Source organism: Mesocricetus auratus, unplaced genomic scaffold, assembly GCF_017639785.1.
Source record: "Mesocricetus auratus isolate SY011 unplaced genomic scaffold, BCM_Maur_2.0 contig_13330_pilon_obj, whole genome shotgun sequence".
Classification (NCBI taxonomy): Eukaryota; Metazoa; Chordata; class Mammalia; order Rodentia; family Cricetidae; genus Mesocricetus; species Mesocricetus auratus.
In genome coordinates, this window is record NW_024431175.1 from 1 (window position 1) to 59,442 (window position 59,442).

The following is a 59,442-nucleotide window of genomic DNA, read 5'->3' on the forward strand; positions in this document are numbered from 1 at the left end:
TGGTATTGGCACAAAACAGACAGGTGGACAAAAGGAATCAAATCGAAGACCCTAATATTTGACAAAGAAGCTAAATATGTAAAATTGAAAATAGAAAACATTCAACAGATGGTGCTGGTATAACTAGATGTCAACATGTAGAAGACTGCAGATAGCTCCATGTCTATCTCCATGCACAAAACTCAAGTCCAATTGGACCAAAGACCTCAATATAAATCCATTCACACTGTACCTCATAGAAGGGAAAGTGGGAAATACTCTTGAATGCATAGGCACAGGAGACCACTTCCTAAATAGAACACTAGTAGCACAGACGCTGAGAGCAACAATGAATAAATGGGATCTCCTGAAACTGAGAAGCTTCTGTAAAGCCAAGAACACTGTCAATAACACAAAACAGCAGCCCATAGAATGGAAAAAGATCTTTACCAACCTCACATCTGACAGAGGGCTGATCTCCAAAATATAAAAGAACACAAGAAACTAGATATCAAACTACCAAATAATCCAATTAAAAAATGGGGTACAGATCTACACAGAGAATTCTCAACAGAACAATCTCAAATGGCAGAAAGACACGTAAGGAAATGCTCAGCATCCTTAGTCATCAGGGAAATGCCAATCAAAACAACTCTGAGATACCATCTTTCACCAATCAGAATGGGTAAGATCAAAAACACTGATGACAGCTTATGTTGGAGAGGATGTAAAGGGAACACTCCTCCATTGCTAGTGGGAGTGCAAACTTTTACAGCATGGCAATTTCTCAGAACATTAAGAACCAACCTTTCTCAAGACCCTGCAATACCACTGTTGGGCATATACCCAAAGGAGGTACATTCACACCACAAGAATATTTGCTCAACTATGTTCATGGAAACATTATTTATAATAGCCAAAACTTGGAAACAACCTAGATCTCCTTCAACCGAAGAATGGATAAAGAAAATGTGGTACATTTACACAATGGAGTACTACTCAGTGGTAAGAAACAATCATATCCTAAAACTTGCAGGCAAATGGACAGAACTAGAAAAAAACATCCTAAGTGAGGTAACCCAAAACCAGAAAGACAAATACGTATGTACTTACTCATAAATGGATACCAGACATAAAGCAAAAAAGATAATCAGCCTACAATCTATAACCCCATAGAAGCTAGAACCCTCTTCCAGAAACAGATGGAAGCAGATGCAGAAATCCACAACTAAGCAATGGGCCAAGCTCCTGGAGTACAATCAAAGTGAGGGAGCAGAGACAATATGAACAAAGGAGTCAAGACCATGATGGGGAAACCCACAGAATCAGCTGACCTGAGCTAGTGAGAGATCACTGACTCTGGTCTGACAAATGGGGAACCTGCATAAGACTGAACTAGACTCCCTTAATATAGGTGACAATGGCATGACTGGGACAACATATGAGGCCACTGACAGTGGGCCCAGGATCTAACACTAATGCACAAAACTGACTTTGTGGATCCCATTCTATATGGAGAGATACCTTGCTTAGTCTAGACATGGGAAGGTCTTGGTCCTGTCTCAACCAGATGATAGGACAGACTTAGTAGACTTCTTAGGGGAGGCCTTACTCTCTTGGAGGAGCAGATGAAAGGTGGGATGGGGGGAAGCAGGGGGCAGTAGCAGGAGAGGAGGGAGGGGGAACTGGGATTGGAAATTAAAAAATAATTAAAAAAATCTAAAAACATATTTTTCTTAAAAATCATGTGTATTTATTTTTTTCTTCTTCCCTCCCTCCTTCCCTCCATCCCTTCTTCTCTCCTGTCTCTCTCTCTCTCTCTTCTCTCTCTCTCTCTCTCTCTCTCTCTCTCTCTCTCTCTCTCTCTCTCCTCTCTCTCTCTCTCCTCTCTCTCTGTCTCTCTCTCTCTCTCCTCTCTCTCTCTCTGTCTCTCTCTGAGACAGGGTTTTTACATGTAAAGGTTTCTCATTTCTTGTCTGCCTGTCCTGGAACTCACTCTGTAGACCAGGCTGGACTCTGAACTCACAGAGTTCTGACTGTCTCTGCCTCCTGAGTGCTGGTATTAAAGACACAAATCACTATAGTCCAATTTATTCTTATTTTTTAAATTTTATGTCGGTGTGTCTTTATGTCCATGTGACTGCACACGCCTTCAGAGGTCACAGGCAGATCCCCTGGAGCTGGAATTATAGGACATTTGTAAGTTGCCAAATGTAGGTGCTGAGTATCAAATTCAGTTCCTTGGGAAAAGCTTTATGTGTTCTTAAGCACTAAGCCATATATCCAGCCCCAGTATTTGTTTTTCTGAGCCTTGGTTATTCCATGGTCTCTTTAATAATTAATTGTTGGAGCATATTGAAGGGGCTAAACTCTCACACTCTCACAATTGAATTTAGGTTTCAGTTCTCTGAGAAGGGCAAAACAGGTATCTCTTGTAACAAAGGGCTATTTATCCACAATGTCCTTGCATTCAGGGGCGAGGGGGAGAACAAACACAAGGCCTAAGTCAGCCACACAATGTCCCTCCCATCCTCCGTGTTAGGTCGTTTCTCTGTTATACACCTTTTGTTTGTTTTTCGAGACAGGGTTTCTCTGTATTGTTTTGGAGGTTGTCTTGGAACTCGCTCTGTAGATCAGACTGGCCTCGAACTCACAGAGATCCACCTGCTTCTGCCTCCCGAGTGCTGGATTAAAGGCGTGCACCACCAACGCAGAGTTGGGACTGAACCAGAGGTACATTCAATTGTCCTTACTAACCCATCTTCTCCGGTTCCCCTTAGCATTCCTGAAATCACATTGAACTCCAAAACCAGTTTGTATACCCATGTCAATTCCCTGGTAAGATGATTCGTGTTGGTTTGTGTCACCAGATCTCACCTATGGAAGGACGAGAGATGATTGTGTTCACCTTCCAAGGCACCTGGGAGCTGGAGCTGCAGTAATGGCGCCCCTGGGGAATTGTTTCACAGAGCTATTAGCTTACTTTGTCTTGAGGCAAGGATTGGAAACCAGGCGTTTAGTAGGGCAGATATGTCAGCTTTCCCACCGATCTACACTTCTGCTTAACATTGGTGACTTTATTATTTACCCACACAAAATGGTTTATTGTGAAAGACCACCCCCCAGATTCCAATTAAGCACTGACTCTTAAGAAATGTTTGTATTATTTTAAGATGAGGAAGAAAAGGTTTGCCAATGTTGAACTTCTGATCATCTTAATTTTAACAGAAATCTGATGACACTATAGTCACTGACAAGGAGTATATTGTAGTATGAGAGACAACGGCGACTGGGAAGTTAAACGCAGCAAGCTACTGGGGACAGTTAAAAAATTGAATAGAAATTTGAAAACATTGATCAATATCTTATACACCATCTTGCAGAAAGAGATTTCTCTCAGAAGACAGGAACTGTTACCAGCTAGTGTTGCTCAGACCTAATTTACAAGTAAGTGGCCCCACTGAGAAGAGCAGCCTCTGTTTTAGGCTGTTAAGGATCAGTGTAGAGATTCCTAGGACTGGTATATGCTTACAAGCCAGGGAAGAGGTACTCGACCAAACTTCAAACTAGTAAGGTCAAATTTTACTGGGTTTAGTAGGGAGCAAACCTGTTCTTGTTTTTCTTATAACAGTATTACAAAACACATTTTTTTGTTGTTTTTTCAAGACAAGGTTTCTCTGTGTAGCTTTGTAGATCAGGCTGGCCTCGAACTCACAGCCTCCGACTCCTGAGTGCTGGGATTAAAGGCATATGCCATCAGCGCCCGGCTCACATTTAAAAAATATTTACTTCTATTATGTACATTTGTGTGTCTGTGCAAATTTATGTGCACCACATGCCTGTAGGTGCCCAGGGAGACCACAGGGTGCTGGATTCTCTGGAACTAGAATTATAAGCCTTTGTGAACCAACTGATATGGGTGATGCAGTCAAAACAGGGTTCTCTGCAAGATCAGTTGTGGAATATTACTTTAATTAGGCAAAGGTGTGTAATGTTTGTTTATGCTGCATTTGTTTAATGATATAAAGCTGTGTGTTCAATTATGCCAAGCTGTGTGGCTTTTGTTTTTCACCTTGCCAGCATAAGGCACCTGACTGCTCTAATAAACAGCTACATGGCTAAAAATTAGGCAGAGAAAGGATAGGTGGGTTGGCAGGCAGAGAGAATAAGTAGGAGGAGAAATCCAGGTTTGGGAGAATGAGAGCAGGAGAAAGAAGAGAATGAAGAGAAACAGAGAGACAAGCCCAGGGCCAGAAGTCAGCTAGGCAGCAACCAGCCAGAGAAGCAGTGAAAGAAAGATATACAGAAGGAAAGGAAAGTGAAAAGCCCCAAGGCAAAAGCAGATAGAGAGAAACGGGTCAATTTAAATTAAAAGAACAAGCCAGAAACAAACCTAAGGAAGGTCAAACATTCGGAACTAATAATAAGTTTCTTTGTCATGTTTGGGACATGGTTGTTGGTCCAAAAGAAAAAGCCTGGTACAAGCAGGAAGTGTTCATGAACACTGAACTATCTCTTCCGTCCCAATTTGTTATTTTTGATTCAACTTCCAGATCTTGGACACAGGTGTGTACTCCCTGCCTGGGATACAGTTCCTGGACTACCTGCCTGGGATACAGATCCTGGACACAGGTGTGTACTCCCTGCCTGGGATACAGTTCCTGCACTACCTGCCTGGGATACAGTTCCTGGACACAGGTGTGTACTCCCTGCCTGGGATACAGTTCCTGGACTACCTGCCTGGGATACAGTTCCTGGCCACAGGTGTGTACTCCCTGCCTGGGATAAAGTTCCTGGACTACCTGCCTGGGATGCAGATCCTGGACACAGGTGTGCATTACCTGCCTGGAATACAGTTCCTGGACTACCTGCCTGGGATAAAGTTCCTGGACTAATTCCCTGGGATAGAGATCCTGGCTACAGGTGTGTGCTACTTGCCTGGAAAACAGTTCCTGGACTACCTGCCTGGGATAAAGATGCTGGCCACAGGTGTGTACTCCCTGCCTGGGATACAGTTCCTGGACTACCTGCCTGGGATACAGATCCTGAACTAATTCCCTGGGATACAGATCCTGGACACAGGTGTGTACTCCCTGCCTGGGATACAGATCCTGGACCAACTGCCTGAGATACATATCTTGGATATAGGTGTATACTCCCTGCCTGGGATACAGTTCCTGGACTATCGGATACAGATCCTGGGTACAGGTGTGTACTACCTGTGTGAATACAGGTGTGTACTACTTGCCTGGCTATATAAAAGGGATTTCAATTCCTCTGTTATTTTATTATTTTTTTTCGAGACATGGTTTCTCTGTGTAACAGCTCTGGCTGTCCTGTAAATCACTGTTTAGACCAGGCTGATATTGAACTCACAGAGATCCGCTTATGCCTGCCTCCTGACTGCTAGGATAAAAGGCATGTGCCACCATTGCTTTGCTTCCTTTATTAGTTTTAACGGATGAACTCACAGATGATTCATTATATACCCTGAGAACCAAAATGGATCACCTTCTTTTCTTTGATAGTTATTTAATTTTTCCCCAGGGACACTGTATAATTTACTAGTCTGTACCGTTATATACATAAGCTTACAAGTTGTATTCAATATCAGAGAACAGTCTATGAAATCATAAAATTTGGTATTTTATGGTAGAACAACTGTCACTACGTTTTTTTCAAGACAGCGTTTCTCTGTGACTTTGGAGGCTGTCCTGGAACTCACTCTGTAGACCAGGCTTCCCTTGAACTCACAGAGATCTGCCTGCCTGTGTCTCCTGAGTGCTGAGACTAAAGGCGTGTGCCACCATTGCTTGGATTCTTTTATTAGTTTCAAGGAAAGAACTTTGTTAGTGGATTCAAGATGATTCATTATATACCCTGAGAACCAAAGTGGATCACCTTCTTTTCTTTGATAGGCTGAACAAGGCATCCCACCATAGGGTATAGGTTCCAAAGAGCCAGCTCATGCATCAGAGGCAGGTCCTGGTCCCACTGCTAGGGATCCCCAAAACAGACCAAGCTACAGAACTGTCACCCAGATACAGAAAACCTAGGTGAGTCCCATGCTAGCTTCCTAGCTGTCCATTCAGATTCCATGAGCTTACACAAGCTCAGGTCAGCTGTCTCTGTGGGTTGCCTCATCATGATCTTGAACCCCCCTTGCTCATCTAATCCCTCCTCCCTTTCTTCAACCTTTAGTGAAATTAACCAGAATGAATAAAGTCAGTGACAGAGATGTTTAAAGTTCATTTTCCCCCTCACAATGAATTCTAATTGTTCTTAACAGCAGGCAATTCAACCTAAATGAAGCTTCAGTCAGGCAAATTTTCTCTACATAATGGATAAAAAAGAAGTAAACATTCCTAAAAGACAGTTCACAAATCCCTAAGAAGTTTACAGCTAGGTGTCATTTCCTACCCCACATAGTTTCTCACAGATGCAAAAGTATATCGATAGGCCATTTTTTTAGAGACAAGGTCTTATTGTGTAACCCTTGCTGACCTATAATTTGTTATATAGACCAGGCTGGGTTCAAATTCAGAGCAATCCACCTGCTTTTGTCTTCTAGGTGCTGGGATTAACGGTGTGCACTACTATGCCTGAGTTTAACCACTATTATTTTAACACCCTTTACCCCCCCCCCCCAGTTAGGTAAAGGAATTATTATAGCTTAAAGTATTAATACTTTGTGCAGAAAGTCATCAGGATTATTTCTTTATTTCCTTTTGCTTTTGGTACAAAGGTGTTGTTAATTGGTAGTTCTTAAAATTCTCCCCTTGCACTTTGGCGGTTTCTTGTGTGAGGTACCTGTGTTTAGAACTTAAAGCATTTCTCATTGTACCTATGAATAGTTACGCATCCATGATAGGACACTGGTCTGGGCATTGCAGCCACCCTTGATATGATACTTGTCTCAGGATCGTAACAGAGAATAGTATCTGTAGCATCGCCATTTTCCCGTCTTCCACCCAGGATATAGATCTTTCCATTGCATACAGACATACCGCAATTTTCCTGTCGATAGAATGTGTTTTGCACGTGCATCCAGTAGTCTTCAACTGGGTCATAACAATACATGGCTTTGGTCAGTCCACCAGCAACATAGATCAAGTTGTTTAGAGAGACAGCTGTTATACTTCTCTTGATGACTGGTATAGCTGCACAAAGCAGCCAACTATTGATTTCTGGATCATAAACCTGTACCTTATTACAACAGGTATTAGCATCACGTCTTCCGCCGATTACAAATAATTTTCCTACACAGCTGGTAACTGCGGGAGAACTCACTGCTTCCTTAAGTGGTGCAACTTCTGTCCAACGATTTGAAAATGAATCATAGTACTCTACACTTCTAAGTCTGGTTTGTCCATCATAGCCTCCGACAACATACACTTTCCCGAGAAGGACTGCCATTTTGTGGCGCCATCTGCCTTTATTTAGAGGAGCAACTCTGACCCAGATATTTAGCTTCGAGTTATAAATCCAGACGTCACGGCTGTTGATTCTTCCGCCTGAAACAAGAATGTTATTCTTCAGGGCACAGACAGCATACTCTGATTTGGTAAATTCTGGAAGCTTGGCCAACGACTTCCATTCTCCTGTTACTGGATCATAACACTCAGTATATGGAAGGTTAAATTCTCCAGGTCGTTCGCAGCCTCCAACCACAACGATCACCTCTGAATAGCCAGTTGACCTGCGTGGCCTAGTTCTCGGGGATATCAGTTCATTGCCAAGTATATGGTACCGTCTTGCTTCATGCAGCAACTGATGACACTTGGGGGAATTCTGGATCAGGTGGTCCACCTCTACTGTGTGAATAAAGTAATTAGGATTTAAGAGAGGGAGCCTGACGTGGGCAAGGAGTTCATGCAATAGCAGCCTTCGATGTTCAGCAGCTCCACGGACCCAGCGCATGACAGCCTCAAAAACCAACTCTTCTTTAGTGACAACAAGTTCATCGTTGCAGATGTAATCAATAAGTTCATCTTTGCCAAGCTCAAGAAATTCTTCATGCTGGTACACGTCCTCAAAAGCCTGTAATGCAAAGGTGTGGCATTTTGCGAAGAGCATTCTGAGTGAGTGCCTGTCAGCGAGCGCTGGATTCCTAGGCAATTGCAAGGATCAAGTTGCTCCTCTAAGAAATTGGTGCAGACATCACAGAGGATATCCATCTGAAAGAGGCTGGAGGCTTCAAATAGGCTTTGGACATTGTCTGCTGTGATCTGCACATGTCCAGTATATACATACTCCAAAAAACATTCCATAGCTTCAGCTCTAATGCCGTTGATCTCAATCAGTCTCTCTTTGCTCTCCCTGTGGTCATTACAGAACATGGCTCTGAAGTAGCTGCTACAGGCAGAAAGGACGGCTCGATGGCAAGGGAATTCCTGTCCCTCTACACTGATGATGACATCTGTGAATAACTGACTATCTCGGAAGTTATTAAATAACTGGAGTACATTCTCAGCGTGAGATGATCCCGAAGAGAAGTTGAAATATTCATGACCTGTCAGATATCTGGGGTCCATTTGAAAAACTTTAGGCTGAGCCTTCCGGGAATCACTCACCCCAAGCTCCTCTCGGGTCTAGTCTGCCTCCAGTCCAGCGCTAGTACCATTGTTACATCACTTGACTATGTCATTATTGAACAATGACTGCTAGAGAATCTTGACCTGGCTTCTCAGCATTTGCTGGACCAAGGCCCCAGGCAAAAGTACTGTGTTTAAATTTCCACAGCGGCAGGTCCAGCCTGCAGTGCCCAATCCGAACAGCCTTCACCTCGGGTGTCTGGCGCTTGGGGGCGGGACCATTGGGAACTAAATTAAGAAGCAGAGTCGGGTGGGCAGAGAAGGAAGCAGGTAACCGGTTGGTAGTGGTGGTGGGGGCGTCCCCGGGACCAAAAGATCTCTTTGCCAGCCCCAGAGTGAAGCTTCCATGTTAGTGTGTTAATGGCACATGGGAAGAGGACTGTCCGGTCCCTGGTCTTCATCACTATAGCCCAGAAGTCTTCATTGAAAGACTGTTGATAGGCGTCTCTCATCCTTGTGTCCAGTAGGGATTTCCAGCTGTTGTTGACCGCCGATCCTTCTGGCCTTGTGTACGAACAACATTGCCAGGACCATGCACCTACTTCTTCCCAATTCCTTCCCTTTTCCCAGCTGCTCACGTGAGCTGTCTCGTTCTCACACAGCATACAAGGCACACACTTAGCTCTTCACTGTGGGAAATGCGCTGTTCATTTTTCTCACACTCGTTATTCGGGATTTCAGAGTTGTGCCCTTGCTTCCGAATGCCCATCACGTTCTTCTAACTGCTGGCTAGGTTTTGCTGTCTAGGGCTGAGACAAGGACAAGGTGGGAGAAGGGAAAGAAGTGCTGGAGAATTGCCACAGCTTCCCACTCCATCGTCGGCTCTCCCTCCTGTCTGTAAAGCCTGCATACCCCTTTGTGCTCCCACTTTAGAGCCTGCAGCCTAAGCCAAACCTCTGCTAAGGCGACCCTGACTGCCTCACTTGGCCTCTGTACTGCTTGCTTACCGAGAACTACTCTAGGCTTTGGAAGCACACTGAACCCTGGGGAGGAAAGGCCCTGAGCGTCTAGAACAGAGGTAGAGAAAACATGGGATATTTCATTAATCCTTGGGGCTGGAGAGATGGCTCAGTGGTTTGGAGTAGATGTTCCTCTTGCAGAGGACCTGGGTTTGATTGCCAGCACTCACATGGTGGCTCACAAACCCCAAAATGCCAGTTCTAGGGGACCTGACACTCTCTCTGATCTCCCAGAGCAGCAGGCATGCATGTAGTACCAATAGATACGTGTACACACAACACTCACATCTACAAAATAAAATAAACCTAATGTTTAAAACAGTTCCGATGTTATAGCTAAAGGATAATAAGTAAAGGACCATACTAGAGATAAAAGGTACATTTCTCCCACCCCTTTTATTGAAAATAGATTCTTTCCTCATACAATATACCCTAATTACAGTTTCCCCTCCCTCTACGCCTCCCAGCTCCTCTTCAACTCCTCTCCCTCCAAATCCACGAATTGTCTCTCATTAGAAGACTGGACTCTTACCAGTGCTTATAGCTCTAAAGCAGTGGTTCTCAACCTGTGGGTCTTCGTCCCTTTGGAGGAACTGAATGGCTCCATCACAGGGATGACCTAAGACCATCCTGCATATCAGATATTTAAATTATGATTCATAACAGTTTAAAAAGTTATGAAGCAGCAATAAAATTACTTTCATGGTTGGGGTCAGCACAGCATGAGGAACTGTATTAAAGGGTGGAAGCGTTAGGAAGGTTGGGAACCCCTGATAAAGTAAATACCTCTCCCTGCCTCAGAGAGCAACTGTAGGTCCTTCGGGATGGGTGGGGCCTCATAGGTCCCACCCCTAGCAATTGTTAATTGTCTACAAATCCTCAGAGAGGAGAAGGGGCCTCACAGACTCCTAATCACTCCTTGACAAAATGTTGAGGGGCCAGTCCATATGCAGGTAATTATAACTGACTTTACTCCATATGACTACACCTTTTACTCCATCTTACGTTTTTTCTGCTCCCTCACCCATAATTTCTGGACCCATGCTGGGTGTGAAATGATATCCTATTTAGGGGTGAGCATCCAATAATCCTTTATTCACAATACATTTTGCTCAAAGTTAATGATCTTTACAGTAATTGCCCACTGCAAAAAGAAGTTTCTCTGAGCAAACCTGAAAGCATTTCTGATTTATGAGCATAAGCATAAATACATAGAAGGAAATTTGTCTTGATATTATTCTTTTATTTGAGCAAAGGGCTTATCTTTAAAGATACACAAAATTTTCATTTTCAAAAAAGATTTATTTATGAGTTTTATTTATGTGTTTATGTGCAAGCATGTAGAGTTTAAGTGTACCACATGTGTAGGATCCCATGGAGTCTAGAAGAAGGCATTGGGTCCCTTAGAACTGGAGTTATAGGTGGTCCCCAAGCAACCATGTGGATTTGGGGATTTGATGCAAGAGCATCAAGTGTTCTTAACTGCTGAGCCATCTCTCCAGCCACAAATTTATCAGTTTAATGTATACCTTATTTAATATTTTTTCCTAAAATGTAGTATAGAAAAGTGGGCATGGTTATTAGTCCAGATGAGCTTTTATTGAATATTTGCCCTCACTAACAAGAAATGAAGAGTGATTCCCAAACATGTTTTCTCTGCACTCCTAACCTTGGGACATTTTTACCTTCTTATTACAACTGGGTTGGGGCATAGAGATTCTAAAAATGTTTCATTGGACTGGGCATGGTGGCTCATGCCTTTAATCCCAGCACTCAGGAGGCAGAGGAGGTAGATGAAGGTTAGTGGTAGAGTACTTGTCTAGGTTGTGTAAGGCACCAACTTTATTGTGCAGTAGTATTAAACAATAATGGAAGAGATAAACCAGAAGGCCTCATCAAACATGTGGATATGATAAATATTTAGAGACAGAGAAATATGAATTACATACATTTGGTGAGCACACACATATACCTATTAGGAACCATTGCTCTGTATTCTAATAGAATATGCAGTATTACTTGTGCATTAAAATAAATTATGAACAATGTCAGAAGACATCCTTAGGGAGCCAAGTTTGGTGGGGGAAAACTGTAATCATAGCACTTACTAAAGATATCCTGGGCTAAATATAAGAGGCTTGGTTTTAGAAAAAAGTTAAGCAAACTGGAAACAAACATGTCTGCATTAGAAATTTAGCAATGTAAGAATATTGTATATTTGTGCATCAAAAGCTATTCATTTTTCAGAAAGCGAAGAAAAAAATCAACCAAGTTTTATAAAATAAAACTCCATTCAATTTATCAAGTGAAGATGTTCTTCCTTTAAAAATGTATTCTTTTTTTAAAATTGGTTTGAGATAAGGTCTTTCTATCTCAAACTTGGCTTGCAAGGAACTTGCTGTGTAGGCCAGACTAGGCTGGAAATCATAGGCATCTCCTGCCTCTGTCCCCTAAATTAAAAAAATGCATTATTTAAACAGGTATATTCTTTAGATTATTTTTGTGTGGTTATTAATCCAAAATTTACCAAAAGTTGTCTTTCTTCATGATCTTTTCATAAGTATATATAATTACAGTTTTGTCATATTTCATCTGCCATCATCTTCCCTTTTTCTCCTTCTCCCTCTGAGTATTCCCTGTCACTTCCACAATTAATCCACCTTATACTGCCAGCTTTTTAAATGTCTGAAAGGGATCTTCAGAAATTTATGGTGGTTTTTGTTCCTTTATAGTTGTTAGTTCAAGATTCTATTCACCAGGGTTTTGTTTGTCAGTAAGCATTTTCTTACTCAGTAACGCTTTTGTAAAAATTGTATTAAACTATTTTTTGAGACAGATCTCTCTATGTAGTCCTGGCTGTTTCTGAAACTCACTATGTAGACCAGGCTGGGCTTGAACTCACAGATATTCATCTCCTCTGCTTCCTGGGTGCTAATATTAAGGGCATGTGTCATCACACCCAGCTCTATTAAACTTTGTTTTTTGTAAATGCATGCATGTGACTCTGTGGGCACATGTCTACTGGTGCCTAGGAGGCCAAAAAATGAATTATATCTTCTGGAGCTGGAGTCACAGGATGGTGTAAGCCACCCCAAAGTGCTCAGAATTCAATTTTCACTTTGAGGCAGGATATGAGTATGATGTCAAGTTGACACAGAAACCTTGATCTCAAAGGATGCCTCTGCCTCAGAACTAGGTAACACTATGCTACAGTGTCCTACCACATAACTTGCTTTGGTGACATGTTCTGAAGTAAAGTTGGTGTTGTGATTACCAAAGGTGGAAGAGTCTCCCTGAATGTTTTCAATGATTAACGAAGGGATATGGCTTGGGTATGCTGAAGAAGGCTGGATTTCCTAAACTGAGGGAATTGTAGTGCTGTTACTGGGATAATTCAGAAAGTAACAGAGAGAAGAGAGCTGTAATCTCCAGGAATATAGGACCAGCTGTCACTCCGCTGCAGCAATGTGGGGTGTTTTAATATGTATGAATCTGGAGCTCCCTAAATTTAATTGATTGGAAAAATTCAAGGGAATGGGCATTGAGGGGTCTCTGGGGCCATAAAGACTAAAGCTTTATACCAGAAGAGATAGTAGGGTAGCTCTTTACATGGTGGCCATTTGGTAATACATCTGATGAATGGAATTGTGGTGTTTTGAATAAGACCCAACAGCCCTCCGTACTGGAATGCTTAGTCATCAGGGAGTGGCACTATTTGAGATGATTAGAAGGGTTAGGACTGATCGGGGGAAGTGTGTCACTGGGGGTGGGCTTTGAGGTTTCAAATGTCCATGCCAAGCCCAGAGTCTTTCACTTTGCCTGTGGATCAGGATGTAACTCTTAACTACTCATCCATCACCATGTGTGCTGCCATGCTTCCCACCATGATGATAATGAAGTAAATCTCTGAAACTGTAAGCCAGCCCCAAGTTAAATACTTGCTTTCTTTTTTTTTGAAAATATTTGTTTATTTATTTATTATGTACACAGTATTCCACGTATGCTTGCAAACCAGAAGAGAGTATCACATTCTATTATAGATGGTTGTGAGCCACCATGTGGTTGTTGGAAATTGAACTCAGGACCTCTGGAAGAGCAGCCATCTCCCCATCCCCCTAAATGCTTTCTTTTATAAGTTCATTGGTCATAGTGTCTCTTCACAGAAAAAAAAACACCGACTAGGATAGGAGTTGGCACTAGGGACTAAGGTATTGCTGAAATAGGCCTGGCTATGCTTTTATTTGGAGGAATATGGGAGACTTTGGGGCTTTGGATTAGTAAAGCAGTTGGATACTTTAAGTGAGGTTTAATGTGTTATTCGAATAGGAGCATGAAAGACTGTAGAGGTGAGAGCAATGTAAATTATAACAGCCCAGCTCAAGAGGTTTTAGAAGCAAAGAATATTAGTAAATGGCCTAGAAACTGTTTTGGTGATATTTTGGGTAACAATAGCTGTTAACAGGGAGTAGAGCCAGCCCAAGAGATAGAAGTGTGTTGCAGTCAACAAAGCTGAAAGTAGTTAGAAATCTGAAAGGTGCTTTGACATTGGACATGGAAATACAGATTTTGGAGTTTGCCCAGGTGGTTTTCACTCTTGCTTTGGTCCAGTGTTTCTTCACTATGTTCCCTTTCCTATATTTTGGAACAGTAATGTATTTTTGTGCCACTGTAGGTTGGAAGTATGTGACTTAATTTTTGTTTTTATTTTACAGGGATTATAGTTAAGAGTTTCCCATGTGTCTCAGAAGAGACTTTGAATTTTTACACAGAGTTAAGACTGTTAGAGTTTTGGGGGACTTCTGAAGTTGAAGTGAGTGCAATTCTGCATTATGACTATAAGCCTATGGGGGCCAGGAATGGAATGTAGTGGTTTGAATAAGAATGGCTCCCCCATGGCCTAATAGATTTGAATGGTTAGGGAGTGGCTCCATTTGAAAGGATTAGGAGATTAGGAGTAGCCTTGTTAGAGTAGGTATGCTATTGTAAGGTAGGTGTGGCCTTGCTGGTGAAAATTGTCACTGGGATTGGGCATGGGGTTTCAGAAACCTAAGCCAGGCCTAGTGGTTCTCTCTCTTCCTGATGCCTTCAGATCCAGATGTAGGACTTTCAGCTACCATGTCTGCCTGCATGCTGCCATGGTTCCCACCATGAGCATAAGGGACTAAGCCTCTGAACTGTAAGCCACCCCTAAGAGTTGCTTACAATTTGTAAGTCCCCAAGTTTATTAGAGTTGCCATGGTCATGGTGTTTTTTTTAAATCTGTCCTTTGTGTGTTTCACATCATACCTCCTGATCCCACCCATCTCCCTCCCCAACCCAAAATAAAACAAAATAAAATTTAAGAGAAAAAAGAGGAAAAGAAAGAAAAAAAGGAAAGGAAAAACCTCATCATCAAAGTTGCAGTGTGACATAGTCACACAGTAAACCCCCCTTCTCTACATATTTTTGCATGCAGGCATTTATTGGAAAGAATCAATGGTCTGGTTCAAGGCCCCTGGTCTCTGCTGCACCATTGATACTGGGCCCTCCCTAATACTCTTCCTGTACATTCCATCGGTGCCCTGTGTCACGGAGATCCTGCAGCCCTGGGTCCACAGGACTGATATCCCTCACCCCTGTGCTCCAGCAGATCACACATGGGGTGGATGTTGGGGTGGCCACTGTAGGAGGAAGTCTGTATGCTGCCATTAACCATGTGACTTACTAGAGGTGCATACAGATGAGGTAATAAAAGAGAGGTTTACCACACCGCTAACCACACCCACTTTAGGCATGACTAAAGACGTATACGGACGGACGTAAAGACGTATATACATACGTAGGCGGTGAACTACGTCACTAGCCAGGCCCACTTTTGGGCATGGCTAGAGGGCATTACGGGGGAAGGCATAAAAGACTTCACAAAGGAAGTCTTGGTCTCTTTTCTCGGATTTGGGCTTCCAGTTTGGCAGCAGAAAACTACTTGGCTCATCTGGGTTACTTGTTTGGTATCTTGTGAGTAATTTCTACAATAAATACTTAGTTTTACTTTCAGTAAGTGTGCCGTTTATCGTTACAGCATCATTTGGAGCATCAGGCCACCAACACCTAACCCTGGTTCCAGGTCTGGGTTCTTGAAGGGTTGGAGCCTGCTGGTCTTTCCCTGTGTTCGCCACCAGGGTGAGCTCTCCCGCATTTCCCTGGCTAGTTCACCCCTTGCAGCAATGAGCAAAGGGTGGGACCAGTTCTCCTGCTTTCTCATCCTCAGGGTCCGTTCTCCCACACCTACATCCTTCAGGGCCAGTGAGAAAGCTGCCTGACTCCATTTGGAAGGCAGGAGTCATTATGGTGTATTTTTAAAACTAAGTTTCTATTTATTGTGAGAGTTGAGTTGTTCTCTGTTTCCTAGAACCTGACCTTCCCTGACTCATGACTTGATTTGCTTTTGAGACTATCGTGACCCTCCCTGACCCCTCTCTAATCACACGGTGGGTGAGCACATGATTTTTTTAAAGGTTTTGTGTATTTTCCCAATTGTCACCCTTCGGTAAAACTACTCATGATTTTGCGCCTTAAAATGGGCCCCAGAGGTGGATTCAGGACTGCTCTTTAACCTGACTTAGGAGGAAGTTGCTGGCCAGCTCTTGGGTGCACCCCAATAAAAATCAAGCTTGCTTCAAATTTGGCTCAAATTGTGGGAGTGGTCTTAATTTCACCATTGAGATTAACATCAGCTCTACTGTGTGAGGTGTAGGGGCCACTCTCCCAAGGGCTGCAGCTGGTGAGGGGCAGGGGCAACTTTCCCACTTTTATGCCCTCAGGACCAGCTCTCCCACCTGTCTCAGGCATTGATGAGAGGGGTGGGGTGTGAGGGAGGCATCTCTGCCCTACCCATGCAGCCACAAGACAGATTAGTGGGGACAGCTTTCCCATGCTCACAACATCGGGGCAGGCTTACCCACACCTCCACCAACAGGGTCAGCTCTGTGCTGCCCAGGTGAGGTTCAGGGCCCTCTCTCCGGAGTGTTGTAACGAGTGGGGGCGGGGCCAGCTCTCCCACCTGTTTCTGCTGCAGCAGCAGTCTGCCTCTGCCGACAAAGCGTTGACATCATCACCTGTCGCCAGGTGCCCTTCCACCCCTTAAAAGTGCCCATCAGAGCTCAGCTCGCTCTCTTGTCTCCTTTGCCTCTTGTTCCTCTCTTTGTCTCTTCTTTGCTGTCTTCTTCCCCTTGTCTCTCTGACTGCCTGCTTGCCTCTCTCTGTTCCCACTCTTTTGTTCTTCCCTCACACAACAAACCTCTTGCACTAACCCTGTTGAGCATGGCATGTTTGGTTAGTGGTATACCTTGCCAGGGCCCACCTAAAGGTACCCACTTGGCCTTTCCTTTTTTATCCTTTCATTGGTGCTGAGCCTCAATAGGCTCTCCTAGAATTTAGTCTGGCCACACCAGAACCCTACTGGCTTGCTCTGCCTCTAACAGATCTGCTCTCTCATTCACTGATGGCTTTGCCTTCCATTAAATACTGCCAATTGGGCCTCTGCCAGGGCTACCTGCCTCTGACCATTCCCCTGGATGTAAGCAGTCCTCACCTTCTTGGTTTTCTCAAGTCCTGGCACCACGTGACTGTGTCTCTTTCAGGCTCTTGGCCCCTGTTCTTGAATGCCTGCTCTGTTCGGTTCTCCTCCGAGTCCAGGGATGCCTGAGACTCTCAGGTTCTGGACTTCTCTCTGTCTCATCCTTGGGACTGTGTCACACACCTCCTCATTTCCATTGGGAAGCCTTTTGGAGACCCTTCAAGCATTCCTTTCAAATCAAATCTGGACTCAGTAAACCATGAACCAGGAGGTTGAGGAATGGAGAAAGAATTCTTCACTCTTTTTCTTTGCTCCAAGACCTGCTTGTTTCTGTCTGTTGTCCTTCTCTAAACTTTGTTGCAAATGTGGGAGTCAGAGACGGAGAGGCCAGCTTCATCTTGTTCAGCACACACCAGCCCTCCCCTGCAGCATCTCCTGCTCTCACCCTCAGTAAGGTACCTATGGAACATTTGTCTGTGAGTGTATCTAATTCCAAAGTTTAGAGTCTACTTCTTCCCGCATTATTTTCCATGTGGACATAGGTGCTTTTTTGGTTCCTGCAGCCTTCTATACCCACGTGGACATCGCTCCTACTTTCTCACCTCTCCCAGTATCCCGGAAGATGTACAGCTTAAGCTCTAGCCCACTGTATTCTCCACATGCCTCTGGCTCTTTCGGTCTCTCGGACCCATGTGGACACCTCCCTTTTCTTTTGCTCCTTCCTGGCTTTCTCTCACTTTGCAGCCAGCCTGCAGACCCACTGTGCTGTCTCTGATTCCACCTGTAATCCTGCAGCTTGCTTTCACTCTCAACTTCCCCTTGGAATTCATACGAACACACTCGCACAGTGTTGCACTTTGTGGCCCTCTTCCTCCATGAACTCAGATATTACTACAACATCTTGGCCTCCATACAAGTCAGTGCCTAAAACTGACAAACTTGATTTCCAAATTCTCACAAATTGTCAACAACTGCTAGTGCCACAGATAAAGGGGTTCCCCCAACATCTTATACCTAAACTTGCTCTGCTATACTTCCCTGTGACCTCTGACCCCAGTGACCACATAGGAACCTGGGGTAGCTCTCTAGGTAGCCAGTGTCTCTGTCATTTTAGTAGTTTCAGAAGCTGCTTGGTCTGTACTTCCGCTTTTCCAGGTAAAATTTATTCTTCTCAGAACTTTGATAATGTTTGACAACATGGCTGGTGATAGCTTTGTCAGTTTACCAGCAGCAACCAAGACTTCAGCTGCATTAGCAGTTTTCTTTGTGTGTAAAATTCAGGCCACATGCCTCACTCTCCAAGAGCTATTACTAGTTCTAGATGCAGTTTACCTTGTTACCACACTAAGAAAATAGATAAATGCAGAGAACAGATTTCAATGCACCTTTTTACTATCCCTTTCTTTAAAGGAACTCACTTTACAGTGACACCCTCAATAATCAACCACCTATGTTCTCCTGGTGAATTAGATAGAGAGGTGTTTTAAGGTGTAAAGTTTATGTGAAGATATGAAAGCTTAAGATGTGAGGACCTAAGAAAATGTTTCGGGGTCTAAGAAGGTGACTTAAGGTGTGTGAACGCAAGTTCTAAAGGTCTAAGGATGAAAAAGCTTAAGTGATGATAAGAAGAAATTGACTTGAGGTGTTTAAAAGAATGAAGCATGTTTCAGATTTCTTTCTCTCTTATTCTAAAGCTGTTGCACACTTCCCCCATGGGGGTCTGTTGACTGCTTGTTACTAGGGGCTTTTAGCAAAACATTTCTCATCCCCTCCTCTCAGTAAGGCCTGCATGCACGTTCCTGTTTATTGCCTAAAAGCTAATTCCTGGTTTTGCCCCACCCCTTTGCTGGAGGGCCCTGGGAAAGTAGGCTTCTGACCTTGGTGTTTTTCCACCATACCTGACTTTGGTGTATAAGGCTCATCCTTGTAATAATAAACACCATTCTCCTTGTAAGAATGAGCCACTGTCTTTGTCTTTATTTTCATCCTTAGCCCTTAGCCTCGGATCGTTGTGAAGTATGGTAGGGCTGTAGCTGCAAACACACTGGCTGCTCGCTACAGATGGAGGTCCCACCAAGATTGGAAAAGAAGAAAAACTGAATGCTGGCCAGCAAGTAAGGTAGGAGAGTGTATTTGGATAGGGGTACCAAGTAGAGGGTACTGAGTTAGGCCCCAGAAGGTGGGTCAGCCCCCATAGAGGGGTGATTTAAAAAGTTAGGCCCTAGAACGTGGGTCAGCCCCCGTAGAGGGGTGGTTTAGAGTTAGGCTCCAGCCCTGACTTGACCCATTGGTGTCAAAATTGTCAGGGAATTCCTGAGAGCCCACCCCCACAGAAAGCCAGCCAGCATTCTTCTTAAGGTTAGGAGTGAATATATTAGGTATGGGTGCTGCTAGTTCTTACCCTGTTTTGGAGGACCATTTGATACAATTGTTAAAATGCCAGGGCACAATTATCAGACATAAGACAGCTAAGGACTTCTTAAAAACTATACATAAAGTCAGCCCTTGGTTTTTGGTCTCTGATGATCTTAATTCCCTTGATTGGAACCAGGTTAGAGTAGACCTACAAAGAACTTTGCATAACGAAGGCCCAAATGCCATATCAGTTGTTGTCTTTTCTCTGTGGCATCTTGTTAAGGGCACACTTATTAGTGATAATACTGTAACAAGGGAACAGGTCAGGAAGACTAAGGATGCCTTCACAGAGGCTCAAGACCTAGAGTGTGTCAGAACAATTCAAACTTTCAGTGCTTCCCCTTCTGAGTCCTCTCCCTCTTCTTCGGGGGTTGAAACTGAGGAACTTAGATTAATTCAAACTTCTAATGTTTCTTCCTCTGAGTCTTCTCCCTCTATTTCAGGGAATGAGATGGAGGAAGGCGAAAAGCCTCGACTTAACAAAGTAAAAAACAAGTTTAAAAAATGCTCCCTTGAGCCACACCCCCTGCCTGTAATCCTGAACATTCCAGTTCTCTCTGTCTTCCTTCAGCCCCTCCTGAAATGCAGAAGGGTAGAGTGATGTTTCCAGTTGTAGAGACAGTTAATCCTCAAGGCCAGAATCAGAGAGAACACCCCCCTCTTAACTTTAAGGATATAAAACAGTTGAAGGAGGCAGTTATGGCATATGGGCCTCATGCCCCTTTCACTCTGGCCATCTTTGAATCCTTTACAGCCTTAAATTGTACCCCCAGTGATTGGCAACAATTATGTCCTGCTACGCTGCCTGGGGGAGATTATTTGATCTGGAGGGGTGAATACCAAGAACTGTGTAACCAGACAGCACAGAGCAACATGGCTGCCGGTTTTCCTGATAGGAATTTAGAAATGCTTACGGGCACAGGAGCCTATGCAACTTTAGGCCAGCAAACTCTTTATGACCCAGCTGTTTATGCATAGATCTCAGCAGCCGCTGGCCGTGCATGGAAAGCCTTGCCTAATAAGGCTGCAGGAGACCAACTTTCTAAGATCCTACAGGGACCATCTGAATCCTATTCTGAGTTTGTGGACTGGCTCCTACAACTTGCAGATCGTATATTTGGGGATACTGAAAATGCTATGCCTTTAGTGAGATAATTAGCTTTTGAAAACGCTAACAAATACTGCAAGGATGCTTTATGGCCTCACAAAACCAGGAGCCTCAATGATTATATTTACATTTGTAGAGATATAGATGGACATCACATTATGGGACAAGTTATTGCTCCTACTATGCAGGGAAATAAAAATATCAGTGAGGGGGCCAGACCTAAGATGTGCTTCAGATGCAAGCAAACAGGTCACTTTCAGAAAAATTGTCCTGCTAAGGACTCTGTTGCACTCCCTCGTTCAGAGCCAGGTCTTTGTCCCCTCTGTAAAAGAGGATATCATTGGGCCAGAAATTGTCGGTCTAAGACTGCTGCACAGGGCTACTCTCTGCCACCTTCGGGGAAACGGGAATTGGGGTCCGCTCCGGGTTCCGTACTCCCAGGTGTACGGAGCCCTAGATACACCTGTTCCCCACCCTATTCAGGTCCTACCTCAGAGGAACCCCTTTGCATCCAGGACCTTGTCAGAGGTACCCCAGGTAGTGCAGGACTGGACCTCTGTTCCTCCACCAGAACAATTTTGACTCCTCAGATGGGACCTCAAGCTTTGGGCATGGGAGTCAAGGGCCCTTTACCACCAGGCTCTTATTGGGTTGATTTTATGAAGGAGTAGCGCTCTACTTAAGGGAGTTAAAGTCATTCAGGGAGTTATTGATGAAGATACAGAAGGAGAGATCAAAATTATGGTAGAAGCTAGCAAGGGAGTCACTGTAATACCTCAAGGAGCTAGAATTGTTCAATTAATTTTGTCCCCTAAGTTTACAATTAACAATCCCTTCCTCAAGCCTGTAAGAGGAGAAGGGGGGTTTGGATCTACAGGACCTATGGCTTGTTGGGTGTCCACTATGGAGTCCAGACCAATGATGGCCCTTACTATTGAGGGGCGGGCCTTTCATGGACTTTTAGATTCAGGAGAAGACACATCCATCATTTCTCTTAACCATTGGCCACAGGCTTGGCCCCTGCAAGAGTCAGATAGCAGCTTACAGGGCATAGGCATAGCAAAGTCACCTAGTAAAAGTTCCCGTCTATTAACTTGGAAAGACCTCCCCCTGGAGAACTCCCATATTTGTTATTAAGAAAAAAATCAGGTAAGTGGAGGCTGTTACAAGATCTGAGATGGGCTAATAAGACCATGATGCTCATGGGTGCCACCCAGCCAGGATCCCCAAGCTATAGTTGCACTGCTGTTTAAAGCACAAAAAATTGCCTCACAAACGTTTGGTAAAGAGCCAGATCAGGGTGTTACACCTTTGTCCTGTCAAAAAATAGAATGGCTACAAAATTGGAGAGGACCAGATCTGGCTTTGGTTTGGGCCCGGAGGTCTGTTTGTTTTCCCGCAAGATGGTGAGTACCCAATTTGGGTTCCAGAGCGTTGTGTGCACTCTGTTCCTGCTGATACTCATCAGCCGCCTATAGATTCATTAGGCTTTAATGAGGAACCTGCCTGTATTGATGCTGGCAGGTCTTCAGTGTCAGATAATTAGCCTCAACCATAGCCTAGGAAAGGCAGCCCTCAGGATGGATTTGCCTGCTTGGACATTTGCTATATTCAATAACACTCCCTTGGGAGAAATGTTTAATTATCTCCTCCAGAAATGCCGCTTGAGAAGCTGTTGATCAGCCTTGGTGGTCCGTGTCCCAGGTGTCATCCGGTGGACCACTCAGGAGAGAACCAACTCATCCTCACATGACACGGGAGTGACTTTGACATCACAGCGGCTACAGTTTTTGGCTTCCCTATCTCTTAGGCAGTTGCCACAGCAGGCATGCTGGATAAACTCCCAGGGGAGGATGCCTCTACCTTAAATTCCCAAATTTATACTAATTACAAGTGGGCACTTTAAATCTTAATTAACAAATGGACTTAATTGGCTATTCTAACTGAGATCAGGGTGCCTCCCTTTTGGGAGATGCTCTCTTAACGGGACTGCAACAGACAGGTCTATTATTTGAGAAACGGAGTGGGTTGCTAGCCCTCGGGATCATGACCCTGGGCAACACAGTCTTTAGCCCTAGTTTGCCATATGGAAAGTCCACAAGCCCAGTGCCATTTTCTTACAAAGCAGACCATTCTTTCCTTGTCAACAAATAACCCCTTAGTGCAGGCCTGGTTGAGCCAGCAAGACAAATGAGTTATCAATGACAGGTACGTTCCGGGGGACATCTACCAACCTAAGACAGAGGGTATGTGAGGCCTGGACAGACTTCTCATTAACGGGTAAGATAGATGTTAACATCCCGGGCAACCTAAGCCAGATGCTCATTTTTAAATTATATATAAAAGGGGATTTGTTGCACCCTTCCCCCATGGGGGTCTGTTGACTGCTTGTTACTAGGGGCTTTTAGCAAAGCACTTCTCATCCCCTCCTCCCAGTAAGGCCTGCATGCAAGTTCCTGTTTATTGTCTAAAAGCTAATTCCTGTTTTTGGCCCACCCCTTTGCTGGAGGGCCCTGGGAAGGTAGGCTTCTGACCTTGGTGTTTTCCCACCATACCTGACTTTTGTAATAATAAACGCCATTCTCCTTGTAAGAATGACCCTCTGTCTTTGTCTTTATTTTCATCCTTAGCCCTTAGCTTGGGATCGTTGTGAAGTATGGTAGCACAGTAGCTGCGAACACACCGGCAGCTTGCTACATAATGTTACATTAAGACCCCACAAGTTCATAATTAACATTAATCAGTGAAGTTCTGATAAACTACTAATCTAGCTCTGGCAGAGTACCACCACTATATCATAGTCACAAACTCAAGGTTTTAAATTCCCTTTGGTTGTCTTCCAAGTATAGACTTAAAAGCGCTTCTCATTGTACAGAAAGTGTCTGTTTAATCTACATACATCAGTCTTCTGAATAGAGGGAAGAGTGTTCATGCTTTTAACCCAGAATCTATTTTGGGTCTCCTATGATTCAAAGGCATGAGTCCACTGCCTATTCTACCATGTGGATTTTAGTACAGATTACACACAGTGCGAATGCTAACGTGTCTAAATCTTATCCCTTTTTGTAAACTTAAAAAATTCTTGTAAGCTCCAGGGAGTTGACTTGGATCCACCTCAAACAGGTCATCAAATGGACTCCAGATAAGTACTGTCAACCAACAGTCTAAGTTTCCCAACCTACTGCCTGTGGTGGGATCTCCCCTGCATTTCCCTGGTCTTGGGACTCCCCTCCCTCAATTACCAGGACCTAAGAAAAAAATTCCCTCTAAAACTTCTAATGTTATCTTCTGTTCTGCCAGCATCCTGCCAAGTGCAGGTGTCCCCTCAAAAACTGCATCCTGGACAGCTTCAAAGTGGCTAGCCCCAAGTGGTCCAACCTCACAGACTGCTTCAACTAGACCTGCACTTTCCTAGATCCTAGTGCCAGAGACAGTCCTACAGAGTCTAGACAGCTAGTGAAACAGCCAGCTATCTGAGGAATTGTCCAGCACTCTAGCCTTCTTAGTTCCCCCAAAGATGCCAAAGTCCCTAGACAACAGGAAGCAGTCTAGAGAACAAGGTGCCCCCATTCCTGCCTCACCTACTAGTCCCTCGTATTTCCTCACCTTTTTATAATAAACAAAAGGGAGGAATCTTAGTTTTCACTGCTGCAGCAGCCTGCCTTCACCCCCAAAGCTGTTACGTCATTACCTATTGCCAGATGCCTTTTCACCATCAGCTATATGACATGTGCATTCAGTAAAAGTGCCCGCCAGGGCACAGCTTACTCTCTTGTCTCTTTTGCCTCTTACTTCTCTTTGTCTCTTTTCTCTCTTTACCTCTTCTTTCCGCTCTTGCCTCTTGCTCCTCTTTTTCCTCTCTTCTTCCCCTTGTCTCTCTGTCTGACTGCCTGCTTGTCCCTCTCATATCCCCACTCAGACATGGCCTTTCATTCATTTGCTCTCCCCCTCCTCCAATAAACTTGTACTAACTCTGTTGTACATGGCATGTTTGCTTAGTGGCATACCTTGTAGGGCCCATCTAAAGGTACCCACTGGGCCTTTCTTTTTATTTATCATTATACCACCTCTCTCAGGCATTTGTGTGTGTGTGTGTTGTGTATAAGAGCATCTCTCTGCATGATACCCCAGAGAAGTGGAATGAGGCAAGATCTCCCAAGCAGATTGGGAACATTGGTGGAGGGGAGAGGGAGCCAGGAAAAAGAGAGGTGGATAAGAGGAGGGGAGTAGAAGGTATGGGGGAGCAGGAAGGTTGAGTCGAGGTAAGAATAGAGGAGAGCAGGATGAGAGATTGAGTCATAGGCTTGAGGAGAGAGCTGACACTAGTGAGATCTCCACAGATCTACAAGGATAACACCAACTGGCAAACTAAGCAATAGTGGAGAGACTACATTAATAGCCCCTCCTTGATGATAGGGTTTATGACTATCCTATATGCCATCCTACAATCTTCACCCAGGGACTGATGGAAGCAGAGACAGATACACACAGCTAAGCACTGAACTGAACTCCTGGAACCTAGTGACAGAGATGGAGGAGTGATGAGCAAAGGGGTCAAGACCATGATGATGAAACCCACAAAGACAGCTGACTGGACAAGGCGGAGCTCTTGAATCCCAGACTGATGGCTGAGAGGTCAACAGGGGACTGATCCTGACTCCATGAATGTGGTGTCAGCGAGGAGGCCACAGAATCACTGGGACCTTGGGTAGTAGATCAGTGTTTACCATGGTCCATGAATGATCTGTGGGAGCCCATTCCAAATATAGGGATGCTTTCTCTATAGCCTGGACACATAGGGAAGGGCCTAGGTCCTTCCCTGGATGAAATGACAGACTTTGGAGATCCCCCCAAGGAGGACCTCACTCTCCCTACGGAATGACATGGGGATTGGGTGGGGGGTTCGGGGCTGGTGGAGGGACAAGGTAGGAGGGGTGGGAGAGGGAACTGGAATTGACATGTGAAGCATTCATGTTTCTTATTTAAATAAAAACATTACAAAAAAGCATCTCTCTCCAGCCCATGCTGCCTCAAGACAGATGAACAGGTCATGATGTTTCTTTTTTTTCACAGAAATAAAACACTAAGACAACATATATGGGTATTTTCCCTGTATATATGTAGATGTTTGATTGGTGTCCTCAGAGGACAAAGATGGCATCAAATCCCTTAGTGCTGTAGTTATAGGTGGTACTGATGCACAATTGGGGTGCTGAGAATAAAATCAGGGTCTTCTAGAAAAGTAGACAGTGCTTTTAACCACAGAACCATCTATCTCTGTAAAGCAAGTTTAAAAAAATACAAAAGTGAAATAATTTCATTAATAACTTATAGAGATTTGACATCTAAAATATACAAGGAACTTTACATTTTTGAATCTGGAGAGAGGGCTAAGTGGATAAGAAAACTTGCTGATCTTGGAGAGGACCTGGGTTCAGTTTCCAGCACACACATGGTGGTCACAACTGTCTGCAACACCAGGTTCAAGACATCCAAATCCTTTTCTGGTCTCAACAGGCACCAAGCATGCACATGGTGCACATGCATGGCAGGCAAATATTCATGTACCTTAAAATTTTTTAAATCATTTTTAAATAAAAGAACAAAATAAAAGTCTTCTTTTAAATAAGAGAATAACTTTTTAGGGGGTGGTTTTGAGGCAGAGTTTCTCTGTATTGTTTTGGAGGCTGTCCTGGAACTCACTCTGTAGACCAGCCTGGTCTCGAACTCACAGAGATCCACCTGCCTCTGCCTCCCGAGTGCTGGGATTAAAGGCGTGTGCCCCAATTGCCTGCCTCAAGAAAAACTTTTAAATCAAGAAATTGGCTAATCAGTTCTAGAGAACTGTCTCAAAACAAGAATAATGCAGATTAATACTGCTTTGAAATTCCATCTTACTCCAGTGAGACTGTTCTCTATTAAGAAAACGAGTGATAACAAATACTGGTAAGGATCTGGGGAATGAGGAACCCTTAGTCACTATTGGTGGGAATGTAAACTTATATATTCAAAATGGACATTAGTACAGAACTTCTTCAGAAACCTAAAAAATATACCTAAATATACCATATGACCCAATTTTATAGCTCTGAAAGTGATTATATAACTGACTGAAAGTCAGTGTCACACAGATACTTGTACATTTGTGTTGATTGCAGGCCTACTCACAATATCCAGGAAGTGGAATCAGCCTAGATTCTCACCAACAAATGGATGGTACATGACACAAATTTGAAATCGGATCTCACGTATAGAAACAATGGCAGTTTTGTCATAAAAAATGATGAGCTAGAGCTGGGCAGTGGTGGCACAAACCTTTAATCCCAGCACTTGGGAGGCAGAGGCAGAGGCAGGTGGATCTCTGAGTTTGAGGCCAGCTTGGTCTACAGAGTGAGTTCCAGGACAGTCAGTGCTGTTACACAGAGAAAGCCTGTCTTGAAAAACCAAACAAAAAATGATGCAGTTCTGAAATTTGCACAAAATTCAATAGAACTCAAAATATCATATTTAGTAGATAAGCCCAGGATGAGGATGAGAAATATGAGCTCTTACAGAAGAATAACCAATTAGTCATGATACTTTTGCACTGTATGCATGTATATAAGGTGAGTTTGCAAATGTGTGATCAGGACATTTTGGGTGTGACTGCATTTGTATGTAGGTCTATGTAGAGGCCAGATGTTGATGTCCAGTGTATTCCTTGCTTGCTTTCTAATATACTGAAGCCATAATTCAATGATTTGGCTAGTCTAGCTAGCTGTTTTGATATGGAAGTTCTTTGTGTTTGTTCTGAGGATTGGGATTACAGTCAGGCTACCACACTCACCCAACATATATGTGAATTAACTGGAGAGGCGCTGGACTAATGAATAAGCCCAAGGTTGGGGAATCATGAGAATTAAGATCACAGAAAGCCCCTGATTCAAATTTGGTAAAAGGCAACAGTTTTTTTTCGTCAAAAATGTAAGTAATAAAGACATCATAGCAGCAAATTGAATTACAATGCAGAGGGATTCTTTCACGTTTCAAAGGAAGAATAGGATTTAACCATTCACCATTCACACTGTAATGGTAGGCTTGGGTGTCAACTTGACCACTTCCAGAATCAAATAAAACCTAAGCTGCTAGGGACTCCTGGGAGGGATCTGAATAAAGGAATTGGTTGCATTCCTCCTCTGGTGATATGGCAAAAAGCTCCAGGGCTTCAGGGAGTGGAACATGAGGATATCATCCAGGCCACCCTCTACCTTTTCTCCCCCTCCTTCTGCCATTTCCTTCCTCCAGTCTCCCCTCCCAGATTCTCTGGTCTTATCACCTTTCCAAACAGCCTGTTAATGTGTCTTGGGAGCTAAGGCAGCTATGGGAGCCATCCATGGCAGGCAGACAACACAGGAGACTCAGGGCAGCGAGGTTCTCACGGGGATGCTGTGGGTGATCACTGGAGTCTTAACCCTCCAGGACCAGTTTCTCTGTTCCAATAGATGATGGTGTTTCCGAGGGCTGAGATGCAGGTGCCAAGTGGCTCCATGGAGCTGGGTTTCTGCTTCTTGTCCAGTTTGTCTCAGGGACCCCTCTGGAGATTCTGCCTGGCTCCATTCAGCCCCTAGAGGGCAGAGTTGAGACCCTGACCGTGTGCTCTGCATTGTCCTGAGCCTTTCTGTGCGGTTTGTGAGGTGCATGCAGAGAAGGATGTTTCCAGCAGGGGGCGAGGTGCAAATAGGTGTTCCCTGGGAACACAGTCTCGTCTGGGAGGAAGAGCTGGACTCCAGGTTCTCAAAATACTGTTTTCCTGTGTGGTATAAGTACTCTTTGCTTTGGAAAATAGTTGGAAAAGAATAAAATTAAAAGGTTTTTTTTTTCATAATTAAGTCGAGTTTACTCAAGAAGCAACAATTTTGGGGGCTATGTCTTTGTTTTTGTCACTGTTCTATTATTGTGAAGAGACACTATGACCAAGACAGCACTTATAGAAAACAACATTTAATTGGAGCTTGCTTACAGAAAGGGACACTGGGCCTGATATGGGCATTGGAAACCTCAAAGCCCACCCCCACTGACACACTTCCCACAACAAGGTCACACTTCCTAATCCTTCTCAAATAGTACCACTTCCTGGTGACCAACTAGTCAAATCTATGAGCCTATGGGGGCTGTTGTCATTCAAAGCACCACATGAATCAAAACAGAAATTAGGAAAGAAATTAAAGACTTTAAAAATGAATGAAAATGAATATTCAACATACCCCAGATTGTATGAAGGCTGCTCTAAGAGGCAAGTTTGCAGCACTATATGCCTACATAAAAATTTGCAGAGATCTCATGCTATAACTTAAGCATACCTGAAAGCTTTGGAATAACACAAGAACACTACACACCAAAGGAGTAGATGGCAAGAAATACACTCAGGGCTGAAATTAATAAAATAGAAACAAAACTAAACAACACAAAGACTCAATGAAACAAAGAGTTGGTTCTTGGGGAAAATCATAGAAGGACAAACCCTTATTCACATTAACTAAAAGGTGGAGAGAGAATATCCAAGTTAACAAGGTTAGAAATGAAAGGGGAACATAACAGACACTGAGAAAATCCACTGAATATTAAGAACATACTTAAAAACCCATACTCCACCAAATTGGAAAATGTAAAAAGAAATAGATAAATTTCTTCATAGGTACCACTTATCAAAGGTAAATCAGATAAGCAAATTAAACAGACCTGTAACTCCTAGTGAAATAGAAGCAGTCATTAAAACCTTCCATGCAAAGCTCAGGGCCAGATGGTTTTATCACAGAATTCTACCAGACTTTCAAAGGAGAGTTAATGAGATACTCCACAAATTATTCCACAAAATACAAACCGAAGGAACACTGACTATCCAAGGCCACCATTATTATGATACCCAAACATATAAAGACACAACAATGAGCTGGCGGCAGTTGCTTGGTGTGGCACACCTTTAATCTTGGGAGGTAGAGACAGGTGGATCTCTGTGAGTTCAAGGCCAGCCTGGTCTACAGAGCGAGTTCCAGGACAGCCAGGGCCACACAGAGAAAGCCTGATCTTGAAAAACCAAAAAAAAGAGAGAAAGAGAAAAAAGATCCAACAATGAGAAAGGATTACAGGCCAATTTCCAATTTCCCTTATAAACATAGGTGCAAAAACACTCAATAAAATACTTGTAAATCAAATCAAGAAAAAAATCAAAAAGATCATCCACAACAATCAAGTATGCTTCATCCAAGTGATGCAGGGATGGTTCAACATATGAAAATCCCACCATATAAACAAACTGAAAGGAAAAAAAAACATAGGATGCAGAAAAGGACTCTGACAAAATCCAACACCCCAGATAAAAGTCCCAGAGAAATTAGGGATACAAGGGATATCATAAAGGTATAACATAATAAAGGCAGTTTAAAATCAAAGACATTCTTCTAAGACAAGGAAGAAGACAAGGTTGTTCCCGCTCTCCATACCTAGTCAATATAGTACTTGAACCCTTACCTAGAGCAAAAATACAACTGAATGAGACCAAGGGGATACAAATTGTAAAGGAAGAAGTCAAAGTCTCTTTATTTGAAGATATGATAGTATATATGAGACTCTAAAAATTCCACTGGGAAACTCTTACAGTTGATAAACACTTTCAACAAAGTATCTGGACATGAGTCCGGCAGTGGTGGCGCACACCTTTAATCCCAGCACTTGGGAAGCAGAGGCAGGTGGATCTTTGTGAGTTCGAGGCCAGCCTGGTGTACAGAGCAAGTTCCAGGACAGGCTCCAAAGCTACACAGAGAAACATTGTCTCAGAAAAACTAAAATAAAAGTAGATGGACACAAAATTAATTCACAAAAACTAGTAGCCCTCCTATATACAAATGACTAATGACCTGAAGAAGAAATTAGGGAAGCAACACCTTTCACAATAGCCTCAAGTAATATAAAATAACTTGGGCTATCTTTAACTAAGCAAGTGTATGATAAAATCCTTCAGACATTAAAGAAAGAAATTGAAGAAGATATTAGAAGATGAGATCTTCCATGCTCATTGATTGGTAGAGTAACAGAAAAATGGCCATGTTACCAATTTTCAGGTTCATATGGGAACACACACACACACACACACACACACACACACACACACACACACACAAACGAGTGTAGAGAATTTCTGTGAGTTTCACCATTTCCGATTTCAAGCTGTACTACAGAGCTATAGTAATAAAAACAGCACGGTATTGGACATGTTGATCAATGGAATCAAATTGAAAGACACACACCTACAGACAGCTGATTTTTGATAAAAAGCCAGAAATAAACACTGGAAAAAGGACAGCATCTTCAACAAAATGGTGCTGGTCAAATTGCAAACTGGATGTCTATACATAGAAGAATCAAAATAGATCCATACTTATCACCCTCAAAAAATCAACTCCAAATGGATCAAAGACCTCTACATAAAACCCCATACATTGATAAAGTAGAGAACAGCTTTGAACACATTGGCACAGGAGATAACTTTCTGAACAAAACATGGTTATTTAGCATAGGCACTATGGTCAACCATTAATAAATGGGACCCCATGAAACTGAGAAACTTCTGCATGGCCAGAAGTGGAAGCCTATAGAATTGGAAAGTATTTTCACCAACTCCACATCTGATAGAGGACTAATATGCAAAATACATAAAGAACTCAAGAAACACTGATCTATTGCCCAAGGTCACAAGGAATGTTGAGGCCTCCTCACTGACACCCACGTTCAGGGTGTCTGGATCAGTCCCATGCTGGCCTCTCAGCTATCAGTCTGGGGTCTATGAGCTCTCCCTTGTTCAGGTCAGCTGTTTCTGTGGGTTTCACCTGCCTGGTCTTGACCCTTTGCTCATCACTCCTCCCTCTCTGTCACTGGGTTCCAGGAGTTCAGTTCAGTGTTTAGCTGTGGGTTCCAGTCACCAGGCTTCCTGTCTTGGCTTTCCTCAACAGTGGACTGTGATGCAGACATGTAAACCTCTAGATAAAACTTTTCCTCCCAAAGTTGCTTTTGGTTTTAGTGTTTATGACAGCAATAAAAAGTCCACTAAGACAGTAGCCTCAGTTGTTTTCCATGTCACAACACTTCTGATGTAGTTCAAATGCTGAGATTACAGATATGCACCACTACATCCCAACCAATTTCATCTCTCATCCAATCTTTAGCCAAACTCTAATTCACAAACCAAGGAGACAACTGCAGCTTCATTTATACACTGTGCCTGACATGCGTTAAGTTGTTCTAGCAAGGACCTAAAGCACTGTTCTGGTCACCTGTATATACCCCACTTCCAATCTTGAGTGAAATAGTTTCCTGAAGACCTCCTACAGAGATGTAGCAGAAGCCACCAGGGCTGTAGAGAGAAGAATGTGAAAATCTCCTCTCTTTTCTACCTAACTTTTTATCTCCACCCTGTTCTCTGAGCTCTTCTACCCCTCCTTTCCATTCTTCTCTTTACCATTCTTTCTTTACCTTTCTGCTTCCCGTTTTCTCTCCTCTCCTCCCCTCTGTACCCTTGAACACTTCCATTTTTGTCTGAGCCCCCACCCTTCCTCTCCTCTCTGTTCCTCTCACTTGTTCTCTAGTCTCCTGTTTCTAAAGTTTTTTGGTGGGGAGTTGGGTCTCTGAAGTGGGCAGTCAGAGACCAAAGATGTCTAAAATTTTCTTATGTTTGTAAAGAAAACAAAATTCAGCTTAAGAAACCTATTTTTGATTCTTTGAGAAACACCCATATGTATAAAGTTTTAGCATGTAGCCAATTAACCCTGACTCCTAGAGATGTACTCTTTTCTCCCTTCATCCATAGTTTCAGAGCTGAATGTCCTGAGGGATGCTCCTTCCTTTCCACAGACTGTGGGGTATTCCAGTCAGTTCCTGTGTGCGGCCTCTTCATGGTTTAGCCACCTTTTCATAACACCTTCAAGGAGATTTTTACAAATTTCTGAACATGGGGTCAGGGATTGCTGCAAAGTGGAATGTGCAGGTTAAATGGCAATGGGGTAAAGCATTACTTTGAGCTTCTTGAGTTTTTAGTAGGATTTGTAAGACACTCTTGAAGTCTGTGGTATTTTTGCAGCTTATGTGGAGCCCCTTGGATCTGATGATTACAGAGCTTGGCAAGACTAAAATCCATGGGATGGCCTGCTAGCCAGATGGCTGGGCAGATGATATGGCAGTTCGCAGTTGACTAGAGAACCTGGAAGACCTGACACTGTAAATGAGTTCTGCAGGGAATCTGGACACTCACAGGACCTTCTTTGGCATTCCCGTTTTGTAACACATTCAACTCTGCACATTAATTAACCTCTCCAAATCTCAGTTCCCCTGATGTAGACATAGCTTGCTCTGTATCTTTACAACTACAAGAGTTTTTCCCAGATTCCTGTTCTCTTTCGATTCTGCACTCACCATTTAGAGACCAGAAGCTAAACATTGCTTTGTGTTTCCCCAGGGACTAGTGTGAAGTCACCAGATCATGTTCAATGATGATACGGAAAGGAGACTCATTCCTTGTCCCCAGACACAGGGGTGTTTTCCTGTGACTTCTGGTGCTGTCCTTAAGCTAGTATACCCGTGTAAATTACTGAGGACACAATTACAGAGAACAACAGTATGGCTTAACCACAAAAGCTTGTTTTCTCCTCAAAACTATTTTCTGTGGTGGCTCAGAATCTAGCATCAGTTCCTTAAACTTGACTCCTGTGTTGGCTAATCCAACCACAAATTCTATGCTTCAGGGAGGAAGATGACCTACATTTTCAGAGTCATTTGAATAGAGAGTGGACACTAGTGAGATTTCCAGAGATCTACAAGGATAACACCAACTGGCAAACTAAGCAATAGCAGAGAGACTACATTAATAGCCCCTCCCTGATGATAAGGTTGATGACTACCTTATATGCCACCCTAGAACCTTCATCCAGTGACTGATGGAAACAGAGGCAGATACTCACAGCTAAACACTGAACTGAACTCCTGGAACCCAGTGACAGAGATGGAGGAGTGATGAGCAAAGGGGTCAAGACTGTGCTGGTGAAACCCACAAAGACAGCTGACCGGACAAGGCGGAACTCTTGAACCCCAGACTGATGGCTGAGAGGCCAGCATGGGACTGATCCAGACTCCATGAATACAGCGTCAGTGAGGAGGCCTCAGAAATCTCTGGGGCCTTGGGTAATAGATCAGTGTCCACCATGGCGTACGAATGAACTTTGGGAGCCTATTCCACATGGAGGGATGCTCTCTCAGCCTGGACACATGGGGGAGGGCCTAGGCCCTGCCCTGGATGAAATGACAGACTCTAGAGATCCCCCAAGGAGGGCCTCACCCTCCCTAGGGAATGATGTGGGGATTGGGCTGGGGGCTGGGGGGCTGGTGGAGGGACAAGGGAGGAGGGTGGGAGAGGGAGCTGGGATTGACATGTGAAGCATGAATATTTCCAATTTAAATAAAAACATATATTGAGAAAAAAATTTCCAGAGTCACTTCCCTATTTGCATAGAGACATAAAGTGACGGTCTAGACTCAATACTGTCTCAGCCTTGCTACTCAGCCAACACTCTTCTGCAAACAGATAGCTCTATCTTTTGCCTGGGTGGCAACATTCCCCTCCTATTTCCTCATGTCACTCTCTAGTCTGAGGGCTCTACACTTGGGAAATGATTCTACAATATATACTCAGGGTCTGGGACTAGATACTGAGCACATACATTTCTCTCTCCCCAACTTGTACTATAGTCATTCCCACTGTTCCTGACATCATAATGAATTCCCAACTCCTCTTTTCCTGTGGGAGACAAATACTGGAATTCTGGCGAAGGCCTAACATATACCAGGGTCTCCAGGTTACATGAATACGAGGGTAAGAACGTTGAGATTCCACCTTCTATGACTGTGTATGGTTCAATAGTACAAAGTAATAATTATTTCCATTTGGAAATATTGTTTCAGGACCACTGGTAAATTCTTTGATCAGTGCTGAAGGGTGACCCTACAGCCTCAATGTGGAAGGAGGCATTTTAACACAGATGTACACCTCTTATAACACAGGAGTCTTTCATTTATTCCAGCACAAAATGGTATGTTCTAAAATATAGTCCTTTCTCTCCTTCCTTATCTTTCCCAGAGCTGACTGCTTCATCTCTATTCCTTGCAAAATATACTGGGAGTAGACTGTTCCACCCCAAGTCTTTATCTCAAAGTCAGTCCACAAGTCCTTGGTTGTGAAACACCTGATGGTCTGTTTATCATAGCTATGCCCCTACTTTTTTTTGAGATAGGATTTCTCTGTATTGTTTTGGAGGCTGTCAGTCCAGCCTGGCCTCGAACTCACAACGATCCGCATGCTTCTGCCTCCCGAATGCTGGGATTAAAGGTGTGCACCATCACTGCCCGGCTTATGCCCCTACTTCTTGATGAGAGCTTTCTGTATTAATGTGCTACATTTCTGATCAAATATCAAAAGAAGCAACTAAAAGTGGGAAAGGATTCCTTTTGACCCATCATTGAAGGGAATACCGTCTACCCTGTGGGGAGGCCTGGAAGCTAGGGCTCTGTGGTTGCAGGAGTTTGTGGCATATCTCACTAATCTTGGTCAGGAAAAGGGTCTAGTCTATAGTGTTAAGCCTAATCCCTATGTAACAATGTCTAACCACTGGGTCCCTGTCCAAAAAGTTCTACAGCCTTCCAGAAAATGTAACATGAGGCTTTCTTGGCCCAGATAGGTCCTGCCACCCTTCTCTGCCCCAAAGAAACATGCAGACTCTATATTTGTTATTAAACTGTTGGCAATTGGCTAAGGTTTCTTATTTGGCTAGCTCAGTCTTAATTATTTACCTATTTTCTAATAATCCAAGTATTTTCACATCGTCTTATCTTGCCTGAGATAAGGTCCGGGTCTCTTACTCTGTTGGGGTCTACATCGTGTCTGCTCAGTGTTTTCGCAGAGAAGAGAAGAGAAGAGAGTGATTTCCTGCTTGTCCCTGCTTATATTCTGATTCTGCCTGCTATGTCACTTCCTGCCTGGATCACATGGCTACTTCTCTTTACTACATTTCTCAGAATTCTCCTTGCCTCCTATCTTGCTTTCCTATTGGCCAACAGTGCTTTATTCATCAACCAATAAGAGAAACATGTACAGAAGACTTCCCCCATCAAAAAAACCACCAGTGGTTGATACCCAAAGCTCTAACACACATTGAGTGCACACATTGTTGGGATTCTTTCACTCAACTTCATAATCTGAGGATTCAACTGTGTTCTTTTTTTGACATATTTCATTCATTCTTCAGTTGGGTACACTTATAATGATATATGTGCTGGCACCAACTAATGACAAGGCTTATGGGTGCTTGACATAGTCAGACCAGTGGAACAGAATGTTTGACAGAGAGCATGAAAAATGCTAACACAATGATTGTCACTCAGGCAGAGCAGTGTTTATAGAATGCCCCACAAATGGTGAAAATAATGCATATTGAGTAGCACAAAATGAGAGCAATGGTGATATAAAGGGGTAAGAGAATTACTAACCAATTTTGAACATTGTAAGAGCCAGGCTTTTGGTGGCTGAAGAGATGTCTCAGCAGTGAAAAATACTTGCTGCTTTTCCAGATGACTTGAGTTGGGTTCCAAGAGCATACATCTGGAAACACAACCACACATAAGTCCATCTTTAAGGGATCTGTCAAACTCTCCAGGCTTCATAGGCATGTTCTCTCTCTCTCTCTCTCTCTCTCTCTCTCTCTCTCTCTCTCTCTCTCTCTCTCTCTCACCCTCCCTCCCTCTCTTTGTCCATCATCCTCTCTCTTCATGCACAGAAACAGCATACATATGAACAGACCAACACAGACCAACACACACACACACACACACACACACACACACACACACACACAGGAAAAGTAAAATAAACCTTAGGAAAACAGAATCAGGATTGAGAGTGTGCTTGGCACAGAACAATAATAGTTCACTATTGGACAATTTCCTTTTGTTTGTTTTAAAGCCCATGATCCTGAATGCTCTTTTCTTCACAATCAGTTTTCTTTCACTTTCCTGGAATTGAGACAAGGAGAGAGAAGGTAAAGAAATGCCAATGAGCATGGTGGTGGTGGCACATGCCATTTTTAATCCCAGTACTTGGGAGGAAGAGGCAGGCAGAGCTACCAGTTTGAGGCCAGCCTGCTCTACACAGTGAGTTCCAGGACAGCCAGAGCTACACAGAGAAACCCTGTTTTGGAAAAAAAGAAAAAAAGAAATGCTAATGAATTCCCACTGACCTCAGTCATGAACTCTTTCCTCTTCCCTGTAAAGCCTGAATACCAGCAGTTAGGAACCCCTGAATGTCTTGGAGGTTTTATGTTAGAGAAGAACATGAGAACACATCTTGTCTCCTGTGCCCTGAATTCATTAGTTCTTTAAAAAGTACAAGGCTCTGGGCTACTGACCATGCCCAGTTTTATCCTATGAGGTTTATATTGCCTGATAAGATAAACTAGGTGTGTGTGTGTGTGTGTGTGTGTGTGTGTGTGTGTGTGAGACAGAGAGAGAGAGAGAGAGAGAGAGAGAGAGAGAGAGAGAGAGATTTGTAACCCATGGAAAATATCAGTGTCTTCATGTGTATATATAGGGTGAAATGTGACTCTTGACTCTGTGTTTAGATGCCATACAGGACAGTGCACACTCAAACTGAAGGTGGTGCATGTTTGCCATTTACTCATCATCTATGATAATATACTTTCTTTATTATTGTTTTAGAATTTTATGTGACATACCCTTCTAGGTATTCTTACAAATGAAATCCTGTCCACACAGTCCTGATCTGAAGAAAAAAGGAGATGTCTATAACCTTCTCAGCCATCTTGACTGAAAAGGATACCCTTCACAATGAATGTGTGAAGAGTCCTTGAGTCTCTGTGAGGGGTGAGGTGTTTTCTGGACACAGCAGGCACAGGAGGGCAGAAACCACAAAGTTCTCATCCATATGTGGAAGGAAAAGTCAGAAGAGTAAAGGACATCACAAGAAAACCCACAGAATCAACTAACCTGGGCTCATAGGAGCTCACAGAGACTGAACCAACAACCAGAAAATCTGCATAGGACTGACCTAGCCCTATGTATATATGCGACAGTTGTATAGCTTGCCCCTTTTGTGGCATTCCTAGCAACAGAAACAGGGGCTGTCTCCGACTCTTTTACTGGCTTTTGGGACTCTACTCTCCATACTGGTTGCCTTGCCCAGCCTTAATACATGGGGAGACACTCGGTCTTTACTGCAACTTGATATGCCATGTTTTGTTGATACTCAAGGATACCTGTCATATTCTAAACATAAATGGGGGAGGAGTGGATTGGGGGGTGCGAACAGAGGGGTTGGAGTGGGAGGGGGCTGGGAGGAGAGGAGGGATGGGAAACTGTGACTGGGCTGTAAAACAAGCAAACAAACAAATAAATAAATTTATAAAAGAAATCAAACACTGGTCACTAGAGGGTTGGCAATGAAGAGTTCATCAAAAATAGGTAGGATAAGTACCAAATATAGTTGGAGAGGAGGTCTAAGTTCTAGTGGGTCTTAAAATAATTTACTACCACTACATGCGTTCCTGATGTACTTAGGCGTGTGCATGTGCTACTGTGTGAATGTCAGACAATAAGTTTGTGTAGTTGGCTCTCTCCTTCCATCTTTGTATGGTTTCAAGGGATCCAACTCAGATTGTAAGGCTGGCTATGCAAGAACCTTTGTGCCTGAGCCATGTCTCTCTATTCCAAGCAGCAATATTTCACAGTGCATTTTGAGCATCTTTAGTTCATAAGATGCTGTGATTAGTTATATAATAAAGTATGAGAGAAGGTAGGTCTGGTTTCACAGACCTGAAAGATAATCTGGAGGCAGAGAAAGAAGGATCACTTGTTAAAGAACTACCTTGACTTCGAGATCAAAGCCATTCTGGGCTTTGTGAGGAGATCCTGAATAAAGACTGAAAGGATGTGGGAATGACACACTGGGATAATGGTACTGGAGAAGTACCTTGAGAGATCTATCTCCTGATTTGAAGGCAGGAGGAAGACAGAGCCACTGGGCCTGGCTTGGCCTTTTGAAACTTGAGAGCTCAGGGCAGAGCAACACACCTCCTCCCTCAAAGTCACACCTACTCCAACAAGGCCACATCTCCAAATCCTTCCCACCAACTGAGGACCAAGTATTCAAATACACTAGCCTATGGAGGCTGTTCCCATTCAACCTACCACATTCTACTCCATGATCCTCACAGGCTTGTGCTCATATCATAGTGTAAAACTTTCTTTAATCCAATTTGAAAAGCTTCCATAGACTTTCACAGTCTCAACACAGTTTAAGAGCTCAAAGTCTCTTCTGAGACTCAAAGTAACCTCTTAATTGCAACCCCCTGGAAAATCAAAAAGCAAATTATATTTCCCATATACAATTTCAAGGAAAATACACTATAATTCCAAAAGATAGAAATGTGGGCATCGTGAGGAAATACTGGGCCAATGCAACACCAAAACCCAGTAGGACAAACTCCAAATCCTGTAGCTCTGACGTCAAATAGCTTAGATGCCTACCTCTTCAGTTTTGCTGATTATAACTGGCTCTACTTCCTGTCTGCAGTGATCCTTGGCGGATAATCTCTGAAATCTCCAACATCTTGGGGTATTGAACACTATCCAGACTTCACTTTCAGAGCTCCATGCAATGGTCTCTCAGTGCCTCTACGCAGGGGCTGCCTGCCACATGCTTGGCTTTATAACATTCCTTAACTGTGGAGGAAGATTCTTCAACCCCTTTACTCTAGTACCCTTCCTGACTCTAAAGCCAGTACCATCTGGATGATGTTGCCAAGTATGGCTGCCTGCTTTGGATGGAACCTGGTGCCCACCTTGAATTATAATTCATAAGCTTTGATTTATTGATGCCTTTTATTGACATATAATTCTTTAGGCCTTTTCTTTTACAACTTGAAAGCTTAGCTGGTGGAGGGCTTGCTCTGAGAACACCACCCCCTTTGTTACACCCTGCATCAGGCCTCCTACTACCTCTTTTAGTACAAATTGTACCTTTTTGCCCAGCTTTCTCTTTTTTGCTGTAGTTCTGCATAAAAGTGGTTGCTGATTGCCACACAACAGAAGCAATATTAGGCTGTCCTCAAATCTCCTCTGCCAATGAAATTGGACCAAAATTCTTTAATTTAGCCTCAGGCAGACTCTTAGGACAAGGGAAAAAGCCCAGCCATATTCTTTACCAAAATATCACAAGAATGTTCTCAAGCCTAATTGCTAGTATTGTTCACCTTTAGGGTCTTAATAACTCACATTGCTCTCAGAACCTCTGTCTTCCAAACTTCTATTAGTTTCTTAGCCCTGCTTAGAGCATTCAGCAGCTTTCCTAGTCTAGCCTCAAAAAGGCTTCCAGATCCCACCAGAGAACATCATGTTGAGGCCAATCACAGCAATATCCTACTCCCTGGTCCAGCTTCTGTCTTACTCTTATATAGCTGTGATAAGATATCATGGCCAAGATAACTCATAGAAGAAAGAGTTTATTGGGGGCTCACCATTTCAGAAGGGAGTACACGACCTTCATGGTGGGGAGCACAGCAGCAGGCAGGTAGACATGGTGCTGGAGCACTATCTGGGAGCTTACATCTTGAGGCACAAACACAAGCCAGAGTGGTGGGGGAGAAAGTCAACTGGAAGAGGTGTGGGCTTTGAAACTTCAAAGCCTTCCCCCAGTGACACACCTCTTCCAACAAGGTCATACCTCCAAATCCTTCCTCAACAGTTCTACCAGCTGGGAACCAAGCATTCAAATGTAGGAGCCTCTGGGGATCATTCTCTTTCAAACCACCACACAGGGTCTCACTATATAGCTGGGACTAGTTTGAAACTCTCAGTGTAGAGCAGGTTGTTCTTGAACTCATAAAGATCTGCCAGCTTCTACTTCCTTGTGCTGAGGGTAAAGGCATACGCCGCTATGACCAGCTAAATTTTCATTTTAGAAATAATTTTCTTTATATGTATATATATGTGTTGTGTGTGTGCACAATGTGTATCCTGGGGACTGTGGAGGCCAGAAAAGGGCAACGGATACCCTTCAGCTGTCATTACAGTTAGTTGTGAGCTGCCCTACATGAATGCAGGAAACTGAACTTGGGTCATTTGGGAGAACAGCCAGTGCTCTTCGCTCCTCTTGAGTGATCTCTTCATCCTCTCAACCTTTTATTGAATCAAGAAATTATACATGTTTCTGGGAAAATGCTTAAACATCAATCCATGTACATGCATCATTAGGTGTATTCTTATGATTTTTTTCCCTTTGCGATATTGTGTGGCTATGATGCCAAGCTGATAGAAAACCCTAGGATACATACAGACTTCTGTATGTATACAGAAGGGGAGGGGAAGAGAACATGAGGGTTCAGGAAATTGAGTTGGGGGAAGAATAGAGGAGAGCAAGGAAAGAGATAACTTGATAGAGGGAGCCATTATGGGATTAACAAGAAACCTGGCAATAGGGAAATTCCCAGGGACCCACAAGGATGACCCCTACTAAGTATCTAAGCAATAGTGGAGAGGCTACCTTAAATGCCCTTCCCCTATAATGAGATTGATGACTACCTTCAATGCCATCACAGAGCCTTCATCCAGTAGCTGATGGAAGCAGAAGCAGAGATCCACAGCCAAGCACTGAGCCGAACTCTTGGAATCCAGTTGTAGAAAGGGAGAAGTGATAAGTAAAAGTGTCATGACCAGACTGAGGAAACCCATACAAACAGCTGACCTGAGCAAATAGGAGCTCAGGGATCCCAGTCTGACATCTGAGGAACCAGCATAGGACTGAACCAGGCGCCCTGAACATGGGTGTCAGTTGGGAGTCCTGGGCAGTCTATGGGACTGCTGGCAGTGGAACCAGAATTTATCCCTAGTGCATGAGTTTGGGAGCCTATTCCCTATGAGGGGATACTCTCTCAGTCTAGATGCATGGGGAGTGTCTAGGCCCTGCCCCAAATGATGTGACAGACTTTGATGATCCCCCATGGGAGCCCTCACCCTCCCTGAGGAGTGGATGGGGTGGGGTGGGGAGATGATAGGGGGAATGGGAGGACAGGAGGGAAAGGGAACTGGGATATGTAAAAAAAGATTGGTTTTTAATTTAAATAAAAAATAAGCCAGAAAAAAACCACAAAGAGATTATGCAGTGAAAGTTTTATTAGTGGTTCTAAGGTCCATGGACCATTTCCTTGGCTGAAGGAGTCTTAGTCATTCTGAGTAGGGCATTCCTGACAGAAATGGAAGTCTAGAAAGTTTTAGATGCCAACAGAGGCATATATTATTAGAGAAACCTTCCTAATGGACGCACTTAAGGAGCAAAATAAACTCTAATCACATGCACACTGTGCATTGTATTCATAAGAATATCCATAGAAAACAAGCTTTTGGGTCTTTGGGGAGATAGCACATATAGGAATATGTTCACATTTAATAATTTTCTTAATAAATAATTTAAATGTTATGAATTTATTGTACAGAGATCCCAGGTTAGACTGATTAAGGAGGACTGTGGAGAAGGATTTGAAATGGTAAGCTTTTGTTTTTTAGGTGAACAATTGCACAGTAGAGGGTGGAATTATAGTCTAGACACAGGGAAAGCCCACATAGCCATAGAAATGTACATCTCAACAGGTCAGCAGGCCCTGGATAGCCAGTGCTATGAAGGGATACGATGACACGTTAGGCGGGCGTACACCCCCTTTGTGATGTACTTCTGCCCCGGAACCCTGGGAACCCCTCCACTCCATTCTTACCTCACTGGCCCCACTCACTTTCCTGAGACATCCTTAGAGACAGACAGTTCTAGAGGGCTGCTTTTCTTTCTAGGGTCAGCTGAATCAAGGCACTTGGTCTCTTTCTGGAGAAAGACTTCCTCATCCCTTCGTGTCTAAGGTAAGTTCTTTCTGAGGGATACCCCAATAATTTAAACCTGAGCAGATAGAAAAGTTAGGAGCCTGTGTAGATCAACCAAGTACTTGTGTCTTTCTTGTGTCTTCAGCTATCTTCAATACTTAGTACTGTGCTGTGAGCTAAACCCTTACCAGGCAATTCCTTAAGAATCCTAGAAACTATAACCATGTGAGAGACTCATGTGCCACTGTTTCTGAGGGAAGCCTCTTAGCTTCACAAACTATATGCCTGGGATTTCCTCCATCCTTAGTGATATCAAATAGTCTCTGTTAGAGGGGCTACTTCCCAACTTCTCCTTGAATAAAGCTGCCATCTTCATGGTCCCATAGATACCTCAATGTCCACTCCCTACAACTTTTCTGATGACTTCAGTTTAAGGACCCCTGTACATTGGGACACCAAATTCACTCTGTCTGACAGTTGGTCCTGTAGATGTGGTGATTCCAGCTCTTTTATCTCAGCAGGAATTCCTAAATTAGCCTAGTAGTTCACACTCTACTTACCAGATCCACCCCTTTTGGCACAGCAGAGTCATATATCCCTTTCCTTGACCTCTGAAAACCATTACCCGGGGAGACCATTAAATATGTGGCAACCTCCTCACCAACTTTACCTCAGAATACACCACAACATATCTGCACATGTTACAGGATACTGTACCAAAGCCATCCATCTAAATTACTTAATAGGATGATACAGAGAATTATTTGAGCCCAGAGTTTCTCTGTCAGCTTAGCATCATATCCATACTATGTCTTAAGGGGGAAAAATCAAGAATTGGTAATGATGTAGACACATGGATTTAAATTCCAGAAATGTGTCTTTTGTTTAAAAATTTATTGTCTGTTAATTTTTTAAATAAAAGTTAAAGCATTTATTTACGGATGAAGGAAAGAATTCTGGGTAGAGAGGAGAGCAAGTGACTGAAATTGAAAAATAGAACAATAAATATCTAAGGTTGTCTTCCACATGATAAGTCTACATCTAATGATATGTACCTAATAGCCTCGAGGCCAGGAAGGAATTGATGGTGGGAAGTTAAGGAACTACCAAAGCTGGAAGGAGCTGCAGGAAAGGAGCATGGAAGGTGAAATGTAAGAAAAGAATAATGGTATACATGAATGAGTAGTAGGTCAGGATGAAAGCCATCTTTTGAAATCCAGCCACAAAAGCCAATACAAAATAAAAACATTTACAAAGGAAAATAACTTAATGAAGAGACAGCATTCTTATTTTGTTAGGTGCCAGTTGCCAAGCCTAAATTTTATAGTCAGGATCCACATGGTAGAAAGGGAGAATAGACTCCTGTAAGATGCTCTCTGACCATCACAGACATATGATGACACGTGAATGCATGGGTACACATACTAATACGCCTCAAAAAGTAATATTAAAACATATTTTGAAGTCCATTTGCTGCTTATCTAACATAGACATGCTAGTTTTTACACTGCTCTTTTTTTATGAGACCAAGTCTCTTATATGTAGTACAGGAAGGCCTTGAACTCTCCCCATCTTCCTGTCTCATTACCCTAAGTGCTAGGAACACAGTGTTCACCACCAAGCCTAGCTTCCTAAGAGAATTTGTTCTGAGTTTTGTTCACAATTTATTTTAATTGATATACAATAATGCACATGCAATTAAAATACAGTATGGTGATTCAAGATACGCATGGGTGTGCTTATCAAATATGAGTAATTCATATGTATCCGTACTTATGTATTTATCACTTCTACATTAGTGAAGTTTTATAACCTCTCCTACTATTTTCTGGAAAAACTGGGAAATTAATGCAAGGGCCTATTACATGGTAGGTAGGAGTCCTGTGGGATTTAATTATGTATTGCCCAGTCTGGCCTTGATTTCACTTTGTAGCTCAGGCAGGCATTGAACATAGGACCCTTCTACCTCAACCTTCCAACTACCTTGTTCGATAGGCATAGGAAGGAAACTTTGGCTGCTCTTTTCCTTCCTTACAAATTGATCATATAGAGATATAAACTAGTCACGAAAGTGTACTGCAAAACACCAGTAGGTATCTTCGTCGCTGCATGTTTTGGGCTTGTTGTACTTTCTTCTGAAGGCCCCACCACCCGTCTCCCACTGGCAACCGCTTTAGCTTCTATGAAATCAGTTTCACTTTCTTCATACAGGTGAGAACATGGGACTGTGCTTGCTCAATTCAATATCTTTCTCTTTTCTCTTAATCTCAGGGAACACTGCAGGGCAACTAATCAGGACAGAAGCTTGACCCATTCTCAGAGACTAACTTCATCCATGCTCATAGAATCCAACTAACTCCTAACCACTAATTCTCCCATAGATCTAATCAGGGGTAAGCGATGTCAGGATGAAAAGGAGCACAAGGAAATTTCACGTACTGAGTGTTACTTTCCTCCTTCCTTCTCAGGACATTTTGTGTTGGAAGAAAATCAGATAGGGTCTTCAGAATATCTCTGATCCCGCCAACATGAAAGCAGAGTGTTGCCATGGAGAGAGACCTGCGGAAGAGACTAATGAACCAAAGAAAGTATTTCAGGTATGGTGACCAGGCAAGGTGTGGACAGAAGCAACTGAGTGACCAAGGGCCACTGTAGAGAGATTTCTCAGAGGGTAGAAAGTAGGGACATTCAGGACAAGGACCAAAGTCTCCACAGGACCTCCATAAGTCTCAGAATGTGTTTCTACACACACACATGCTCATCATGTTCTTCTACAGAATCCTTGAGGATTTCAGGTTGGTGATCTAGTACTAAATGCATTTGATGACACAGCCCCTTGTAAGTATGTGTGGGGAGAAAGAAGAAATAAGCAGCACTGAGCATTTCCAGTGTAATTCACATGTCTCACCTGGCCCTCACATTCCCCAGGATCAATTATCTTGATTTTCTAGGTGGACCACCGAGTTCCCCCGACACAGATGGCATTCTGGGATGAATGGCACATATGTCCAGCAGAATAATTGTCAGAATTTCCATTTCCTTCTTTTCTAGCCCTTCCAGGATATTTGTACATATTTTTCGGAGGAAGAGTGGGCAAAGCTGACAAACTGGCAGAAAAGTGTCTACATGTATATGAAGAGAAACTACATCAGAATGACTGGCTTAGGTAACAGGAAGTTCTGGGTTCAGACAAGCCTGGGTGTCTCCCAGTTATTTTCTATGCCACGGTTTCTCATCAGCACGTAGCAGGTCCCTCTCCTGCACCATACTTCTCATTGTGGAGAAATGTTAAGGTGCTACCTGAGCATGCTGCTCTCTCCCATTTTGTTCAGGGTTGAGAGCACAGACCACAGACACTAGAGCTCAGGCCTGCAGCCCACACTTTTCTTTCCTGTAGTCTCTTGTTCTTGTGGGCCTTAAGGTCTGTGCTGCATCCCAGATTCTAGCTGCATTGCCCCTCTTGTCCTGTCTGTTAAAGAACAAGCCCTTGGCCTGTTGGAGCCCACTCCCTATGGTGGGATGCTATGCTCAGTCTTAATGCATGGGAGAGGGACCTGGCCCTGCCCCAACCTATTGTGCCAGACTATGTGGACTCCTCATGGGAGCCCTTGCCCATGAGGAGGAGTGAACTGGGGGTGGGATAGAGGGGAGGTGATGGGGGTGGGGTGGGAAGAGGTGAGAGGGTGGGAGGAGGGTGAGAGGGAGAACTATGGTTGGAATGTAAAAAAAAATTAAAAAATGGAAAATAAAACAAGTACTTTGCGTCTTCTTAGGGGTCAAAGTCAACCAACCAGTTTTCATGCGTTGCAAGGAACAGGTGGAAGCGAACGGTAAAGGTGAGTGGTCAGGGAGGGGATGTGAAGATGGCCTTTCCAGGCAAGATGCCTGGTAAGGTCACAGGCATGTCTTTTCTTCTTCAGGTTAGGGCTGTGTGGAAAAGAGTTCATTCAGAGGATTATGCAGAAGACTCTGTCATATCAAAGTCTAAAACATCAAAGAGAATGTGCATTATTTTGGATAATAAGTAAATGGCAAATGTGTAACATCTTCAGTTGAAATGTCTTGTACCACATCCTAAACATAGGCAGACAAGTCCCCCTACACACACACATGCAGACACTGTCACAGAGATCACACACACACACACACACACACACACACACACACACACCACCCACACACACACAGAGTGACTCCCCAGGAAAGCAAGTCAGACTGCAAAAGCTCCCACAAGCACTTTACTTGATCGCAAACTCTAGGCCTGTAATTTCTGCCCAGTTTTTGAGAGCAAACGAGAATTATTACACTAGATAGCCCCCCCAAAACACTGAACTGAAACCCTTATCCTTCCTCATGCAGTTAATACCTGAATATTCAAATCATTTCATCTGTTAGGTTTTCTGTTATTCCACACCTGAAGGTACAGACAAGTCAAAATTTCCTGAAACCAATTTAATATTATGAGGTAAAGGAAATGTACTCGGATAGGATGAGGCAGTGATGAGGCTGAAGGAACATTTCATAAACAATCATAAGGAGACTTATACAGTGATAATATGGATAATGCCTATGTCATTAGTAAAGTCAAAGACAGTCATGCCCCATCAGCTCCTGCTTCATGAGTGGGCTGTAACTCTCCACTCCAGCATTCCCTAAATTGGCAGGATTCTGAAGTTTGGAAATATTTACTAACAAACAAAACCTTCTGACTTGTCACTTTCCATAGAGAAAGATTCTGAAGATGATTTTTACACACAACAGATAAAACGCATAAAGGTGAGTGTCACCTGTTTCTGTATGAATGCACCATGTTTGTCCTTCAGTTCATGCCCATGTTGTGGAGAATAGGTTTCTTTTTGGCGGTGGATAAGTGTGTAAAATATATTTGATACTTAAAGTGTAAATTTTAATGTAAAGCACCATATGTTGCAAATGCCAATTCTAACTGTATGGAAGTTCATTAGGTTGTCTACACTTTGGGTCTTGTTAATTTGGTATGTGATGTTCTTATTTATTTTGTAGCTGACAAGAGTGACAGTAGATCTTTGTGATATACGTGGAAAACTTGGTGGCAGAGATTCTATTTCAGCTTCTTCCATTATGCCAGGTTGGATGTAATCTAATTCCTGTTCCTTAACATAATTTCTTAATTCTTTTTCAATATGGTATTTTTTAAAAATTCTTTGAGGATTTCATAAAATATACTTTGATCATATTCACACATACCCTACTCTCTCATCTCATGAACATAAAACATCTTTACTAGAAGTGTTTCTCACTTTCCCACACTCCTCAATTTCATGTTTTTGGTTTTTATAATCAACCAAGCCTAATTTGTGCTGTCTGTATACTGTGTGATGTGGAATCATCCACTAGAGTATGGTTGGCCTAACAACCACGCTCTTAAAGAAAACTGACTCTCCCTCCCACAAAAGCCGTCTATCATCAACAGCTACTCACAAAGGGGTGGGAGTTTAAGAGTCCCTACTCACTCCATGCTAGAATGCTGGCAGGCTCAATCCTATGCAGGTCTTATGTGGGCAAAGACACCTCCTGTGACTTCATGAGTGTAACAATCCTGTCATGTCCATAAAACACTATATTGCTCTGGTCCTCCCTGTCTTCTGCTTCTTATAAGTTTTCTCCTCTTCTGCAATGGTTCTTGAGCTTGGGAGGAAGGTGCATGACATATATGTTCAATGTTTAGCTGAGCAATCCATAGACACTTATTTTCTGCAGTCTAACCAGTTGGGAGTGTCTGTATTAGCCACTACTCACTGAACAACAGCACTTCTCTGTTAACGTCTGAGAGCTATCTATGGGTAGAGAGACAGGAATTTAGACGTCAGTTTCTACTACATTCATTTAGCAAAATCATAGAAATGGGTTTTCACTATGGGGTCTGTGCAACCATAGGTTCTTGTCAGATTTACAGTACCAGGCCAGCATTTCTTCAGTCACAGCATTCTAATAACTAGAGGAATGATAATGGGGCTCAGCACAACTGTGCTAAATGTGACATGAGCAGCACTTCACTAGCTCTCTAGTCCATAGCCCAGACCACTGAAACGCACTCATGTCTTCTTTCTTTTCTGAAATCCAGAGTCTGTTCATTCTTTCATCCTGACGCTTTCCAAGCAGGAATCACTAGCTGGCTTCTGCTCTATAAATGGACCATGCACTTTGCTGCTGGAAATTACAGGCCTTTCACTGTGGACTCCTCCCACTGTGATCTACCTTAGAGAAACCCACAGAGACACCTGACTATGAAATGGGAGTTTCTACAGTTGCAGGTTCCAGTCTAGTATAGAGAGTTAAGGGAGCTGAGAGTTAGCAGCCAGTGAGGACAGTTAAAGATTCAATGAAAAGAAGGGGTTATAAGATCACATATTCAGTTTTACTATTATATCATTTAAACATTCCATTTGGGTGTGTTTGGCATGCCTATAATTGCAAAGCTCTGTAGGGTCATTAGACCAACACTTTTCTAGGGTACATGAAGAGATCTTGTCTCAAAACCAAAACCAAATGAAAAAAAAAACAAAAGAAATAAAGAGGGGGTATGGAGAGATTGCTCAGTGGTTAAGGGTATCTGCTGCAGCTCCTGAGGACTAGAGTTCAGTTCCTAGCACCTACATTGGGTGGCTCACTATTATCTGTCACTCCAGTTCCAGAGGATCTCACGCAGTACTCTTGCCTCTCCAGACACACACACCCACACATGTGTCACATATATACAGAGACATGCACACATACACATAAATAAAAATGTAAAATAAAGGACAGTAAGTTGTGTTTCCAAGCTCAGAAACAATGTTCTTTCAGTTATACACAGACTCTCTCATGCATGAATCAGGAAGTTGAATGAAAGGCAGCTTATGATGAGTGACCAATGACACATCTTGATATCAGCAGAAATGGTGCAGGTGCTACCTTATCTAACTTCACATGAAGTGTTCTCACCAATGTCCTGTGTAGTAACACACTTGGCAACACATTCTTTGATACCTTGATCAACACGTCTCCTTTCTGTTTTTCTCCATTGCCTGCATTTGTCTGCACACACTATCATGGTACAGTATTGTCTCCTTCCTTCTATTCACTCTTTTAATTATTGTCCATGTAGTGAAGTACAAGCTTATGTGTGAAGCCTTATATTTCATAGACTGTCTGCCTTTCACAGAACCCATGAATTCCTCCAGTGCTTTTCTTCCCCAAATCATCTTTATTCCACACTTAAACGCACATCTCTTTTGCTTGCATAAATGACAGTCTATGAAGAATATAAAAGCAAACATTCAGTCTCAGAAACATGATATACTAAGGACCTTCCTTTCCCATTTAAGCTCCTGTGTTCTTTTTCACTTAGCTACAAAAAATGAAATACTTCATTAGGCACAATTAGCATGTTATGAAAATCCATAAAAAACACTTGCAAAAGACTGAGCCCTTCAACATTCTGTCACGGAAAGAGGGGTTCACCAGGTTCTGCTCCTCTCGGAGGATATGAAGGCAGTTAACAGTTTCCAAGGGACAAGACCAATGAGGCCCAAAGCACATGTATGTGAGTCTAATTAAACTCATTGAGCCCCATCAATACCAACCACTACGAAATAAAAGGGAATCTAGCAGTGGGGAGGAAGGGCATTGGCATGAGTCAAAAGAGGTTAATGAGGAGGATACATGATCAAAACACATTATATATGCATATCAAAATATCATATTGAAAGTAATAGCATATATAATTAATATATGCTAATATAACCTTTAGGAAAAATGAGATGATGCTTAACCTCTAAGATAATATAGAAATGCTACTGACAGCCTGAACAAGTGCTTTAGTGTTTAAAAAATGCTGAAGAAGGCAGCATGGGAAGAAAAGAACCCAAAATGAGTTCCAGGTGCACTAGGCTCTGGAAGGTTCCAGAGACACCTGCACACCTACGAGAAAGCACATGTTTTGTGAACAGAGAGTAGAGTGACGTTAGATGAGAGGAAATCATGGAAGAAACAATATTCTGGTTTTCCTGGCATGTTCTGGGTGTGTGGCATGGGTCCTGAAATATCCCAGGCTTTTCTGGGTGAGGAGGTCATCCAGCACCAGTTCAGATGTTCAGATGTTAGAATGGGTCTCCATAATCATAATTCGACTTGTCCTTCTGAAAGCCATGCGACACTGGACAAGTCTTCTACATACTCTGGGGTTCACGTCTTAAATCCATATAAGAGAATGATCACAGGGTCCTCCTTCCAATGAAGATAAAATGGGACATCTATACCACATGATGGAGGAGGGGACCAAACAGTACACTGGATGATATAACCTGAAGTGGCCTTTGGTCTGTACTGCTGTATAGCTAACATCTCAGTCTTTGTGAGTCAGCAGATATAAAAAAACAGGCAATGGAGAAGGCCTATGGGCTCATGGGAGGAACAAGCCCTGTTCTTTTCTGACAAAACAAGGCCCTAAACTATCTAGCTCTCATGCACTAATCCCTTCCTATTTCAGGAGTCAGTACCGTTCGGGTAAATGCCTGGAGCCATCGGTTGCGGGAAAGGAAGACTCGAGTGATATATGAAGAGATCAGTGACCCCGAAGAAGATGATGATGGTGATGATGACGATGACAACAATGATGATGATGATTATTATTGAATATGTAAGTGGTCCTTTGACACATCTTCCAAACCCAGAATACACACTTTTCTCGTATGGTATTGGATCAATCATCTACTTGTAGTCCTTTGGGGTGCAACACTGAAGCTGAAGTAATATGTTATGTTTCCTTTACTGTAAAGCTGGGTTATTTGGAGACCTTCCCTACCCAGGATGCTGTGGGTTCCCCAATCCCAGGTCAGCTTTCAAAGCACAGGCCATATCTTCCTTTGACTTAGGAATTCATGTAGGCTTTGAAGGACAGGAGGAAAAGACCAGTGAGTAGGCAGTGTGAACTCACTAGCATTTCTTTTCTTTCTTGTCTCAACCACAGAGAGTCAAAATAAGCCCAGGATGAGAAGAATGTGGTGGAAATTCAGTATCAGAGCCATAACTCCAAAAGCCTAACTATAAGTTATATGTAGAGATATACATATATTTACTTATTCCATGTTTACTTAATAAAATTTATTGTAGTTCTAAGAGCCAGGCATCAGTTTTCATATTATTTGTCAAGTGTTCTCTTAGCAATTTTGTAGGATGTGTCAAGCACCCTGTCAGAACTTTGTCCCAAGCCTTCCCTATGTATTATTGTCACTGTGTCAAGTCTCATTAGAATTGTTTTTCCTCTGACATGCCATCTTTTTAAAATTTTAATAAATATATTTATAGCCCCTCCACCCCACCCCTAGCCCAATCCTCACATCATTCCCCGGGAAGGGTAAGGCCCTCCTTGGGGGATCTCCAGAGTCTGTCATTTCATCCAGGGCAGGACCTACGCCCTCCCCATGTGTCCAGGCTGAGAGAGCATCCCTCCATGTAGAATGGGACCCCAAAGTTAATTTGTATGCTGACAGGCCATCTTTAAGCATATATTTTGCTTTATGACATCTGGTTAGCACTGGGGATACTACATGCTAAGCACTCTGTTAGTATTATTCTTACTGTGTAAAAACCACTCTGGTACAATACCAATGTTTCAAGCAGGCCAGATGGCTCAGTGGTAAAGGATCCTGCTGCCAAGCCTGACTACCTGAGTTCAATCTTAAAGACCCACATGGCAGACAGAGAGAACTGACATTCACAACTGAACACACACACACAGAGTAAATAAATGCAAATATAATAAAAGAAATCTATCAATATTTCATTCAGTGAGGCATATTGCTATTGCATACTGCTGTTTGTCTGCCCTGTACCTGTCTTAGGAACCATGGACATCCTCTGCACTGAAGAACACTGCCCTTTCCTTACTCAGGACTACTGAGCAGAGTTCATTTGCTTATTTATTTATTTATTTATTTATTTATTTATTTATTTTTGGTTTTTCTAGACAGGGTTTCTCTGTATTGTTTTGGAGGCTGTCCTGGAACTCCCTCTGTAGACCAGGCTGACTTCGAACTCACAGAGATCCACCTGTCTTTGCCTCCTGAGTGCTGGGATTAATGGCGAGGGCCACCAACGCCCGGCTCATTTGCTTATTTTAATGTGTTTCTTTGTATTTGTACACACATATTCAGGTCATCACCATGATCATCTGTCACTTGCCATGTTCCACTAGAAATGTGTATAGTCATGGCCATCTTATTCATTTTTCTGGTCAGTGCATACTTCCTCCCCTGTCTGCACACAGGTGACAAATTCAAATTCTGTGGTATAGGAGAATCTGGATTTTCTTGAGAACACATGTGACCTTCATTTATGCAAGAGACTGAGGCTCAGTGTAGATCAATGCTCTAATCTTACCTTTTTTAGAAGTAAGTGGTAATATCTGGTTCTAGAGATTGAACCCAGGTCCTCATGCATGCAAGGCAAGTGCTCTACCACTGAGCTACACTGGACTAGTAGTTACTGCTCCATTGCTGACAAAATGCCTGAGAAAAATAAAGGAAAGAAGGAAGGTTACTTTGGGTTTATAGTTTCAGTGGATTCAGTTGGTGGATGCTATCCCCATACACGAAGCATGCAGGAGAGGCTGTTCCTCCCTTATGACTGACTAGCATACCCAACAGGACCAGAGGTCAAGGTGTCACTTTAGAAAAACATAAGACACACTGACAGAGATTCGGGACTTCATATGAACACGAAGAGATGATGAAGTAGTTATTTAGCAGAAATCAAAGGAAGGTGGCCCAATTGGTGTGGGACTAGAGGCTGAAGCATTAATGGATGCTAAGTACAAATTCAGGCCTGAATGGCATCAAAGGCAGAAGCTTTCAGAGAATAACAGATTTAAGGCTCACATCTGAGGAACAGATGGTATAAATGACACTTAGGGCTCTGGACCAATGTAGACAAGGGACACATAAACTGTATGTGCTGCAGTCAGGTCTAGACTTCATTAATATTACATGGCAGATGCTATGAGGTGAGTTGTGCCATACACCCGTCTCACACACCATTAATATGTAGAAGCCGTAATGCCCAATGTAGCTCTCCTAGGGGTGCTAGAGTTAATGTGGGTTCCTACGGCTATGACTCTGATGAATAGAACTGGTGGCCTTATGGAAAGGTAAGAGACAAGAGATTTCTGCGTTAGCACTATGTGAGGATTCAGAGAGGAGTCAGAGGTACTGATAAATGATCATGTTCAACAAAAAAAGCCAAGTGCAGAAAGACAGATGTTCAATTTTAATTTTAATGAGTAACCACATTTTAATTTGTATTCTTGTGTAATTTTGTATGTAGGACATGACACTAGAAAGGGTACCAAAAGATGGGAACCTGAGTCCTTAAAGTAGTACAAAGGATGACTCTTTATACAGGGGACATGACAGTAACAGGGACAACTGGGGAGAAAGAAGGGGACTAGCAAGATGAGGACAGATGGTGGGACAAGGTGATTGGAACTTTGATTAAAAACCAAGAACATGGGGGATATGTCACTATGAATCCCATTACTTTGTATGCTACCTTAGAAACATTAAGAAAACAGAGTCCTGAAGATGAAATGAAAAGAGAACACAGTCTATTTTCTCTGGTGGAGAAAAAAGTCTTATATTTAGGGAAAACTGGGATCCATGAAAACGGAAGTTGGAAACTGACCATTCTCATCACTCTCTAGAAGTGCCCTTACCCTGTTATCTGTCTCACTAACACCCACTGTATGGCCATCAGAACAATCACATATGTCAAGTAGAAAGTGAAGGCTACTTCCAGGGCAAATGTTAATAGTAGCAGATGGATGCCTTCTAGCTGCAGTAGCATGCTCAGAGGGCTGTGGGATGGACCTGGTGTTCTAGGTTTCTGAAAATATGGCCTAAACCATTTTGTAGTACAGGAATGGAGAATGGAAGAATAATACCCATGGCTTAAATGATTTATGGATATTTAAGTATTCCTTATATGCACCTATAGGGATTAGAATGTATATGATTTGCCTTGAACATATTAGGCACCCCCCAAAAAGTAATTATTTATGAAAGTACCAAATACACAATGAATACAACTTAAATGATCTCAATGCTAATGGAGATATTTGGAAGTTCTGTATTCAAGTTATTCAGAATTCAATCTGTACTTGCATCTGAATTTTTCTCCCTGGAGGATACTCAGCAGGTACATAGCACTGGAAATGACACTGAATCTGGGTGTGAATACCAGTGCTTCATAGGTGGGCTGGCATGGGCTACTCTTGAAAGCACCAACTTCACCCAGTCTCTTTATTAAGTCACTTCTACCAGAGCTTTAGGCCCCAATGCTGAGCCATCTTCTACAGTTTATGGCTCCAGGTACTGGAGAAACTGTTGGTACAAGGAAATGGAAAGCACAGTTACCGCATGCTGTGTTGTTTTAATTGTAGATTCTGGTAAACTGGGACCTTCATTGAGCTCATCTTTGCTACCCTTCAGAGGCTCTGCCCAGATGCTCTTCACCTCCACTCTTATTCATAGTGTGTCTGGAGCAGCCCTTTTCCCCAGAAACTCTTCCTAGAGTAGAAGATCTGGTTCCAAGTCACCACTTTTACCCAGTGTAATAGGCAAAATTTTAGGGAGAAATCTGTAGTTGAACAATGCCAAGTTTGTTGTCTCTTGGAATGAAAGAAACTGAACATAATGAATATGATGGAATGTTTCAAGAAACAAAGGAAAAGATAGAGACATATTACATGATTTGTTAAAAGGTGAAATTTAAATGTTCCCTGTTTTGCTACCTCAGCCCACATAGTTCAGATTGCATAAATCTATATATTGACAGAGTATGTCTGTGGATGTACCTACTTCCACAGCAGAATTTCTGAAGCTCTGGATTATGGCTGGTGTGACCTGGATAATTTTTGAGCTATTTGTACATTTTAGCAGGTTTAGCAGCATTCCTGAGCACTGTCCATCCCAATTGTAGCAAGAAGGTTCAAATGTCAAGAGGAGATGTGGTAGTAGTCAACATTAGGACAGGCATCAAAACTCTATTAATTCATTGATAATAACAAATAATCAAGAAAAGCTCCTGTGGATGGCTTCTGTGTTCACTTTTGTGTATTTTAGCACATTGAAATGTCAAATTTGGGTATAAGGTCAAATTTCTTTCTAAGTACTTATATGCTTATGCGGGCAAGTTAATGCACTGTCAGGCTGTCCAGAGAAGTTTCTGGTAGCAGTTACTCCAGAGATTCTTAACTGGCCAAAGTGTTGAGAACATGCGATTGTTGAGTCCACAGTCTTAAATGAGACATGTATATCATCCCCTCCATGGGCCAGGGGACACTATGGAAGAAAGTAAAGAAAGAATGTAAGAGGTAGAAGAAAGGGTGGAGTTGTGTGGACTTTAGTCTCTAGGATATGACATAGCCTGAAGTCTTCAGCAGCTGCTGAAGACTGGGCCTCAATCATTCTGTCACCAAAAGTGTAGAAAGCTCATGAGCCTCTCTCCCATTCCTCAGGGTTGGTAGAAAATTCCAGTTGCTAGGGGGAGGGACTTGTGAAATTTCACCGCTCCCTAAGGATCTATAGGTAATTAATGATTTCAGAGGGTGAGAGAAATTGGCTTTAGTGGTATAGCCATTAGTAAGATTCCCACGACTTTCAACTCCTAGCACCTGCCACTATAGGAAACAAATGAAATACATGTGTTGATCAAGAGTCCTGAAGGTAGAAGAGAAAGTACCTGGGGATTGGATGATTTCTACCTGGGTACTGGGATCAGGAGTAGTGGGAGAGAGAAAAAACAGGGTACTTGGAGACGATGGTGATAAAAATACATGGATGGTAACAATCTGTTAGATAACCCCTCTACACATGCTCCCCTACATAACCTTAATTGAAGTTACAGGTTGATAAAAACAGACAAAAAAACCTCCATGAAAATAGAAGGAAGAGTGGAAGAGTAGTTGAGTAAAATACTGATATCAGGAGGAGTGGGAGGAGGACACAACTTGGTGATAGGACATAGTCACCATCAAAGCATATTATATGCATGTGTTACTGTCACAATGACAATATGTTAAAACAACAGCAACTTACCTCCTTCAAGAATCCTGGGCTTGTGACTCACTGTCTTAGCATGGGTCAGGTCCTGGGACACATTACTAGAACTGCAAAAAATAACAGTAAAGTAAAAAATGATATGATCAGTGGATGGATTAGTGGCGTCAACACCCCAATAAAAAGTCTCAGACCAACAAACTGGATTAGAAAACAGGATTCATCTTTTTTGATATCTCCAAGAACTGCATCTCACTAACAATGATAAACACTACCTTAGGATAAAAGGATGGAAAATGGTATTCAAATTAAACGCGACTAATAATAAGCAAGTATAGTTCTTCTAATATCTAAAAAAACAGACTTCAAACCAAAACTAATCAGAAGGTATAAGGAGGGACACTTCATACTAATTAAAGGAAAATCCAATAGCAGTATTACCTTAGTCAGTATTCTATTGTTGTGAAGAGACATCATGACCATGGTAACTCATAAAAGAAAGCATTTAATTGAACCTGGCTTACAGTTTCAGAGGTTTAGTCTATTATCAACATGATGGTGAGCATGGCATCATACAGGCAGGTATGGCAGCTGAGAGTTCTGGATCTGAAGAGAACAGGAAGAGAGAGCCCACCCTCAGTGACATACTTCCTCCAACAAGGCCATGCTTCCTAATCCTTTCAAGTAGTACCAGTCCCTGGTGACTGAACATTGAAGTATATGAGCCTATGGGGCCATTCTTTTTTCTATTTATTTTTTATTTAAATTAGGAACAAGCTTGTTTTACATGTCAATCCCAGTTCCTTCTCCCTTCCCTCCTCCCCTGTCCCCCTACAGACCCCCCCCATGCCATCCTCTTTTTGCTCCCCAGGGAGGGTAAGGACTTCCATGGGGGATCTTCAAAGTCTGTCGTACCATTTGGCCCCTATGGCCCCTATGGCCACTATGGCCCCTGTGGTCTCCCCTATGGGGCCATTGTTATTCAAACCACCGCATTCCACTTTCTGGCCCTCATAGGCAAATCGCATTTAGTCCATCTTCTAAAGTCCCCATAGTCTATCACAGTCTCAACACTGCTTAAAACTCTAAAGTTCAAAGTCTCCTCTGAGACTCAAGGCAATCTCTTAAGTATAACCCCTATAAAATCAAAATCCATAGGAAAAACATATAGGAAATGTGGGGTACCATCAAAAGACCAAATCTTTAAATTATAGGAGTAGATAAGGGAGAAGAAGCCCAGGCCAATGGCATACATAAATCAGATCTCCAACAAGATCATAAAATAAAACTTCCAAATAGAAGCTCACAGAACACCAAATAGACAAGACCAGAAAATAAAATCCCCACAGCATATGATAGGACAAAGAAAGTGTATTGAATGCTGCAAGAGAAAAATACCAAGTCACAAATAAAGGAAAACCTATCAGAATATCCAGAACATCCTGGAACAATGCACCCAAGTGCTAAAGAGCCACAATGACCAAGCTAGACTAATTTGCCCAGTGAAAGTATCTGCCATAGTTGAAAGAGAAAGAAAACATTTCGTGACATAAACATTCAAAAAATGTATATGTAATAACTAAAACCTAAAGAAAAGGAAGCAGTATTTCAGGCTGAAGAGAGAAATGAGCATACAGGCTGTAGAAAGAAATACAATGCCATAATCACCAAAACCCATATCACTGCTGAGAACACAATGCCACCAAAAACAACAACACAATGACTACAGTCAGCACAGACTTTTAAACATTAACTTTAAATAGCAATAGCCTCAAATCTCCAATTAAAAGACAGACTGGCTTCATGGATCAAGAAACAAAATCCATCTATCTGTTGCCTACAAGAAACACATCTTAAATTTTAAAGATTGGTACTGCCTTAGAGTAAAAGCATGGTCAAATGAGACAGGTGACAAGAAGCAGCTAGCATTGTTATCCTAATACATGACAAAATAGGCCTCAAACTAAAATTACTCAGAAGAGACAAAGGACACTTCATTCTAATCAAGGGGGAGATTTAACCAAGAAAACATATATGCACCAAACTCTGCTGCACCTAATTTCATTAAGAAAAAAAAGAAAGAAAGAAAAACTTGCTAGCGGACTTAAAGAGAGAGGTTAGCATTAACCTGTTAACTCTGTGTGAATTCAATACCCCAGTTTCTCCAATAGACAAGTCACCTGGACAAAAAAAATTAGAGAACCATGAGAATTAAATGGCATCAGACATTGCCGGGCGCCGGGCGGTGGTGGTGCACGCTTTAATCCCAGCGCTCGGGAGGCAGAGGCAGACGGATCTCTGTGAGTTCGAGGCCAGGCTGCACCGACAGCCTCAAAAACAATACAAAGAAACCCTGTCTCGTAAAAAACAAACAAACAAAAAAACCAAAAAAACAAAAAACAAACAAACAAAAAAAATGGCATCAGACATCAACTATATTTAATGGGTATCTATGGAATATTCTAGATAAACACCAAAGGACACATGTTCTCCTCAGTAGCACAAGGAAGGTTCTCTAAAACAGACCACATGCTGGGACCCAAAACACATCTTTACAAATTCAGAAGGATTAAAATAACACTGTGTATCCTATCTGATCACAATGCAATAAAACTTAAAACTGACAGCAGACATATCTGTAGTAAACACACAATCTCATGGAGATTAAAAAATACATGATTGAATGATGAATGGGTCAAAGAAGAAATCAAAAAAGAAGTCAAATTTTTTTCTGGAGCTACAGGAAAACAAAACGAAACATCTGGGATACATTGAAAGCAGTCTGTGAGGAAAAACCATAGCT

At 42.7% G+C, this 59,442-nt stretch overlaps 2 protein-coding genes and 1 long non-coding RNA gene across 3 annotated transcripts; 1 reads left to right on the plus strand and 2 right to left on the minus strand.

Moving 5' to 3' along the window:
- Window positions 1–6,683: 6,683 nt before the first annotated feature.
- On the minus strand, window positions 6,684–9,282 carry LOC121138162 (kelch-like protein 24). The gene is given in 3 exon segments (XM_040740962.1): window positions 6,684–8,078; window positions 8,081–8,570; window positions 9,181–9,282. Coding segments are annotated over 3 exon segments (1,875 nt in total). The 3' UTR covers window positions 6,684–6,795.
- Window positions 9,283–45,092: 35,810 nt separating this feature from the next.
- Window positions 45,093–51,219, plus strand: LOC121138163 (protein SSXA1-like). Its single transcript, XM_040740963.1, has 6 exons — window positions 45,093–45,161; window positions 45,616–45,730; window positions 46,338–46,400; window positions 47,291–47,340; window positions 47,587–47,671; window positions 51,074–51,219. Exons 1-6 carry the CDS (start codon window positions 45,093–45,095, stop codon window positions 51,217–51,219), a joined length of 528 nt encoding a protein of 175 aa, XP_040596897.1.
- Window positions 51,220–52,658: 1,439 nt separating this feature from the next.
- LOC121138161 lies at window positions 52,659–57,428 on the minus strand. Its single transcript, XR_005875342.1, has 3 exons — window positions 57,081–57,428; window positions 56,679–56,749; window positions 52,659–53,093 (listed from the first exon to the last, which is right to left on the minus strand). It is a non-coding gene; the product is annotated as an uncharacterized LOC121138161 (long non-coding RNA).
- Window positions 57,429–59,442: the final 2,014 nt, after the last annotated feature.

What these genes read in the sequence shown, in the direction of transcription:
- LOC121138163 (XM_040740963.1), top strand. Translation starts at nt 45,093, where the DNA reads ATGAAAGCAGAGTGTTGCCATGGAGAGAGACCTGCGGAAGAGACTAAT. An exon ending in AACCAAAGAAAGTATTTCAG is followed by an intron (nt 45,162 to 45,615) that starts GTATGGTGACCA and finishes CTTCTTTTCTAG; the next exon opens with CCCTTCCAGGATATTTGTAC. An exon ending in AGCTTCTTCCATTATGCCAG is followed by an intron (nt 47,672 to 51,073) that starts GTTGGATGTAAT and finishes TTCCTATTTCAG; the next exon opens with GAGTCAGTACCGTTCGGGTA.